Source organism: Nymphaea colorata, chromosome 3, assembly GCF_008831285.2.
Source record: "Nymphaea colorata isolate Beijing-Zhang1983 chromosome 3, ASM883128v2, whole genome shotgun sequence".
Lineage (NCBI taxonomy): Eukaryota > Viridiplantae > Streptophyta > Magnoliopsida > Nymphaeales > Nymphaeaceae > Nymphaea > Nymphaea colorata.
In genome coordinates, this window is record NC_045140.1 from 2,199,339 (window position 1) to 2,269,950 (window position 70,612).

A 70,612-nucleotide genomic window follows, 5' to 3' on the forward strand; every position below is an offset into this window, starting at 1 on the left:
GCTAGATGTGGGAGTCGGCCAGGCCAATACATTAATAATTTAAGGAGGCAATGTTTTTGATACTACTGTATCTGTCAACTAATACTACACAGAGATCGATGATAGATAGCTTGGAGATCAAAAATCGAATTCTTTGCCAGTTAATTATCTCACAGCTTGTGGCGAGGAACTGGGACTGGTTGGCGTTCAGTGTTACAAAACTTTTCATCCCTGGACACGGCATCCTAGCATGTTGGAGAATGAGATCATCATCTAAAGACTTAATGGTTTTATTTCTATTTGGTCATAGATTACTTTGATCATTCTCCTTTCTTGTAATTGTCAAAACGGGGTTAGTCGGGTTCCTGCCAGATTATAAAATATCTCAAGGAAAATCATTTGAATGGGATCTGTTTCTCTTCCAAACATGTCTAAGCAACACACTTTGCCTTTTCATCTGAAATTTCTGTGAATTAATTAACTTGTTGCTATAAACACTACAAATACATAAGATGAACGCATTTTAGTAAAACAACGTATACTTTTTGCTGTAGTCCTATGATCTGCTACTGTACAGTACTTGATCTTGTTTGCGCCGGTACTGATCGTCAACAAATAACTTTGTCTGAGATCCACCAGTAAAAGGTGTGGTTACGGCAGCTTATTAATTACTTCCCGCCGATACATAATATTTCATGCAAGTACATGCATGCTCTAAGTACAAAATTTCTTTTTCCATTCGGTGAACTATTCACTATAGTGTATATACACTTGTTGGTAACAGAGAAACACGAGTTGTATCGAGGGTAAAGGCAAGTGGCTGTAGTTCTAGGTTTTGCAGATTCTAGTTGGCAGTTGAATCAATTTCCCCAGTCTCTTGGCAGCGCTCCTCCATTGCCAGGAATCAAAGTTTTGCTTCCTTATGAACTGCTTTGCTTTGGTGAAGAAGTCACCACTCTTCTTTGCTACCTTTTTGGGACATTTGAGCAAGCCAAGGTAAGCCTCCAAGTCATGGACACAGGCAGGATTTCTCATCTTAAAGAAGTTGAGGGCCAGTTCTACACCAACATGAATGTAGCATGAATGGCACCAAGGAAGTTCACCTCTTTCTCCCAAAACCCTAAAGTTCTCATTCAAGAAAACCCCTGGGACCTTTGTAACTGGGTCATTGACATTGACCACCCTCAATACTTTGAGACCCAACTCTTCACACCTCCTTTTGAACCCAGAATTTCCCACCCTTGGCCCAGCAAAGGAGTAAACAGTGATGGGTATCTCTTGTTTTGGTCCAATTCTGTTAAGTCCAAGCTCTGCTATGTCATAGGCCAGCAGCATGGCCAATGAGCTCCCCATGCTATGGCCGGCCACAGTTATACTCACCTCCTCCCCTCTGTACTTGTTGATGATTCTGGAGACCTCTGCAAGAAGCTGGTCCCTGCAACTCCTATGGCCGAACTTGCAGGAGCGATCGGTGGATGTGTACAGGCTGAGGAAGCCGAGTTCCACCATGACATCGAGCCTTGGCTCATGGGGATCGAGCCTAGCAGGTGTGAGTGCACTCATGAAGTTGGCAACCCACTCGAACGAGGTAACAGTTCCCCTGAAACTGATCAGAATGTCCCTCCTCCCCAACCTCTTGATCTCCTTCCCGGTTGAGACTGCGACGTAGCCGATCCACCGGCTAGAGCAGGAGGCGTCCTGCAGAGGGATGCTGATGTCTGGAGTTGCGTAGATGTACTTGGTGATTTCATAACCAGAGCTCTCCAGGCCAACCTCCTCCAGGATCCGGTTTCTTCCATACTTGCAGTTGCAGTATCGCTTTGAGCTCGGGTCGAGATCGAAAGCATGGTAACAAGCCATGACGAACTCGCCATAGCGGATGATCTCGTTCTTGAGGATGGGATTGAGGGGCTCCAGAAGGCCCTTCCAGTTGTTGGATCCCTGTATCTCCCTCCACATGCCTGCTAGGCTGTTCTTTGATGCAGTTGCAAGCTTTGAATTGTGATGTGATGATAGTACTAGAGAAGAAGGCCCGTTTTCGATCATTACTTTGCATTGGGTCGTCGATCTTCGAGGTGGAATCAGAAGAATTCGTGGTGAGTGCAGAGATTGGTTTGGCATCATGAATTGGGACGCCATGAGAGGAGGAGAGAGAGCGAGCAGCGTTTGCTGCAGCAGCAGCCGGAGAGGAGAGGGTTTGAGGAATGGGAAACAAAAGGTGGTAGGAGATATTTATACAGTTTGGAGGGGAGGAAGAACACAAAGGCCTGCATCCCGTCCCGAGCGGGAGGGATGGTGCACTGTGGGGTCACGTTCGGCAGGAATTTTGACGGCCATGAAATTCATTCGGAGTCGCTCACCTCCTCCTCCTGTGTACTTCAGTGGTCGGTCGGGCACTGCAATTTGTTACCAATACGTTGCGGCTGCGGTAACGAGTCTTCTGACTCTGCCAAGAAAATCTGGGGTTCAAATGCGTGTTCCTTTATATGTATATTGGTAGATGGCTGACCACTACGTGTTAGACCCATAAAAAAATATTTAAATATCTATCTTTGGATAGTTTGACAAAAAAAAAAGACTAAGCATTTTTAATTGTCTAATATTAATTAATAGCTTTGTTTTTCTTTGTTTTTCTCTCAATCATATATCTTGTAAAGAACAAGGGACATTATTATTCTTAATATCTAATGGTACCTCTCTCTCTCTCTCTCTCTCTCTATATATATATATATATATATATATATATATATATATATAACCATCTCAACTTCTATCCAATCATAATCACTCAAAGGCATTGCATTGTGCTAGCATCCAAGAGAAGAGGGAGGATTTATTTGTCTAGAAAAAAATGAGAGAGGGAGAGAAGAAGAAACATTGAGAGGTGGTGAGAAGGGGATGCAGACCACTGTTTTTAACAATCGAATTATGGGTAAAAAAAAAAAGAAGTCAGTACTACGTGTTGATCTGATAGTGTCATTGAGAACTCAGAACTTTTGAAGAACGGTAACGTTAAGGTAACTTGTTTTACCATGCAAGAAGCAATTACCTAAATCAAATGAATTATGGCTAGACAGTCAATATTTACGAGGCATTTAGATTGCATTCTTAAAAAACTTTAGTTTTGTGAAAACCAAATTTTATGAAAACCCACATAAAAATCTAGCTTTAAAACTTGATTTGGATGTTTGGATGACATGATAAAAACTGGGGGAGAGAGCAACAACTGCTTTTACCTGAAAAAAGGTTTTTCAGGTTCTTTATGAAAACCCAGGTTTTGTCAAAATTAGGTTTTGGCAAAACCCAATTTTAATATCATCCATATACACCTAAAGGAATTATCAAAACTTGATTTTGGGCTGCCCCTTGGTTATTTTTTATAAGCATTAACTGGTGCAAATATATGTTTGGCATAATTTGTCAACTTAGATTTCTATAACAAAAACAGTTGAGGTCTTGTGTTATATTCTTAAAATGCATAGATTTATCATAACAGAGAAAAGTTTCCAACACCAACTTTTGGGCTCATGCTAATAAAAAATACACTATATTGCCATGTACACATTTATACCTTCCCATGATTAAATTAAAAGGCCCTAAAACTTTGTCTCTGTGAAGTCAACTTTCGAATTAGTCAACAGACCAATCGTTCTTCCTTCCAGGAAGTATGCATTAAGAAATACACAATACCAGTTTGTTTACATACTAATTAAATAATAAACAATATGAATCAACGACTTGCCTAACTTTCTCGCGTTGACAAGAAAATACGCTTAACCCCAATATGAATGAGGGTGCATCAATGGGACTGGTAGAAACGATAGGACGAAGCAGAAAAAAATTAATATATGTGCACCGATGTTGCATAGGACAAAATTAAACTAGATTTATACTGTGACCAGAAATCATATTCTATTCTTACCCGTCAACTCGACGGACCAACAATCTTCTATATCTTTCAAACGATTTCAGATATGTAGTACTAAGCTCGGAATAGAAGAAAGTCGAGAGTAGAGACAAATAGGAAGGAACATCTACGTAAGTTGGGATGCATGTTAGAGTTAACGAAAAAGCTAACCAATTTGGATGTGGTCTCGGTGGCTAAGATGAACTAATGAAAGAAAAATTAGAAACAGATAGAAGAAGAAGAAGATTTTTTTTTTTTTTTCAATCTGTAAGAGTTGGAATAATATATTATAGATAACAAACCTAACCAACTTGGATATAGTTAAACATACAAGTATATTACATATTTCGTCTGTGAAAATGGTTCAAACTATTGGACAAGAGTATCATTTGTATTAAGATCATTTTAATAATTTCATTGCCTCAAGTTGATGGCAGATAAAGTTTCTTTCAGTTATTGACGCAAGAAGCCCCATCTGTTTCTCCGGGCAATGTCAAGGACTTAGATTAATTGCTTTTCGATATTGTTCCCACTTGATCAGGTTTATCTTCGAATTGAAATGTTTGAGAATAAGAAACTTTACCAAATGAGAACATTAACAAATGGCAAAGGATAACCGCAGCTATGTTTTAAAGCTTCAAAACCGATGTCTGTCAACAAGGCCAATTTTTGAACTTGTTGTGATGAAGTTGTGTTGATTTTGTAACAAGTACGCCATTTACATAATACCAACAAATTAAATGTTCAATGGTTTATGTGATTATATATGTATATATGCACTCTGGGACCTTAATATGTGTGACCGAGCTCATATTTATATTCTTTGAAAGTGACCCATCAGATCTGACATCTTTTAAATCTCCTCGCGTTTCCCATCGTGTGGCAAAGCGGGCCTTTTTGTGAGGGAAAGCTCAGTTGCGGATCACTTCATAATAGTTGAAAAGGACTTATATTAATGAGCCCCATCTACGGGTTTGAGTCAAAAAATTTTCATCCATCTACGGGTTGGAGTCAAAAAAAATTTCATCCAGGGAGTGGGGATGAATTATAGTTTTAAGATTTTAATAGGAACAGAAATATGATTTTTTCAAAATTTTTATGTATGCTAATTGAAAATTTTTTAAAATTATAAGTAAAAAATTTTGTTGTTGAAATTTTTACGAGGGCCAAAGCCTTTGTTGGCCCCCTAGCTCCGCCCCTGCTTAAGTCACTAAATTTAACAACTAAATTGCTTACCTAAATAACCATATAGTGGGCAAAATGCACTAGAAATAATTATGAAGTTAACTCTTCTCAAATGTTCATCTCCTTTGTCATTTATGATATGGCATGCATATGAAAGACCTCACGTGATTTGTCACCAAAGGCTGCCCACCATTCTTCTTAAGTTATTATACTACTAAAGTATTATGATACGTGTGGCAGAGATACATATGGGCTGGTGTGAGCAGTAGATATATGAGGGTTGCTGCGGGTCACTGTCCACGCCAGCCTACTACAAATTTTAATGGAAGACTTAAATTTACAATGTAATAACTTAAAAATAATATAGGGTGCCGACATCAGACCTAGGCTGGTTAATCATCTACTCCTCGGCCAGAAAATTACAGCTCCTTCATTGGATGATACTACCATAGGGTGTTGACCTACCGGCTTGGGCCAATACTGGTAGGTAGCCTGTCTCTAGTTCAAGTTGCACGAGCACCTTATAGAGTCTTGTGTTTAATAGGAGAGAAGTCTTACACTAGTTTTGACCTCAAGCACAGGTTCCAACTTATGCACCACACAAATCCTAGACCCTAAGGGCAAAGGGGATCTTGGACTGTAGTGTAGGTTTAAAACTAAATACCAAACCATAGACATTGCAGGCAATGGCAAACGTAGGTGTGGGTTTGTGTCGACTGTTTTCCGCGGACTCATAAAAATGTTTATGTTTATTTTCATATTGGTACCTCAGGAAAAAAATTCTCATGTGGACATTGATCCCCCTTAAAATTTTAAAAGTTTATTACTAGTATCCCTCAACAAGAAATTTTTAGCTCTGCCCCTGACTAGATGCTAGGAGGAATAGGAGGAAGAAGGGGTGTTCGGCTGTAGTAGAGCCACATGGTTTTTACATTAATAATTTGATATATTTGATTGTATATATATATATATAGAGAGAGAGAGAGAAAGAGAGAGAGAGAGGGTTTTTTGGAACTTGAAGGGCATGGCTTTGTACTATGTAGTTGCACTCCTCGACCATTCAGATGAATAATATAATTGTTCTCCTTTGTCTGAAATAAGAAAAGGTGACAACCATGGGCGGAGGGCGCCTAAGCCATGAGGCCGGTGACTACTGTTGCAAGAGCTCAAAAGGAAAGGTACTTTTCTGTTCTCAGTAGGTCAATCCCGTGTCCCATGCCGCTCAAGCCGCAGCCGGCGATGAGCAGCTCCAACCTTCGAACGTCAAGCATGTTTTCAGTCATGGATGAGTAGTTCCCCGAGACGTGGACAACCACCTTACATAATTTATTGTGCAGACGCGCATGAAGCGAAGGAACTTGATTGATAATTCATTCAAATTGACTGATTCAAGGGGATTCAGACCGATCGTGGAAAAAATTGGCGCCGACCAGACGGGGAAGTCTGTGTCGATCGATCGTGTTGATGGCGATGGAGTAGCTGTCGATGGCGTCTCAGGTGCAACTTGGCGGCCAGGAAGGTGAGGGGAAGTTGTCTGGTCGGCGGTCCTCTCTCTCCCTCCCTCTTACTGAAATTTAAAAGGGAGAAAGAAAATCAATGTCGTTTTCTCAAAGACGAGATTTCGCGACTGCTGTATCTTATTTTATACTTCTTCTTCTCTTCTCCACAACCTAACGCCAGCGCCAGCTAACTCAACGGGAAGATGGTGTAATACTCAACCGACTTTTTTGTACAAAACATTGAAAGAAAGGGAAGGGGTGAGGTCTCCTTGCATTTGGCTACTGTTCAATTCTGATCTGTTCATACTTGTGGAAGGCGTGCATGCAATGACGTAGCCCCATGGGGTTGGTGTCCACAGTTGCTCACACCAGTCTTTTAATTTTTTTTTATTTTAAAATAAAAAACTTAAATATTTATTCTTTTATATATATATATATATATATATATATATATATATATTATCAGAATGTAGCGCCTAGACATGTGGCGTGATCTACAGTCCACAACCCAAACACTGCACAAGATCAGGGTCCCTTGTTCATACTAATCACGTAGGAACAATCGCATTAATTTATTACGACCGCCGGAAAAAAAATGTGTTTAGAAGGAAGTTTTTTGTTTGCACGGTCACGTCGTGTTAGTTGGTGGCGTTAATTCCGATTGCTGCTACCAAAAGTTCTCTATTTTAACTTTTTTTTTTTTTTTTAAGTTAGAAAGGATTCTCGCAGTTCCAATGTCTATTGTTATTCATTTCAACATCACTTTTAAATTGGAAAGGTTGGGGTTCGGCAGAAGCGTCATTGACCTTTCTTCATATTTGAGGCTTCAAATTCTACCCGATAGCCACATGGTGGAAGTTTAGTTCAGCTTTTAGAATTCAACGGTTCAACTTTTGAAACTCATTCCTGCAGCCAGCCAATTCCTGGCCTGAGCAGGCCAGCTAGCCACTAGGCAGAGGCCGAAGCTACGTCCTAGGTGTGGTGTCGGTGATATATATGGTGGCCCCAAAGTATAATGCTCACAAGAACATTTTGATACAGCAGTTATTCTGTGGTCCTCGATGCATATATTATTGCAACTAGATCAAATCAACTCCTGCCTCATAAATAAGTTTTCCTACTTGTAGCACAATAACACCTTTGTCCCCAAGTGTAGTTTCTGTTCTTAACCGCCGCAGTCAATGGCTCTCCTTTTTATTTGTTTCTTTGTAATTAATTACATGGCAAGATCATTTTTACTACTATAAAACCTTAAATTCTGGTGGGCTATGTTGATTTAGACATAAGTTTAATTCACTGCATGGATCATGTCGTTGATTCAACTTTTTTAGAATATCTTGAAACGAGTCAGTTAGAGTATCCAGTTTTGTCCAAGCTCTTCGAGTGACGCGGGCTATTCGCGTAGTCACATGTGGGCAACTGCCCACATCAGCTCTTTAAAATTCTTTTATTTTCATGTTGGGAAATTTACTATTTACTTCTATACATATATAAATGTCCCTCCAGATATAAGTGTTTATAAACAGGTGCCCCTCCAATTAACTTTTCTAGTTCCGCCATTGGGTTATTCCAGAGGGCCTGCCCATTTCCCCTGCCTCTGGGGTACTGTGTGGCATTAGGCCTGAGTGGGCAGCGGGCCATCTTCAGCTCAAGGTTGCACACTTCACCTTCAATGGTTGAGGAGCGTATTGGCCTTACCATAGCCTTGGCTTGGCTATGGCATGGTCGGCTGCAGTAACATTGTTGACAAGCCCGGTCATGCCAGCTGGAACCGGCTGATCAAGCCTACCCTAGCATCGTCGGGTGACGTTAGGCTGGATGGTACCATTAAACTTAGAATCACTAAACGAGTCCAATTGTATGACCCGCAGACTACAAAAATGTTCATGCATGGGTAGGGGCGGAGCCAGGATTTTGTTCCAGGGGACCAAATAGTTCAACCTCGGAACTGGGTTGGGTCAAATTCAACCCAAATAAAAAAAATCCATTGCACAACAAACAATCTAACAATTATGAAGAGTCTGAATATGTGTTCATAATCGCATGCATGAGAGCACCTGATAAACGACAATCTAACAATTAAAGTTAAAGTATGTTTTCATAGATATGCTCTAAAGATTATGAGGAGTCTGAATATGTGTTCATAATCGCAAGCAAGTGGAATACAGCTTGAAAAATCGCCACCCCTGAAAATCGAAACGATAATGTGCCAGCTACGTGCCCCCACTTCAACGAGCTATGCTACACCCCTTGAGACAGTTTCATCCAGGCTTTCTTCCTTAAAATTAATTTCTACCAGAAAGTTTGGTAGGTGGGTTAGAAATGCTAATTGTAACTGTAAAAAAAAAAAAAAAAAAAAAATCAAATTTTGTCAAATGGTTTGGACAAATTTTTATGGAGCTGCAAACTTACAGCTCAAATTAAGCTGAGTACGCATCGAAGCTGGGAGATTGCGAGTCGTCCCGTAGTCTAGTCCGAACATCCAGATCAAGAGCCGTGCTCATGGTTATTCCCACTTTGACACCACTTTTGGAATGTTATAAAGAGGTCATATTCGAATAAGCCGTACCCTTTGGCAGACCCGATTAAGATAGAGTGCAGATTCGACTCTGAGTTCATATTGGAATTCGTGAAATGAATGAAAAGTCTCTGACGATATCTAAGTCAGATTCTTAAAACTGCAACTATATGCATTTCAAAGTCCGACTTTGATGTTTTCAGAAACATGATCTTGATCCTATCACGCACTCGATGTTGAAGTCATGGTCCGATACAAAATTTTCGGTATGTTACCATTGCGAGCATTTTTTTCACACGAATGTGTTCCTCTCTCTCCAGTACGGACATATTCTTACTTTATAGTGTCCGTATATTTTCTTAAATGTTCCTTTCACACATTTCTTTGTACAAATAGATTCCACGTGACCTCAAATAAACCAGAAATCAATATATTACACGAAACTTTTGAAATTTGTCTACCATACTTAGTAGGACTAGGGACCAATGAGGGTCAGGCCTTCAATTTGATTCTCATGAGCACTATTTCTTTGGAATGCAAAAGGTGGCAGACACTATTCTCGAGTTGAACGTAAATTCACCAAGCCTTGATGCAGCTTTCAACCCTAGGAATATGGAAAAGGATAGGGGTCTTTGGCCTAGCACTCGAGCCGTGGGATTCCCTCATGCTCGCACAACAACATGTATAGATCATATTTGTAATCTATTAACCAGGCACTAATTTTTGGGCAATTATTACAAGTAATACATTTGTTCTAAATGTCATGTCCATGGAGAACTGCATGAACCATACTAGACACAGTCTCTTAAATAAGCAAGACAATTAGGATCCATATAGATCTTATAGAACTTGGGTAGTTTGAGGCCTCACAGTATTAAACTTTACCTCTTTGAAGACTGCCCATCAAGTGGTCATCATTCTGAATCAAACCCTGCTAGAGGATAGGTCTCTCACCAATTTATTATAATAAATACAAGAAATTACTACGCATCAAAGCAAAAGAAAAAACAATTAATGGAGAGAATAGTAAGCCAAAACTTGCTGTTAATAGTGAGAATATTAATAGAAAACAACAACAACTATAATAACATATCGTTTTGCAGTACCAAAATCAGTAAGTCCAAAGTATTAATGTTAAACAAGAAAAATGTCCCATTAATTACTTTAGAAGATCCCATTCATTGATTTCTTGCTCCCAAGATATGGATGTCCCCAGTTGGGTGCCAGCAAAACAGGGGAATTATTTGTCAGAATATAGCGGGAATGAAATTCCACTGGTCAAACATCCTACCATAGAATAATTTCATGCTTTAATAGTTATTGTGAACGATCTAGCAGCCTATTGACTTGAATCTGAATCCCCTTGGGGTGGACAAGTAAATGTCGCTATTCGCCACCGACTTCTCCTTTCTCTGTCTTGTTTGAACAGCAGACGGTCTAAGTTAAACAATCTTATCAAATCCAAACGAGAGAGAGAGAGAGTCTAATGCATAGATTAGTGATTGAACCCTGGCCGCCAAAACAGCCATTCAACACGTAAATGAAACACAAAAAAATTGCTTTTGAGGTGTCAATGTAAAAACAAGTACTTTTTATGAGTTCATGTAAACAGTTGCCCGCATATTGTCCACACATAGGGATTGCAATATATTCGATTTGAATCGGATATCTGACCGATTCGATCTGATCCGAAAAAATCGGATATGGATAAAAATTTAATATCTGATTAAGAAATCGGATCGGATTCGGATTTAATAAATGACATTCGATCGGGTTCGGATTAGGATATACATGAATATCGGATCGGATACGGATTCGGATCGGATTCAGTTTTAGACAAATATCCTCTATCTAATACTTGAAAAATGGCAAAATCCGGTTCAAAATTCGGATTCGGATTCGGATATAAATATAAAAATCGGATTCGGATTGTAAAATCGGATTTCGGATTCGGATTCGGATATGACTTTGCTTTATTCGAATTCGAATCCGAATCCGAATCCGAGTATATGAATATCCGAAAAAACGGATATGGTTGAAGATGTATTCGATCCAAATCCGATCCGTTGACATCCCTATCCACACATCCATACTTTGTTCCTTTGTTTGTATTCTGCTGGACCCATTACCAGATCCTCTGCAAAGAGTGATGCCGATATGGTGTGCACTTCTGTCTTTTGTTCCTGCCCATATAGTTTGAATTATACTTTGGACCATTGCTCAGATCCTGAAAAGATTATGTCAGTAGTTCCTTCAGCCTTTAAGCTGAATATATACTAAATGGCAGTTGAATTAAGCCTCTCTTCTTGATATTCTAAGGGGTTTGGATCCTAAGAGGATCAACCATTGCAAGCACTTAATTTGGACCTATGGGGTCTATATAGGTCCTTGGGCTCGGTCTAATTGTAAGGGATCACAATACAATAGTTACCTAAACAACGATTAAGTTTATATTTTGTCAATAAGGTTGTGTTTGATAACAATAAGGTTGTGTTTGATAATCACGCAGATCCGCAGTGGTCTCATATCTCAGATCACCACGGATTTCAGATCACCTGTTTTTAAGTCTCTCCCAAATCGGATCTTAAATCCATGATTTTTATACTATAACATGGATTTGAGATCCACGTTGGGGGTGAATGCTAAAATCTACATGTTGATAAAAATGTGGATTTCGAGTCCCGTCAGATATGAAATCCGTCGAGCATCAAACACAACATAAAGGAGACAGGAGGCGGACCACACACCGCCAGTTACAAGAAAAATTTAAGGCATTGTCCAGTGAATAAAATTGTGCCGACACCAACAATTACGATTTTTTGCGACAACCCAAAAACCGTTAATCCTTTTTGGGCTTTCATCGCTATTATTTCCCCGACAACAGGTCCCGTCGACAAACGTAATAATAGCGACGGAATTAGCCGTTGGCTTTGTCAAGTAGCATTGCTGTATGGTTACATCTGTGACAAATTTTGTCGGTGTATGTGGCAGCAATATTCGAAATGTATAAGATCTGTTGGAAAAATGAGGGGGGATAAATGCTGAACTCTTCATTTCTGGCAACTTCAACCACCGGCACACCGCTCCAGCGGCACGACACCTGGAACATCATCCATGTGCAGTTCAAAAAACGAAGTGAGCGTCAAGCTCACCTGGAACAAAGATGGTGAAGAGGAATTACAGTCTACAACAGGTTCTGGATGGAAACGGTGAACGTTGAAGATGTTTGATTTAAGGTAGAAAACGGCCTTGAAGGAAACTAGGCATGCTCTTCTATCCTTTTCTGGATAAGCTTCATCCAACCTTTGCTATAATTGAAACCAGAAGCACTCTCGAATTGTTATCAACAGCAAGGTGCTCCAAGGTGGTATCCATTATCCAACAGTTGGAGTTCGAAAAAAGGGTCTTCCTTTCAGAGATAATAGGAGGTGCTTAGCAATCTCTTTCCCGTTGTAGTAATTGTGGCAGTGATTAGCTAAATGCAAACTCCTCTTTTGCATACAGTCAAGGCTCGCAAACGCCTCTCACAGTCGCAGAGTGTGAAAGTGAACCATTCACTGTTCATCAAGGCCAGCCTCTCTGATGACAATGATGCCATCAGCTGTGTCATCAACTCCCATGCTTATTGGATTTTGGTGGCTCAGAATATGCAGTCCAAGTATTCGACAAATTCCCCATCTATATTCCTTTGAACACCCTCATTTGAAGCACATTTAGTACGCTATGATTTCCAAAAATTGATGGTTTACATTGTTCCATGTTTATTACTTATACACGGTTATCTTATACTGTTTGTTGTGATGTAGATTATGTTACTGCTCTGGATTCAGCATGGGTGAAGTAGTTGTAGATGCTAGGATGGTCTCTGACAAGCTGAATAGAAGGGATTCTATAATATGGAACGGAATTACATAGAATAAGGGATTAATTGTGATGGGAAAAGTGCGGTCTTCCTCTCTTTCTGCCTTGAGATGTGCAGAAGAATGAAGTACAACGAGAAACTGTAAAATGGATCAATGTTTTGAGTGCCTGTAGTCATGGTCTGGTCGACAAAGGATTGAATGTTTTCTCCTTGTTTATTAGAAGCATGAGATCATGACAGCATGAAAACAAGCTCAATTGTTTATGCTCAGAAGATCAGGCACAAAATAATTATAGCAATAGGTCTTGATCATTTTTTATGTTTGGAAGTGAATTCCAGTCATGCCTCAAGGAAATTCATGCTAATTTGTTAAGAAAACATTTAGAACGACTCGAAACAAATTCTCCAGATCAGCACTTGGAAGAGCAAGTGGATATCGAGAATGCAGAGGAGATTGGAACGGGATTTAGAAGGTATTTCTCTGCCAAGAAGCTTTTGTCCCCTTGCTGGCTTGCATGTTTTCTTTGTTGCATGTCAAACCAGTTTTTCTCTTATGCAGAACCTCTTGCTTATTCTCCTGAGCTGAGGGGTGATGAGCCGACTAATGAATTGGAAGAAGACATCGGTTCATATTCACCCGAGTTATTGCATGGTGAAGAAGATGAAGGAATTAATCCTGAACATGATAGGGCTGAACTGGTAATAATATTTCTTTTAAACATCTTCTTGTATCCTGTTGTCATGTTGCTTGGAAAATATATGGTATACTGCCTCTTTTCAACCCACATTCTCTTTCTCTCCTCCATTCTGACCCTTTGCATGTGACATGAAAATGATGATTCTGTAACAGGAAAAAAGGCGTGTGGCTGTACTGCAAGAACATAGGAAGCGACTTCAAGAAGCAGCAGCTGCTGCATGGCCTGCTTTGGCTGATGAAAGCATGGATTTCACAAATCAAGCAAGGGCGATTGCTCTGAAAGCAATGGGAGGCATGGAAGAGGTTGATGCTGTCTTTGGTTCTGGTGCAGAAGTTAACCTTGATTCACAGGTTAGTCTTGTCTTGCTCTCATTTCATCCTCCTTTGAAATATATTTTCAGTCATTCACGTGGGGAAGGATGAGTTTCAATTAGCTTCCAGCTGGAATTAGTTTTTTCCTTTCCGTAACAAAAAGGATTCAGTATCTCGAAAGAATGGGAAAGTAGACCTTTGTATTAGGTTTGCAGTCGGATTTCTTTTGCATGTGTTTTGGGTAAAGAACGAGTGGGGAAATGGCCCCAACTGTTAGATGGCGGTCGTGGTTTGAACTCTATGCAGTCAGCTCTCTGTGTGAACTGAAGCATACCTAGACTCTGAGGGCAGGCTATGGGTTTTACTCATCAGTCTCTCGTCACAACTTGGTTTCCCATTGTAGTAGCAGAAAAAAGGTAGAAGATGAAAAACAGCAACTACTTTTGATCTTGACCGTGACATAAGAAAGTCCTATGTGAGGTAGTCTGGAGGGACTAATCCCCAGGGAAAAAGTCTGTTCTGATGAAGCTCATTTCACCCATTTGGCCTATATTCTATATGTTTGCCTCCCTCCCGTGCCATCTCTCTCTCTCTCTCTCTCTCTCATTGTCATTGATGTAGTCCGTGTCTATTCTCTGTTTCGTGTGGTGTCAACATGGATTCCACTGTCTTTAGCGTGTCCAGCCGGCATAACTGTTACTCCTGTTAGCTCTTCAACTTACTGCAGAATGTATTTGTTGAATTATATAGTTGAAGCGAATAAGAAACTAGTTCATGGCATTTTAAAGGATATTTTCTATGTTTATTATTTGGATTTTATGAAAATGAATTCTCTTTTTCTAAGCATGCTTCTACTTTCTTCTGCACTTGTTTTTCAACTGTATTGGTGGCATGACAAATACCGACCAAGAAAGCCAAAATATTTCAACCGAGTGCATACTGGATACGAGTGGAACAAATACAATCAGACGCACTATGATCATGATAATCCTCCTCCAAAGATTGTGCAGGGTTATAAATTCAACATATTCTACCCCGACCTTGTTGACAAAACAAAGGCTCCTGAGTATAAGATCGAAAAGGATGACAGCAATGGAGAGACATGTCTTATAAGATTTCATGCAGGGCCTCCTTACGAAGACATCGTATGCCTCATTCTTTTCTTCTCCTTTTTCCCATCTCAATACTCCTTCCAAAGCTCTCCCTTGACCTAACACCTCATGTTTCAGGCTTTCCGGATTGTGAACAAGGAGTGGGAGTACTCGCACAAAAAGGGCTACAAGTGCACTTTTGAACGTGGCATCCTACATGTTTACTTTAACTTCAAGCGCTATAGGTACCGCCGGTGATGTTGGAACTCTTGAATTTGCTCTGTTGCATGTACAATCGCTGCCATCATTGTAAAACTAAAGCATGGGGAAAAAATTGTGATTTTCATATCAAGGGACAGAGGAATTAGGACCTTTCTCTCAGTGTGCTCCTCTCGACTGCTTGAGAGAATGGAATTTCATTAGGTTTGGCTCATCTTTGGAGTCTTGTATTCGGGAACTTAACTCGTAAAAAAAGACCTAAGAGAGGTGTTCTTAGAGAAAATTAGGATTGGTGAGACGCGATCTCTCTACAAAAAGAATGTAAGGGTAAAGTAACTGGTGATGTGGACATAAGTAGGGAGCTTTGCTATCTCCCCATTTGCTCTAAAAGGCATAATGCAACTGGCGCAGGCTGGTGAAAGTCAAGGTTTCTATTTGATTCTCGTGGACGCTATTTTTTTGCACTGCAAATGGTAGATGCACAACACACTAGTTGATCGATGTTATGTTCTCCATCCGGATCCCAAAGTAGTCCTGGAACAATTGAAGATAGAACATTTTTTTTTATTTTTTGTAAATGTACTTCGAAAGTTAAAAAATATAACTTTTCTTTTCCTCCTAGGTAGGGGTAACCCTGAACAACTTTTGTACAATGGTTTTCTCTTCTCAATTGTTCCCCTTAAAGGTAATATTCATGAATGCCTATACTAAGTTTGCCTTTATAACCAAGATGAGGAGCAAAGTTGAAGACAGGATTTGCCTTTTGAAGAAAAATTATGATTAGAAACATCTTTTACCAATTGAAGGGAAGAGTCAAACCACAAGTTGTCTCAAAATTTTCAAAGATGTTCAAATATAAGGGACAATCTTGAAATTTTTCAAAACTTTTAGTCATGCGAGTCACACCCATAACGCTCATGTAATCTTTCAAATTCCCTATCAAAAGCCATGGCATCTGCAATTTCTAGTATTTGCAAGTTATATATATACATACATATATATATATATATATTACCAATTTAACAAAAATTGCTCGACAGGTTGATGCAATTGAAAATACGTACACATCTTTTTTCCAAACATCTTTTCGTTGTACATGTTGATACAACAGCGTCACAATTTTTTTGGCAAATTTCAGAACTACTGATTCTCATCCTTTTCATTAATGTCTTCATATAGATTTTTGTACACATAGCTCTTACTTTTAGTTACGTCAATCAATATCCAGTCTATCTGAAATACATGCTTTCATGCACGCCAATTGTGTTTCTGTTGCTACCAATGTTATCGTGCTCTTTAAAATTTAAAAAATACTTTCGAATTTCAAATTGCAATAAAATTTTCACCAAATCCCATAAGAAAAGCCACCAAATGTGACCAAGATCTTCAATTTTTTAATGATCATTTACAATTAAAATATTGTTATTTTAGAAAAAATATCATTTTTTATCCTAAATTAACCAGTGCATCTTCATAAATTTCCACCAAGATTTTTTTAATGCATAAAATACAGTGTACTTTTATCATGTTCTACATGAATGTATCCACTATTACTCCTACACTCATATTTATGTTGTTTTAGGCATTACGAAACCATATATGGTTCAAATTTCATGGAGAAGCACATATTTAAAATGGGCAATTTAGAGCCAAAATCATGCATTCATGGGATCTAAGGCTAAGCTGATCATCCTTTACAGGGATCTACATCAAAATCTTGACCCAAACTCTAGCGACGGATGAAATTTAGTCCACAAAATGCCAAAATGCCCTCTCCCGGGACCAATCTTGTTTTGAGTAGATTAGAGTACTACAGTTCATGAAAATACATTTCATGTAGGTGGTTAATTATGTGAATTTTCACAAAACTTAGAATTAGGGTTTTAGCTTTATAAAAAGGAGCTTAAGGGTGACACACCTCTAATATATATATATATATATATATATATATAGAGAGAGAGAGAGAGAGAGAGAGAGAGAGAGAGAGAAACTCATAATTGAAGCTCAGAAGCCTCCTGTCAGCCCTACTCATGGTCTGTCTTGCAGTGCCAAAGCTCACTCTTCCGAACTCAAATAACACAAGCATCAGTGATGGTGTTGGTGGTGTGGGCACGTCGGGCGCCATTGCAGCACGCAACGATGGACAAAGGAGTTCAACGAGGACAGTGTCAACTGTCAACTGAACTTAGAACCACGTTGATGACTATAATAGTGCTTGGTCTGAGCCACTGTCGACACCAACCCTATGAATATTCTTAGTAAAGTAGCACATTGTTATTGTTTGGCGTTTCATGAATCTGTCTCATTTTTATGATTCATCAAATATGTTACTACTGTTACCAGATAACTTCCAAGGGATTGTTTGATAATAGAAACACTAGCATGATGTTTTATGATCTGCCACAAAAACTGGGTCAAATGTTTGATAAATCTGTCTCATCATCAAATATTATATTAATTAGTGTTTATATTTGCCAAACACCCCAAAAATTAGCCTACACGCCTTCATTTCTCTCACAATGAGGTTTAAGTCTGAGCATTTTCTTTGTACTTAACCAGAGATTATAGAAGTGGTAGTGAAAAATGTACCCCTCAAAATGCAATACATTCAAGATGAACGTAATCTCTAAGAGAGCAATGAGAAATTTATAAACAAACTTCACGTTGTTGCTGTATAATTTGAAGGATATCCATCTTAGGGATGTTAGAAAATGCTGCAGACGTTAGTCGCAACAGGTCGCTGTAGAATAACGTGGGCAAATTAAAAGATCTCCTGTGGCTACGGCCAGCTGTTAGCTGAAGAGTGGGCCCGCTGGAGAAAGGAAGTATTTCTCTCTCTCTCTCTCTCGCGCTCAGCTAAAGTCCTGTTTGGGCGGAAGCCAAAAGCAGGTTAAAAAATACGTTTTTTTGGGGCGTCAAAAAGCCGGCTTCCCCGTTTGGCAAACCTGGCCTCCCTTCTCCCTTACCTTTTCCGAACACCTCCCTTTCTCTCTTTCCGGCGCTTGCTCACTCACGCATAACTTTGCCCTTGTTCCTCGCTGCGGCACGGGGGCTTCCGACGTCGGAGCAGGTTCTCTCTCTCTCTCCCTTTCTGTGTGTGTGCGTGTGTGAGCGCTTGCTTGCTTGCTTAACTGCCGGCCTTTTGTTTGGCCGACTCTCCCCGTCTCTCTTGCCCGCTGGGAAGGGCCTAAGGGTGGTCCTTGTTCGGCCGCCTACTCTTCCCCTCGCGGGTCCCCTTGTTCTCTCCCTTTGACTTTTTAGTTTTTGCTGCGTCTTTCAATCCTTTGAGTTGTTTAGCTTTTCCCTGTTGTCTCTTTGGTAGACCCTTCTTTTTTCTATGAATGGTTGCGGTGGAAATAATGAAGACGTCGATCTTGTGATGGAGAATTCGGGGGACCCGGTTGTGTTTCGGATGGTTTGTCGGACGAAATCGTTGCCTGTCATCAAAATTTGTAACGTCATGAAAGATATCTGCTTGATTCGTGATGCATAGGAATGATGTAGAATTAGTGAAATGCAAGAAGAATTTTGGGTTAGCATGATTAGGGATTTCTTGTTCCTTAAAGTTGGAAGTTTCGGTTGTATTATCGTACAGTTTTTACGAGATTCAAAGTGTGCAAACGAATGTAGTACACTTCCTTTGATTTTCTCGCTCCCTTATGAACGATTTGTCCTGTCCATTTTTTTTTTTTTTTTTTGTGGATGTCTAACGCCCTACAACTGTGTTATCTTCTCCTTTTTCTGCTCTTGTTAATATGAACTTTGACTACTGCCGAAAAGCACGAGCGCCGTTGTTGGTGTATGGATTGTAATGGACTTTCTTGATGTCGAACATGTCAACTAAAAATTTGAAACTTACCTATTGGTCCTATGATTCTTTTGATTTGACGTGCTTTATTTTGAATTCTTGTTATCGTATGACAAGAGATGTCTCATTTCTCCGTCACACAAATCAAATTCTTCTTCTTTTTGCAGCTTTTATGCTTGCTGAATGCTAATTGGACTTAAAGTCACGTGAATGGTGTGTATTTATGCTTTCTACTTTCTAGTATACACAAGCGTATTATTTTCGGCTTGGTTGTCATGATCTTTTGAGCCACACTTATTTTCAATGCAAAAGGTTTTGAGATTTAAAAAAATTCTACTTTTTTTATCAACATTCTTATTTGAAGTTGCTTTTCTCATTTAACAAATTTAAGTTTCTCAAGATTAGTATTCTGAAAAAATGGTCTACAAAGTAAATCCATCTCTAATATTGACTTAAAGGTGAATATCAGATTTGAGTATGATATTTAGGTGTTTTATTCATTAGTTTTGGTGATTGGATTATTGATACCTTTCTGAGCTTTTTCGCTAAGATCAAGTGTAGTGATTGGATTATTGATTACAGCTTGGGAAGCATATCTTTTCGTCTGTGCATGTTGGATAATTTTGGGTTTGCTTTTCTTCATGTGAAGAGCATAGGTACTTTAGTATGTTTACCTCTTTCTCTCTCTCTATTTCACTGCTTTATGAATACTCTTACATGATTTGAGGACTCATATGTTTTGGACTTAAATGTATTCCCCACTGTTATGGTTTCTTTTTCTGCTGGTGATGCTGCTTGCACGCTAGTGGATAGATGGGCTGATTATGATAGTTCCTTATACGTTCTTTTGTATGCCACTCTTATTTTTAGCACCTCTGGTCCTCTACTCAAACATAGGAAGCAATTTGCTAGTTGCTCTCTAGCATTGAAGCCTCTTCCAAACTTGTGATTAAGCTTGAGGATCTTCTTACTTGGATTAACTTGATTAAATTAAGGCCTGATAGTTTTAGGAGCTTTGCTTGGAACCTCATTTCTGAAGCGACAAATGATACCATGAGCAAGCATTAAGATGTTGATCATGTGTGACTAGAGATATGCCCACAAAATAGTTACTTCTGTTAATTACATGATATTGTTTATGAAAATGACTACCTTTTGCTTATGAAACTATTTAAGTTTTACTTGCATCATTTTGAGTCTGTGACAATGCGTATTTTTGGAATAAAAACCTGTTTTATACTTCAAAAATGGGTCAGCCGTATAAAACTGCTAAAAGACCCGTCCTTTCAAAAAAGATGACAAAAAAAAACATGTTATTTTTTTTTACATTTTGGCTTTTTTTGCATTTTTTACTACTACATTTTTATTTTTGCAATTGATTTTTTTTTCATTTTTTTTTTAAAATTTGCAGAGATTTTTCCAAAGAAAAATAACTTTGCCGTATTACACCTGATAAAAACCTTGCCATTTAAAACTTGTAAACAATATTTATAATTGTGGACATACCTAATATCAGAAGATATTAGGAATAGGTTTATTGTTAAATAGATATCCAATTTATTTCAATATTTGTCACTTGCACAGCAAGGTAACATCTTTAGGGTCTTCAAAGACCAAAGATATAAGAGTAGGCTTTTTAGAAGACCAGGTTTTCTTAAGCTATCCATTGGATAAGTCCTAAGTCTCTCTCTCTCTCTCTTTCTCTCTCTCATATGTTGTGTGTGTGTGTGTGTGTTTGTCCTAACGTGTTCCTTTCCCTCTTCCTCTTTAGGTCATTAAGGTCGGTTAAAGGGGAAGTCGTAAGGTACTTCTAATTTTATTGGTTCTGAGAAGATCTTCTCAGTCATCAGGCCGGTGGTTCCCGGCAGATCCTGCTTGCTCTTTTCCGGGGTTCTTCTTGTGTTCACAATGAAGTTAACTGTGAAGACACTAAAGGGGAGCCACTTTGAGATTAAGGTTCAGCCCAGTGATACGGTGAGGGGCAGTCTTTCTCTCTCTCTCTCTCTCTCTCTCTCTCTCTCTCTCTCTCTTCCCCATTCCCCCGTCTTATGTCTTTTATTTTCATCTTCTCGAGTTTTATTTCCAGGTGTATATTTATTATGTCATTTGTACAATTTTTTGTGTATTCTTGTATTTATAGATTCAATGCTGTACATGTGCTGCTAGGGCCTTCTGTATTCGTAATGTGAGAATAAAGATTGGGGAAAATTTGCAATAAGAGAATTTCAATGACATTTATTTTCCATTTTCTTGATTGCCTCTGAAAATGCAACACAAAAGAACTTGGAAAAGTCATGGATCCTCCTTTCTCTGCTTGGGTTTCATAGGATTGAGTAGTCATTTCTCATTAACTATATTTCAGTTCCATTACATGCTATTAGTTACATCTAGTGAGAACAAATGTTATTATGCAGGTTTGATTAGTATAAACAGCTCAATCTGATGAAGAATATGAAGGCAAAACAAATCCTTGGATGTGGCATTCTTGATAGATCAAGCTGTTTATGGACTATACCGATGTGAATTCTAATGAGGGCATGTTGGAATTGACCCACAGCGTGAACCACATGAGCTATGCGTGACTATGTGAACAAAAGATACAATGTGGCTCCAATTAGTTATTATAGAGTTGACTTGTCCAACAACTTTTCAGCACTAATCCTCATATTTGATTCAAGAATCTCTGGCGTCTCAGACTGTCAATAACTTTATCATCTGAAATACGTGATTTTTCAATAATGCTACAATCAACCAGTAACCATGATGTGAACACACCACTTTAATTCCATGAAAGTAAGTTAAGCACCCTAAATTAGATGTTTCAAATTCTTTTCTAAGAAATCCTCTTATTAGATTAATTCCATATTTTTAAATTTTAACGTCTTTAACCATCTTTATCTGACCTCCAATTTTAATAGCATAACATACAACTAAAAGGAAATTGAATACACATGTGCCTTCTTTTTAGTGAAAAGGGCAAATGTCCATATGACAAGATCTAAACACAAGATTGCTGATGACATTGCTAAACTGATCATACCGAGCCTTAGGAGCTTGGTTAAGGCCATACAAAGCTTGTCTTAACTGACGAGCTCCCATTCTTGGAGGTCGATCAATATGTGGTTTTTATTTTGTCATTTAGAAAGCATTTTTTTGCATGCATTTGAAACAAGGGCCACTTACTAATAGAAGCAGGGCCATTAATGTTCTAATAGTTTTTGTGCAGTGAAGAAGAGCGAAGGTCTAACTGTAATTGATTCCATGCTTTTGAGAGTATTCTATACAAACAACGTAGCTTTTTATCTTTCTAAAGACCAATCACTTTTGGTTTTGACTTCAACAATCCATTTACACCGAATGGTTTTTTCTTAACTAGGGGAATAAGTTGAATTTCTCAAGTTCTATGCTTCTCAAGGGTAAGAAGTTCAAGGTTCATGGCCTGAACTCGTTATTTCTGTTGCTTGGCTTCATGATAATGTGGGTTCATGATGAGAGTCGATTGTTAGAATACATGCTCCATATCTAGGGGTGAACAATTCCTAAGAAGTAAGTCTTCGACTGGCTCTAATGATCCTAGTGGACCTTCTTGAGAGAGGAAGATAGTTCTTTTATGTCTTGGTCAGTTGGTAGGTTTAATCCATGATGAAATTAACATTAAAAAAGAGAAAAATGAAAAACAGGAAAAATCACAAATAAAACACGCTAAATTTATTTTCCTGTTTTTTAGGTGCATCTTTTGGGTTTTTTATGGCGATCTCTTTTTTTTTTTTGCATCAATATCTTGCTTTTTCTGAAATAATGCGATCTGTGGCTATGGAGTGTCCTAAACTCCCAATCTTTGGTACCAAGTTCACATTACAGAATGGACACTTTGATAGGTTCAAAAAATCCATGTAATATGGTTCTCCTTTTCTAGAGCAAATCAACCTCTTGGGTTGATGATTCCTATATGGGACACTGTTTTGATGAGAAAAGGTACCATAGGCCCATGGTTGGCCATTTAAGCACCAAATAAGGGGTTAAAATTCGCTTTGAAATGCACCTAATGTTGGGAATCTTAAAAATTTGGATTCAAAGTCTTTTCGAAACCTCCAATATTTTCCAATGGCTGTGCCATGAGCCTTTCAAATAAAGATAGCATGGGACAGGGATAACAATTTGAAAGACATTCCTCTCCAAAGTGTAAGAGCGAAGTCGGAATAGCTGGTGGAAAAGATGCAGGGACGACAACTTCCTATATGGGTGAGTTACCCTTGGTGAGAGGCTGAAGTGCCTCCATGAGTTGTGCAGGCAGCAGGACATTGCATCTAATTGCTATTTAGTCTTTCTTTTTCACCTTCTTGAGATTCCATGATGACAGCTCTCGTATATTTTTGAAGGGTTCTAAGTTAAGGCATCTCGGTTTAATGTGTTTCACTTCCCCACAATGACGACTTGTAGAGTTTTTAGTTCTTCATGACAAATCATAATGTTGCTCAAATTGAAGTGGTCTATTTGCTTTGACATTTGAACTGAACCTGAAGAAGGACACTATCTTTCTTGTCTCTAGCCTTGAAGAGCCTTTTCTCTTCCACTGGTCACGTGGCAAGGGCCTATCGAATTGAAGGAACATGCTCCCCATGAGAGAGAGATGTCCAACTTCCCTCAAATTCAGATCCAAGGCCAATCTTGTAAATTTTTTCTTCTTCTAATTGTTGGTGACAATGAGAAAAATCTCAATGGACATGCCACTTTTGTTTCACAAAAAGCATACAAGTTACAACCCAAAGTTGAGTGAGAACTCCAAGATGTTTCCTAATGATCCTATCTCCTTGTTGTATACTCATAATTCTTTCTAGAAGATTACATATGTGGGCAACATCCTTCACAGGATGTGTTTCGTCGAGATAAGTCTTTGCTTGATGGATTACCTTGAAACCTCTCAAAATTTACACTAGTAGTCAGATCATCATTTAAGAGCCCCACTATTCAGTTTCTAAACGTTCCATTTCTTTTCATAATGTCTAATATATTTTTCTTTTTCCTGTGATGAACATTAAGGAAACTTACTTAAAAGACTTGAGAAAAGGCACTGAAAGAGCTTCAAGTAATAACGACCACAATCCCTTGCATTGTGTATATAATGAGCATAAGCCACACAACAAGGATCAACGATCATCAACAAAATGCTTCTCAAGGGCATGAAAAAGGCAGCAGTAGCGCTTATGCTATGTCAGTTGCGTCGGCTCTGGAACTATATAATGAAATGGTGAATACAAGAAAACAAAATGGTTATCAAGAATAAATGTCAAGGCTAAAGCACCAATCTCTCAAACAACAACACAATCAATAAGTAAGATTGAATTTTATTAAAGAGGAGTCTTGAAACTTCAAAATTTACATGAAGCTGCTAAACCTCTGTATATACAGCAGAAGACTGAATTAGTGGGTGGACTAGTTCCAATGGCTAGAAATCTAGACATTGGACTAGCCATGAGCTAGCTCTAGCAGCCATATATGGCTGAGCTAAGATAAGTCTGACTAGTCAGTTGAGTTGGTTATTGATCCACTTGTTTACAAATCAGCAACTAGTCAATTGATCAGCCAGGTTATTGGTCAACAGTCAAAACTTTGATGTATATATGTACATGTTCATGTATTTATTTTCGTATTAATATATGTCTATTTGTTTACCTTCAACCGATTTGGACCAACTTGGACTGTTTAGTCCTGGTTACTTTTTTCAGGGTCTTAACCTGTGTCCGACTTCTGATTTTGACAACTTAGAAGAAGATGCAAAAGAACAGAACTACAATAAAGATATTATTGAACATACATATGTAGAAATTTATGTATGTATTTATATAGAGAACTTATATTTACACACACAGCTTTAGTTACCTTATTTTACAAAGTAGTGTGCATCTGACCACCTATGGCATCCGAAATGTTTTGGACTTTGGAATCCTATGACATGATAAGCTGAAATAATTTTAGGTGCACATTGTTTACATTGACGACTCCTTAGCACATGAATAGGTTAGACTATTAGGTTGATTTACTTATCTACTTCACCATGAATTACATGTATAGGCAATGATTCTCTGGGATTATTTGCATCAGCCTTGTTTCTTGATTTGTCTTCTTAGGAACCGCAAACTAGGTGGTTTAACTTCCAAGGGCATCTAATTAACAACTTGCTGGGAATGGTCAGCTTCCTTGTTCGAGTTTTCAAAAGTTGAATATTTTATGTTTTAAATAGAAAGCTGAATGGCTTAATCTGTACCCATTTATTTATTTTTTCTTGTGACTATATCTACTTTGTCTTGCCTGTTATTCTTGTGATAATTTATGGGGAACTTGTCTATGGATACTAATCCAGCATAATTTCTGTAGGTTATTGCTGTTAAGAAGCATATTGAAGAGGCACAAGGAAAAGACAACTTTCCTTATGCTCAACAGCTCTTGATTCATAATGGCAAGGTCTTGAAAGATGAAACGACTTTGGAAGACAATAAAGTTAGCGAAAATGGTTTTCTTGTTGTCATGCTCAGCAAGGTATTTAATGTCAATTTTTTTCTTCCAAGTTGCTAATAATAAGGAACACCTAGTCCGTCACAAATTCAACTCTGATAAATTAATGTTAATGCCTAATCGTCTGTCGAATCAGTTACATGTATTACCATTATAGTTTATTTGGAAGAATCTCTTATTTAGATGTGCAAATGGGGAAAAGAAGTGAAGTTCATTAGGGGAAGGATTTTTTTACTCGACTCCTATTTTACGTTTCCTTGCTTGCGCTGTTTCAAGAATATTTGACTTCACTTTGTAGATCATTTTAGTTGCCTAGATTGGAGCTAGCAGACTGATGGTCTGTGAGGTGAATGTCACTACAGTCCTGGGGTCCTGCCACCTGTTCATCTTTTACTTAAAACCAATGTTATCACTGCCGTATCGTATCGTGTATCGGTCGGGCCGACCTATACGCCGTATCGTAACGTATCGTAAAATTAATTTTTTAATTTGTAAAAAATATTAAAAATTTATAAAAAATAGATAAAAAAATCAGAAAAATTCTAAAAAAATCCAAAAAAACTAGTAAAAATCAGAAAAATTCAAGAAAAATGTATTTAAAGGAACATTCATCATTCATGTATATGAAGTATGACCTGTGAGCTATGCATATGAACAAGACATTCCAAAATAAGAAATCAAACATTCAAAAAACAAAATAACATACTAAACAACCTAAGAGTATTCAATTACATCACAATTCATAAGTTCAAAAGTCAAAACTCAGAACATATTGACATAGTTTTCAAAACTCAAAACAAAAAGCATCGTCAATCGTCATTTGCATCATCATCTTCATTCTTCATCATCATCTTCATTTTCTTCATTAACTTCTTCTTCTATCCCCTCTGTTGCAAATGGAATGTCACCAACATTCCATTGCTCCCCCCCAGCCTCTCCTTCTTCAACAATCTCTGTTGCTCCTTCAACATTCAAAAAATCAAGATCGTCCTCATCAAGTATTGCAGCTGGTTCTTCTTCAACCCAAGAATCTAATATATCAAAATGGTCAATGAAGATAGGATCATATTGATTGTGATGCTTCGTAGATGTTGTTTCTAGTTGCCTAACAAGAGAAAAAATTAACAAATTGTTAGAGATTAAAATATATATTAGAATTTGATATTCTTGTATAACAAAAAAAATGTTTACCTTTGTCTCAACTTCATATTATAACGAACATAAACAAGGTCATTCAACCTTTTATGTTCCAGCCTATTCCTCTTCTTACTATGGATGTGCTGAAATACACTCCAATTTCTTTCACATCCAATTGCACTACATGTTTGACTGAGGATTCTAATTGCAAGCTTCCTTCATTCTGGGCAATCAGGCCCAAACCTTTCCCACCACAAATCTAATAACAGATGGAAAGTAAAAATGTTGTCAGAAATAAATATATGAGAAGGTAGAATAAAAGCTAAATAACAAAAAGTATAAAGTTTATTTTTCTAATACCTGGACGCATAGTTGTCCTGCATCGAACTGCTGTGTCTCTCGCCATGGTACCAGAAGCCGTATCGTATTTGTTGATCGACATATGGATAGCGTCTTGTTCTTTACTATCACTTACTAATACATCAATGCAATCCAACATGCCATACTCGACCTCTCTGTCCTTCTTAAAAGTGGGAAGATATCTAATAGCAGGATTTAGGTAGTAGGCTGCTGCATGAAGTGGGCGATGAAGTTGTCCAGACCACCTTTCATCTATAATCTTCCATATAGGCATGTACAACTTCTTTTTTCCCTTCATATTATCTCTAATGGCCTCCTTGGCTCTATCCATAGACTCGTATAAATATCCAATAGAAGGTCTATCTTCACTATCAACTAATTTGAGGACTTTCACTAGAGGTACACAAATCTTCAATAAGTGCACACATGATTCCCAAAAGTCAACATCGAAGATGGTATCCACAACTGTCGTAGCCTTTCTTTTATAGGCATGTGGATATGCAGCCCAATCATCACTTGAAAACATCTGCCTGAGAGAAGATCTTTGCTTCACTATACCCTGCACAGTCAAAACATTTGTAGCAAACCGTGTTTGTGCAGGTCGAATCAATTCAGCCCCATTTGTGAATTTCCTCATCAAATTCAAGACATAAGCATGATTGTAAATAAACTTCGTGATTTCTTGGCATATGTGAACCGTCAACTTCATATCATCCCTTTCACTAAGATCCTGAAGCATAAGATTTACACAGTGAGCAGCACATGGACTCCAATAAAATGTCCCATATCGTGCTGCGAACATTTCACCTGCAGCTTTATAATTTGCTGCATTATCAGTGATAAATTGTACGACATTTTCAGGCCCAACTTCTTCTATAACTTTATCAAAAATCCCAAACAACACATCAGCAGTCTTCGGAGTATCAGACAAATCAACAGATTTTAAGAACATAGTACCAAGAGGGCAATATACAAGGAAGTTTACCAATGTTCTGTTCTTGATGTCTGTCCACCCATCTGCCATTACACTGCATCCTGTAGCTTTCCAACTCAATTTTAGTTCATCACAATATGTCTTCACATCTCTAACTATATTGTTGAGAATTTTACCTCGCAATTTATGAAAAGAGGGCATTTTATACCCTCACCCTACACTAGCAATCGCATCTGCTATAGGCTGATAATGATAAGAGTTTGCTGCATTGAAGGGAATGGATGCATCATAGAACCACCTTCCTATGGTTTCATCTGCTGCTTCAATAATATCCTTTGATTGCATGGCTATACGAATCTCAGGCTGAGCACCAGCAGCAGTATAATTGGGAAAAAAATTCTTGATCGAACCAGACATATTGCTCGACTTCATAGTAGGTACTCTACCACCACCAGTACGACCCTGACTTCTGCCACGTCCTCGTGAAACTAAACTTATACTTGCACCTCTTCTTTTTCTGGTTGCAGTTGCAGAAGAACCACCTCCATGCATGATGCCTTTCCCTTTAGTTGTTCCCAAACTGACATCAACATCTTCTTGTTCAAGTTGAACATCTTCACCTTCACTTTCTTCTCCTTCATGTGGGTCCCCATATCCTTCCTCTGCATCTTCCATGTCATTTTCAATCCTACTTGCTTTCACTGCATCAAGAAGCTGCTGACACTAGTGCTTTACATACGCTGGCAATGGGATCTCTTGGGAGCCATTGCAAGCAGCCACATCGCTGTGTGTACCAGCTATATGGTGTTTAAAGCGAGAAATCCCTCCTGATATGATTTGCTTACAATAATTGCACTTAACTCTTAATCTATCTTTGGGATTCACCCTTGTACACCACTGCCATGCAGGATCCGACATTATATCTTCACAAAACAAGTAAAAACATACAAATAAATGTAGGAAATAAGAGAAATGAACGATTCAACGGCAAAAATGAGTTATTTCTTACCTTCTTGGTGTTAAAAACCAAAAAACCCTCTTTCTCCAAGCTTCCCACCGTCCCAAGACTCCCCACAACGAGAAATGAAGCTTTTTCACCAGCAAATCTTGATGCAATGGAGAAAATCTCTCCCTCCCACGTCTCTCGCAGCGTTGAGAAACAAGAAGAGAGAGAGAGAGGAGCGTCGGTTTGAGAATAAGAAGCAAAAAGGGGCTGACGGCCCCTTTTTTAATTTTACTCCCGTATCGTGCGATACGGGGGTGTATCGCACGTATCGTGCGATACGCCCACCGTATCGCACGATACGCGTATGATACGTACGCGTATCGTATTTATTAAGCGTATCGTATCGAAAACTATGATACGGACGATACGTATCGTACGATACGCGTCCGTATCGTACGATACGGATAACATTGCTTAAAACCACTCAACACATTCATAAATGTTGCCAATATTTACAAATATTGTGATAAATGCTGTAAACGCATGAAACAAAGAGAAACGGGAAACTATCACAATATTTTGTAAGTATTGTGGACATGAAAGTATCATGATATTTTTGCAATATTTTTTTCCTTTTTTTCCTTTTATAAATATTTTTAGATTAATTTTAATATTTTATGACTTTCAAATTCTCAATACAATGTCTATGGGTAATCAGTATAAAGCTTATAATTTTATAATTTTCTCTCTTATATAGATATATATATATAAGAAAGACAAACTTGCTGAGTAATAATGCCAAAAAAAAATCTATTGCAAAAACTTGAGAAGAACACTAGTCAAGTTGGATTTGCAAGAAAGATTTTAATAGTCGGCCTTTGCACCTCCGTTGCACTGTCATGGCCTATGGTAATGTTGTATGTAATGTGGTGTATGTTTGTTGTCAAAGATAAAAAGGCAAGAATTCAAATTTTGTGACCATAAATTGCTTAAAGACTTGAAGGCAAGTCATGGATAATAAAAACTTATTTATTTTGATACCCATTTAAGTTTACAGTAATTTAAATGGTCAATTTAGATTATTTCTAATGAAAGCATAAAATTTCTGGGTGACATGTATTTTTTATTTTTTATATTTATGTAATTTATTTTTTGACATAAATTTTTTTCTTATTATTTTGCATTTTTCTGAATTTTAGTTTTTTGGTGAATTTTTAATACAAAAAAAATTAAAGTTGCAACTTTTTTCATTACAGTACATATTTAACTATGGAGCCAACCTATACAGGTTGTGTTACTCATTGTACAACATTATCTTGTGGTACTTGGGTCCCAACAAACATGTGTACGATATTCTTGATGTTTGCAAATCCTCTACAATGATTCTGTCTACTCCCAGCTATTCATCCATCCACCTTGAACATGTGCAAGGTCTTACACCTGTGAGAAGGTTGGCATTTTTCATCACAGTAATAAGACAACCCCTTGTGGATCTCGTTGATTTGCTTGGAATTTGATCTTTTCGAGAGGCACCCCAACAGGTCGGTTCATGTTTCTTGGCGGGTTGGAGTTGGTTTGAGTCTTCAAATTCTGTGGCTTAGCCACAAATGTTGCTGTTCTTGGGTTCTTAACAGTGTGGTTTTTCTCAGGTATTTTGGGGAAGTTATTTCCTTTGGAAAATCTTGACCATTTTTAAAAAAATAAAAAATACTAAAAACTAGGTAAAAGGAAAATGAATAAGAAAGTAATAAAAATAGAAAAAGCAGTTTGATAAATTATCAAAATGATGTGTTAGCACTGATAAACGTGATGATAAATAATTTAATTTTAACTTCAAAGATTAAAGTTTTAAACAATGACAACAAGCACTAAGATAAAGAAAATGCAATGTAATGCATTAAATTTATTTTCCTGTTTCTTTCCAAAAAGAGTGTCTTTTTCACATTTTTTTCTCCCCCTTTGCTAACATTAATATCACATTAGAAAAAAAGATATTGGTGGCTTTGGTTTGCACTGCAGTAATGAGTTGTGATTTCATCAAATATTTGTGATGCGACTTTTGGTTGTCATTGATTGGGCACCTTTACCAATTGATTTTACTCTCTCTGCTGCAATTCTGGTATGATAAAAGAAAAGTGCACTGGGGTCCATTGTGAGTGGCCTAAATCTCTACAATTAGGTCTTCTTGCAGTCTCCTAATAAATACTTGGACTAAGCTTCAAGTTGCCACTTTAAACCATGTTACTAGGAATCTCAAACTCTGGTTGGTAGTCAATTATTGAGCTGGCTTGACGAATCCTGTACAGGGATACATAGAAGTTATGTTGGGGTTCAAATTCCACAACCTATGTCACATGGGTGCGGGATGTGGCTGTGGTTCTGACTATGTCACATGGGTGAGGGTGCTAGTGCGGCTGTGCGGGATGCAACAAGTTCCAAAAAAAATTGGGTGCGCGTGCGGCAAGAGCATATGATTATATATATATATATATATATATACATATTTATGTTATTTGTTATATAAGTAATTTTATTTGTCTATATTTTTAAACTTTTTTTTATCAAGTTTACCTTAATCTCATACAAAATTCAAAGTTTTATTAAATAAAATAAAGGGCGGGGGGAGTGGGGAAGGGAAAAGGGAAAGATAGGAGAAGGAAAAAAATGAAAAAAAAAACAAGAGAAAAAAGGAATGGGTGCGGTCAGCAGCACCCGATTTGGTTTGAGCGAGTCGGGTGTATTGTCGGGCCACACCCGCATCGGTGCGGGTGTACCACCATAGTTGACGCACCCGTGTGACTTAGGGTTGTGGGATACAATAATTTTCAAAAAATTTTAGGTGTGTGTGGGCGAGGATATATATATATATATATATATATATATAATGTATGTATGTATATAACATGTTATGTAGTTAATTAATTGTTTAATAGCCTTATTTATATATATTTATATTTAAGTCATTATAATTTTCTTGTATTGGGGATACTTTAGTCAATTACACGTTTAAAATAGTGAGTCTTGGCCCTGTTCGGCTTGCCACACGACTGTTGTATCAAATCTCTTGATAGCAGTATCAATTATAAATGAATTCAGAGTCTCAGACATGTTGCGTGAGAGGAAGACCAACACCAGCACTAGCACCAGCATTGACATGGTGCAGTAATCGTTTAGGCACACCCATATGACATTGGCGAACTGCTCCCACTCCGATACCCTCATCCCAATAGCCACACTCTGATACCCTGCCCTTTTGTGCCTCATACCGATGGTTCTAACTAACTGCTTCAGCCTCTATGTGATTGGATACTATCATGACCTTCTAGCCCTTGGATTAGCATTGCACTCTAAAGAACTGCTTGCACCTGAAAACTCAAATGTCTGTTGAGTTGACTTTGGGAAAATTGATTCTTGCTAGTCTCTAATGGGCACCTCCTTGTTCTCCATCCTATGGAGGCATTTGCCGTGGAGGGGGTTGTTTGAGAAGACATGATTAATTTTTCTCACGTTTGTTGCATTAATATTTCCTTCTGACTGATGGTGGCTGCAAGCTCCTGTGTGTGTTCCTGCTCCTTTGCTGCTGATCACTTACCTTGTCCAACTTTGCCAGCCATGTTTCTCCTGGACATGGCGTAATCCTTGCATTGATACCATTGATGCATCTTAGATGATGACAAAAGCTTTGTGTTGTAGGAAATGACGTTTGGTGTGTATGGTATAGAGGAATGGCAGATAAGTTTACAAAATATAGCATATCTCTTCTAAGATCAATTTAGCCATTTTCAGTGTCAAGAAAGGTTTTTTTGTTGCTTGTAAAGTTATGAACTAAGTCACCTGGACGCTGCAATTTGACTTCCGCACCCGTGTCGACCCGACTCAGGTGCAGGTGCGTCTCGGATTTGCACCCGACTCGGGTCAACAAGAGTCGGGTGTGGCTGACCGCACCTGATCATTTTTGTCCATTTTGGACATGCACCCGACTTGCGTTTGACTCGAGTCGGGTGCTGTCAAACCTCGTCAACCTATTTTTGTCCTTTTTTGATATTTTTTCTTTTAAAAAAATTTTAACGTTAAAAGGAGAGTTTAACATTTTTTTCCATTTCTGTGTTCTGTGATGGTTTTGTTGTTTTGTTGTTTACTTGTTTAATGTTTGTACTTTGTAAGCATGTTAATGCTTAATATGTTACATTCATATGCACAATACATTATAACTTATAAGTATGTAATATATAATATTCATATATAATTTATCCATAAAGTGTGTAGTGTTGAGTGTATAGAGTCTATAGACTATAGTGTATACTCTAAATTTCTTAATTCTTATATGTGTGTGTGTGTGGTTATATATATATATATATATATATATTATAATAATAAATTAATAATAACAAATAAATATTCTCGCCGCACCGCCACACCCTAAAAGTTTAGGGATCTGCCGCATCTGCACCCCGCACCTAGGTGACATAGGTTATGAGAACTCTAGACGTGGTATGTTTCATGGATCCAGATGCCAAAAACAGTTGCATGGTTGCCATTTTGACATCAACCATGATTTGTATCATTCTTTCACAGTTTTTCTTTTTCCTTTTTTTGTGGTAATATAAACATTGTAATAGATATCGCGATATTCTAAAAAATATCATGATATTAACGAGAAAAACATGAAAATATATTTATTAAGTTTTTATCATGTTTTTATCCTGCTTTTTTCCCCTCTTTTTGTTTTTCTTGTTATTTGCATCAATATCATCACAAATTCAAATTTAAACTCAAGTGAAGTTATCTATCATCATTGAAACAGTACTGTTATCTTTTAAGTAGTTTTTTCAATGTCTTTTTTGTTAGTTTCTCATTTATGTTATTTATTATTGTGCCAAGATTTTCCTGAGAAAAACAACTTTGCTGAAAAATGGCCGATAAAAATCTCACTGTTGAAAATCAAAAAACGATATTTCTGACAATGAATGTAAATGGTGAACAACAAATTTCTTTTCCTAAAGAAAATGGAATCTGGTATGTGTTATGTAAATGTGCTGAAGCTAATGTTGTGAAAGTGTGGCATTTTCTTCTAAGATCAGTTTTGACTTATTGTCACAAATATTATAATTTTTTTGAAAATATCACGATATGATTGCCAGAATGAAGAACACTTTTTGTCAAGAAAATACAGTGATTTTGTTAATATTGCCAAAAAGTAAATGTTGCAGAAATTTGTGTTTTTATTCATATATATTTTAAGTGTATGCTTTCCTTTTTCTCCTTTTAAACTTTAAAAAAATATTTTGAGCCTTTATATAAACTAGTAGAAAATTCACAATTTTATAGTTTTTTCTATTATTTTTGTATATTTTTAAATTTTTTGAGTTTCTAAAATTTTCATAAAGTTTGATAATTATTTGAGAATGCTATTTTTGACAACACTTTGAGAATATGAGAACCCATGCTAAAGATAGGGCTCTCAGGCAGTAGACACAATAGAAATTTCTTTTTTGACGGGGTGGGGGTGGGGAAGGTGTGTGTTTGCTCGGGTTAGATCCTGACTGCAAACAGGGCCATTAGAGACTTTCCAATATGATGACATTGAACAGCCTTCTTTGAAGTTTTTTCCTCTTTGCTTTCTAATATCATGCTCTTATGCTTTTTTTGGTCTAGTGGCTCTTTAAGAGAGGCTTATGTTCTCTCTCTCTCTCTCTCTTTCTCTTTGTCGCCCTTTCTCTCTCTCTATTTCTGGGTGGAGCTTGTTGGTCCTAAATGGGGAAGAAGAATGGAGAGATAGGGCGGGGGGATTCCTACTGAAGTATTGTTGCAAGTTTGCTTGTAGATTTGCATGTGTAGACTTGAGAACTCGTATATGGACATCTGAGTGTGCATTTCTATGTTGTGTAAGTCTAATATGAGACGATCCCTTATCAATAAGAAAAATTAAGATAAATTACATTGATGATTATTTCCAAACCACTTACATATTTGCAAGTTCTGAAGCAGGTGACTGTCGATTCTTGCCATGATTGCTCTGGTTAGTGTAAATTGCAATTCAAGGATTTTGACTAGAAATTCTGGTCTTTGAAATATCCTACTTTGATGGGATCTCGAAATGGCCATTCACATTGTATAGTCAAAAGTTTTTGACTGTTGTTTGTATGGTTTATACTTTATAATACTTCTATGTATTTTCAGCATGGCTGATAATTTCCTTCTCAGGCAATTTTCTTTGTGGGTTTTTTTGATATTGTTATCTGTTTGCTTTTCAATGCAGAGCAAAGCTTCCACACAGGGAGGAAGCTCATCTTCTCAGGTATCTCTGAAGTGTCTCTGCACATTTTGTTCTCAGTTGTGGGGTTCTTATTTTATATCTTTTAAATTGTTCTTAATTTTGTTCAGTCCTCAACTTCCAACCCTGCTCCTACTGCTTCAGCTGCTCCTGCTGCCTCAGCTGCTCCTGCTGCCTCAGCTGCTCCTGCTGTCCCTACAGTGCCTGAATCCAAGGCTCCTGCACAAGCAGCGTATATCCCTGTCTTTCCATTTCTTAAACTAATTTTATCTTTTTCTTTTTCTTGCTCATAATCTGTTGGCATATCATCAACAGGCCCCCTGTGAGTACAGCAGCAGGTTCTGAAAGAGCAGCTGAGTATGAATCTGTCCTTTATGCAAGTAGTTTTCCTATTGTAAAGTAGTATTACTTTAAAATGATAAGAAGAAGAAGAAGAATATGATTTTTTTTTTTTAAGAAAATCTTGTAATACTTTTGGAGAAGAAGAAGAGAAAGAAGAAGAAGAATAAGAAGGCTGTCGTAGTTATGAATTGTTTTTATTAAGTTAATCTTGTGATGCTTTTAAAAGTTTTGGATTTTTTGAGACAATTTTGTCAATTTTCATAAATAGATGACACAAATAAAACAGAGAACTTATAAACTGCTTTATTGTGTTTGGGATAAAAATTCAAAATTTTAAAAGAGTGACTTAAAAATATTTTATTTGTGTCATCTATGGGCCTACTTGGGTCGGATTGATGTCAACCATGTAGAAACACGAACACAGAGAAAGAGAAAACGGGGAACACGAAAACGTGGAAAATCCCTCAACAAGAGGAAAAAAACCACGGATGAGGAGGAGCTGGTGCCCACCAGCCGCCAGACTCTCTCTCTCTTAAGATTTCATTAACATTAAAGATTAGGATTATAATGATATAAGTATGCCCTAATTAGGACACACCGGATCGGGTCCAGACCTGGACCCGTACACCAATATCCGTCAACAAGATGCAACACAAAATCGCATTGGAAAGCCAACCTGCTACATAAGTAACTTTACTGCATGGAAAATAGCTGCATGTTCTCATATCTATTTCTATAACATATGCTATTATGCTTTTGTGTTGTTGAAATTTGACAGTTCTACAAGTTTGATTGACTGCAGGGCTGCTGATCCATATGGTCAGGCTGCATCTAACCTAGTTGTGGGAAACAATCTTGAGCAAACCATTCAGCAGTTGATTGATATGGGTGGAGGCAGCTGGGATAGGGAAACTGTCATACGTGCACTGCAAGCTGCTTATAATAATCCTGAACGAGCTGTCGATTATCTATATTCTGTGAGATACTCTTGCAGATATTTAAGTGACTTTTCTGTCTCATTTTTTACTCTTTTAGTTAGGCGGGTTGCTATTTCAGGGTATTCCAGCTTCTGCAGAAGTGGCTGTTCCTGTTGCCCGTCCTTCAGGGCAGGCATCAAGTCAAGTGCCTATTGCTACCACAGACAGAGATGCACCAGGAACTGCACCTGTTTCTGGAGGACCGAACGCTTCTCCATTGAACTTGTTTCCACAGGTCTAGTTCTGTTAGAAGCCATATTTCCATGTGTTTTCAGATCTTTTTTTTTCTTAATTGTATTACTAATGTCTATGGTACTTGCACAGGGAGCTCCTACCACTGGAACTGGGGCTGGAAGTGGCTCTCTTGATTTCCTCCGGAATAATCCGCAGGTGCAGTTTGTTGCTTGGAGTCGCTTTGGACGATATATTCTTTCTGAATTTCAATACTATCCTGTGTGTTTTATGTTCATTCCAGCATAAGGGACAATTTCACAGAAGGACACTGTTAAAACTGGACTACAGTTGATCAATATTGCCATTTTCTTAGTTACAATTGTTCTATTTTGTTGGTACTGCACATTAAGAAATGAAATTTGGGTTGTCATTGTTGTTGGTAGTAATGGGTGGCAAGCACCCACAAAGTACTTGAGACTATCCGATTCAAATACTTTATTAACATGGGTGCTGTCAAGTTCTAAGAACTCAATTATGGCAGATTTTAATGAAAATAACTTGATGATTTATATAAGATCGTAGAGCCGAAGTTGATCTGTGGTGGATCAAGTGTTCTCTTGTGGATTTTTTTTTGTGGTTAACTTGTATGATAAGTTTTTTTCCCCCTCTTTTACTTATTTATTGATTTATCTATTTCTTGCTTATTTAAAGAGGGTGGAAGTGGAGGTTGTAGAACATAGGGGACAGCCATAGGATTCTTTACAGTGGTTTATCTTTATCAACATGGGGATAGCCAATTTCTCCAACCAATGAGGTAGCCAATGATTTGGTAAAAAGTTACTTTTCTAGACCTATTGAATGCAGAAACTAAGAGAATTTAGTTTGCGTCCTTGGCAGTAATTCTTTAAGTTGAAAGAGCTAGGTATACCATATCTGTTATTATTTTTTGTGATCCCTAGATGTTTAATGTGGTGCATAGTAGTTAATGCAATTTTTTATTCCACATGTTTGAAATCTAGCTTAAGTCTTCTTTTTGCCTTCTTCCAGTTCCTAGCTCTCCGTTCCATGGTCCAGGCAAATCCTCAAATACTACAGGTCTGCATTATTTAAACTCTTGACATTATTAAAGGCTTTTGACTTCTATATATCTATTCTGAATCACCATCCTATTTGCAGCCCATGCTGCAGGAATTAAGCAAGCAGAATCCGCAGCTTCTAAGACTGATTCAGGAGCACCAAGCAGAATTCCTTCAACTTATTAATGAACCACTTGAAGGATCTGAAGGGTAAGAAACTTACACACTTTCTGTCATTCAGTAATTCATGTTAGTATGGATTCCTTTATAAGGTGATGACTTTGTCTGTCTTTATGTTCATCCATGTATGTATATCCCTTTCTACTTGGATGGGCACTGCAGCCTGTATTGTATAGGACATCCATAAATGGCATCTTGTGTTTTTCTAAAAGGGGATTAAGTACTTAAGCTTTGGATGCTTCTAATTTTGTTATCTATGGGAGTTGAAAACAATTTCCTCAAACTCCGTGGTACCTTTGTCAAATTCCTCCAGATATTTTTCTTAGATGAGCGGTAACCGCTTCATTTTTCAAAGATGAAAGAAGCAATTTGTAAGTGGACTTTGAAAAAGCTATTTCAGATGTGGTTTCCATGAGAACGAACCATTGTTAATGGGAAGATTGTAAATTATTGAGACCTAAGATCTGGTTGTGCCTTTTTTTATTTTACATATTCTTCCATTACTATCCTATTTGTTATGTTGGATAATATTTTGAAGGGTTTACGTTTTAACTGTATAATGATGTTTAAAAAGGGACAGGAGAAAGCACATTCCCATTCTGGGGAGTGCACGTATGAGCAGAAACCCTTGGTGTATTATCCTTTCTAAAAGCCTTGTTTCATATATTGATGTCATGATGTAAGATCATTTACATGTCAAGAAGACTGTTTCCTTCATAATATAGAAAGGGTACTGAGTAATATCTTCCTTTATGCTTAAGAGGATGTCCGATGATGTCCTTGCATTGAGTGACTGCATGCTTGATTTTTATCTGTGATCACCTAGCTGTTCGGATTTCTTGTTCAGGAAGACAGTTATGGCACTTTTGGAATTCTTTTCTGATTGATCCCAGAGCTGTTGCTGTGGATGGGGAATGTTGTGTAGATCTTCTGCACGGTTGTCCTGTATGTCAGTCTCTGTTGACAATTAATATATGTGGTTTTCAGGATTGTATCCCCATTAGTTGCTTCTCGATTAAATTTCATCATCCTGTATAGAAGCATTCTGTTGTACTAAACCAGTTTTTGGTACTCATAGTCTGCTGTTCGGAAGATAATAATATTGTTCTTTCTATAATTTTTCTGGGTAAAATGAAACACCCCCATTGTTTCCTTGTCCTTGTGCATATCCTTGATAGTTTTTTCAATTGTTATTTGATTCTACAAAATGTGAAGTTTGCAAGCATGTCGTGTGTATCAACATTCTTAACTTTTAGCTCTCTGTTGGGGCTTTAATACCAAGAACTTGTATTTCGTTAACGTGTTTGCTCTTTTCTTAAACATTAGCTGCTCCTGTTTGAATCTGCAATGTGCTTTGGCTCCCAAGAGATGCAAGACAAGCTATTGATTGTATTTTTTGCAGAGACATATTTGGACAGCTTGAGCAGGACATGCCCCAATCTATAAGTGTTACACCGGAGGAACGAGAGGCTATTGAAAGAGTAAGCATCCTATGGAAAAGTTTTGTTGCAAATCTTAACTAAGGGAACTGAGTGCCTTCTCCAAATCCAGTGCAAGTTCCCTGACATGTGCCTTTGACTGAACAGGATCTATGTCTTGTTCTTTAGTATATTTTAATTGGTGCTTCTTTGGGTCTTTCTGATATTGCTATTAAAATTCTGTTCAGCTTGAAGCTATGGGGTTCGATAGGGCACTCGTTATTGAAGCTTTCTTGGCTTGTGACAAAAATGAGGAGCTTGCAGCAAACTATTTGTTGGAAAATGCCGGTGATTTTGAAGATTGACAAGTAGTGTGGATGATAGTGGTCTGTCTTCCAACGGCATGGTATCAGTTCAGTCCAAAATATGGGGAAAGAAAATTTTTTCTGATGGTGAACATGTGATCAAGATGATCCAATCTCTAGTGCTCAACTGTTTCGGTTTTTTTCCTCATCGAGGACTTTTTTCTATTTTTTATAAGTAGCTGAGACCAGCTTTGATTTAGTGACTCCTGAAGGTCCAAATCAATATGTTGTTTTAATTTATTCTGAGTATTTTGATCTTACTTGAAATGATTCTTGGAGATGCTTCACAAACTATATCAGAATTCGAGCCAAATAATACTCTTCCTAGTGGTCAAGGCAACGAACCACTTTTCTTGTTTGTTCCGTTTCTTTCGAGTACTTCTTTCATGATGAATCTATCCCGCAGAAATGCTTCTGCTTGTAAAGGATTCTGGGCCTTCCTGCTGTTCCTGTTTGCTTGCTTTCGTGTGTTTTTACTTCTTCTGTTTAGATGTGTTTGACATGATCCAAGCCCCACCATGCCTGACCTCCTTGGAGGTGTCACAGTCTTGTCCAGGAAACCTGCTCCTGTTCTCAAACTTCAAGCCTCCCATTTCGTTTCCCTACCCAATTTTTGCCGCTTCCTTGAATGTCATAACCTATAACAATGTAATATTTCAAAATTTTCACTTGCATCTGCTTCACGGGTTACATTTCATATTATCTTCATTGACTGGTAGTTATGGCTTTTCAAATGCTTTTTTCTGTTTCGAAGCTGTGAGGCATTTTTAAGTCATTTTCAGTAAAAATAGGTCTTCCTCAAGAAGATTGAAGGGCGCGTGGTTTTCAGCCTTATTCAGGGTCAAACCCCGCTCACCTGAAAGACCGAGATTTTCGATTGATTTGGTAAAAAACTTGGTTGATTACAACCATTTTGATTCCAACTTGAAGACAGCCTCAATGCCTTATATGTATTATCAGGTTCCTGATTGACTTAAAACTTTCCTTTTTCTTATCAACTCTCTTGTGAAACAAATGTGGCGTACCTGTTCCCTATCCCAGTCATCTTTGGACTTTGAAATTCGTCTGTAACTAATAATGAAGAACCATTCGAATTCTCTCCTTAGATCTATCTAAGCACTTAGATTTTGAGATACAGCCAGCCAAATATGCAGTAGCAATAAAAGCTTAGATTTTATCATGATTCAAGCATGATGGGTCTGACGTATACAATGAATAGATGGAATTGGGGTATGAACCGGATGGAAAGCATACACCACAAACGGATCACGTTGTAGACTAATTAAATGTTAAACAAATCAAAGAATTATATATATATATTTATAGACTGTTTCATTTATGGATGGATGGCTATTTTTTTATTTTGTATCGTTAAAAACTGTTACAAAAGATATATTTACGGCGTTTAGTTACTTGGCTATGGGCTTTAACGAAAAAATGCAGTTTTTGGGATAGCATTTATCGACACTATATATATATATATATATATATATATATATATATATGTGCATGTGGTCTTTAGGAAATTGCCAGGATGCTTAAAACAGAAAAAGGCCGTTCCTTTTATCTATTTTTATTGTTTTGCTTGAGAAATTTCTTTCTTGGGCCTCTGCTCGCTTGCAGCATAATATCTCATTAGTTTCTTACTTAATTAAAAATATATATGCAAAATTGTCCTCACCCTTTCACAAAGCTTTTCTTTAGAGTCGTCTTTTGTTCTTTTAGCTTTTGGCACCTATGAAAAACAGTATTGTTTCAAAACTACAAAAATAAAAATTGCAGCAAAGGTTGAAGGACTTGTTCTCTTTAGGTGCTGCCAACTGCTTCGGACTCCGTCGTGCCCCGACCCAAGTGATTGTTGGGTGAAGAGGGTTCTTATTGTGGTCACATCCAGTGAGCTGTAGGTGTCCCTAGCAACTCTTGCTATTTTATGGGTCATAACAATAAGAACAATGATATGTTTTATGAATATGCTTCAAACTGTTTTATGAATCTGCCTTTAGTTGTTCCCTTGACCTAGTTTGGCATTATTACAATATGAGCTATTGCCTCAACGAGTACATGGAACAGAAGCAAGGGAGAGAGAAATGAAAAGTGGCCTGAAGGGGTTTTTTTCTTTTTTTTTTTTAAGTTTATATGTAAATTTTATATAAAAATTTTGAATAATTATATTTTAGCTATTGTTAAGATTTTGAAACTACAATTCAACCCCCTCATGAAAAATTCCTCGTTCGCCTCCTAATAGCTCCCGTCGGCCCTCCAGCCTCTGCCCCTAGCTCCACCTTTTCCCACTCTTTGGTCAGCTTTTTTAACTTCACCCCCTTTGTGTTTGCATGGGTGGATGAACGAGAGGTTAAGAGGAATGAAGAGTCGATCCACAAGCCTTCCAAACGACCAAGATAAGTGCGTGCATGATGCATCTCTAGAAGGGTGTTTAGTAATAGGAACACTGTGTTCTTTGGAATCTATAGAACATTATTGTCCAAAAAATGCAAGTTTCATGTTACCCAATTTCCAAAACACCCTGCTTCCTATTACCTGATGCTTTCTACGTTCCAAAAAAAATGCAGTGTTCATGTTTGCAAACGCCCTTTTAAGAGTCGCCATTCACGTCGTGCATGTACTTGACAAGCATTGGAACACATGATGTCAATCAATTTAAAGCTGCTTCTTAAATCCAATCTCATAGATAGATTTTACAAGTCAAAAAATTCTCTGGATGGAATCAAAGAAAAAACATGAAAATCCATTATGAACATCACATCATACATGTTTTTTAAACCAACGGTTTTAGCTTTCCATGACCGTTACTTACACTTGCGATCACTATTTCTTTCTCCCCTTCAATATTTTTCAAAAATTGGAATCCTGTGATTAAATTTCTAAAAACAACAAAAAAAAGTTGGGTGTCCATACATCATATGCTTATAGTGCTGCGCACCTCTTCATCCCTTTTTTTTTTTTTAAAGATAAGTGGTTTTATCCATCTACAAAGGCTACTAACCTTTTCCTTGTGCCCACCACATCTGTGATTCACAAAGCTTGCTTCGAAACTTACTAACTTACTACAATTTAAATGAAGAACTTGCCGACACGTGACAACGACCACCTCAAGATTTGAGCCCAAATCCCTGAAGTAGATGGACAGCTTTGTACCTCCCAGTGTGCTACAATCCTTTACTTTGTCGATGCACCACGTTACCACCTATAGAGGTCTACGTTCATCCAAAAGTTGTAGGGTTATTCGAAGGGAATTGGCAGTGGTAACATTCTAGAAAAAGAGGTCCTGCAAAAAAAAAAAAAAAAAAAAAAAAAAAACTTTTGACTCTAAATCTTTGATCCAATCACAATTATTTTTTTTCATTTAGGTGCCTATGGTGGAAAATATGCTAGAATGACCACCAAGACTAGTTGGGGAAGTAGGATGAAAACAATTTGAAATCAGTTGGCTGTTGGAGGTTAGTCGATGATAAATATTTAATATCTGTATTTAACTGCATCATGAAATAATATAAAAAAACATTATAAATTGTGATTATATTATAAACTTTTGATATTGCCTCTATTGTGTAGTACTTTAGTGACAATTTTTAAGTATTTTGGCATCCGGCAACGTTCGACAGCCAACTGATTTTAATTCACATATATAATGAACAAATCTATGGGTCCACACCCACACATGCCTATATCTTGTTTCATTCTTATTAAATCATTATTTTTTTCTACTTTTACAGTTTTACCTTTTTTCTGTTCATCAATTGACAAGCTTTTAAGTAAAATTAAATCCCATTGACAAGCTTTTAAGTAAAATTAAATCCCACATGTTATGAGAACATGTTATATGTTATGGTCCCTAACAAGAGAGCAGGGTTAGAAATGATTAAAATATTTTTATCGATTAAATAATAGACTCACCCATTATTTTAAAAAAAAAAACTCACAAAATGACCAAAATGCCCATCTTACAAGACGTGGGAACATGCCATTCTCTGTTAACAGCATTACATAGAAAGTCCCTTCGTCTCTTGTCTTCATTAACTTAGAGCAGCAAACACTGGCGGTTGGTTGCAATAAACGAAAGATAAGTCTGTTTTTGTTATTATGAAATACCTTTAGGGGCTCTCTTATAATTTCTAAAAAACTGACGGGCCCACGAAAAAGTCTCTTTTTCTTTCCGGTACAATTTTGTTCCTTCTTTGTCACCTTTAATTGGGAGCCCGTCTTTTTTTTTTAAACTTTGGATGTGATTCAAAAATCTTGGACACGTTAATGGGCAGAAGAAAACGCAAATCTTTCTTGTCTATTTCGGCATTTATTCTTTTTCCATTTGTTTCATTTGGCATATGGAGAACAGTTGCTAGTCTTTTTTTTTTTCTGTTTTTTACTGACTTTAATTTGAACTGCGTACACTTCATCTTTTATTACTTTAACAATCATACTCTGTCAGTGTTTTTCATGAATCTATCTTACATTACAAACAAGTGTCTACTAATCTGCTTGAATTTTATTGACATGTTCATGGAAAGCCATTTGCAAAACGACCCCTTAAAGGTAGCTTATATAGTTGTGTGATCTCGAAGGTGAGTTTTTTTTGTTAGGAAAAAGTTAATTTATTAAGAAAAATAATTGTTATCGTGACTATGAATCTATAAATAGTGGTAAGATGGGCACTAATATGTTGTCAATGGTGCCCTATAAAGTACTTTAAGATAGGCATCACCATTACAAATGATTATTATATGCACTCAAAAACTAACACATCATTACAAATAACTATCGTTAGTGGAACGAGAGAGTACTTTTGGTATTATGACATTCCACCATCACAGGTAAAGTGCATAAAACAACTAACAACATGCGGCACCATAGCTACTTGTTTTGTGATAGAAATGGTAAAATGACATAATAAATAACCTAGATCTTAAAAACGAAACCTATATGAAAAAATTATGAATATTAAGCCTACATTTGGCAATCATGTCCAAAAGATAGCAACCCTAAAGAAATTTTGTTCTTTATTTTTTTTGCCTGGAATGCCCCCAGAATGCCGTTAATTTACTAGGAACTCCTTTTGGCTAAGAACGCCGTTACTTTCACCATCTCACTACTTTTGCCTTTGAAGCTGCAGTTTAACATGACATTCCCAATACTCGGGAAGAAAAAGGACTTAATTAATGTAATAAAGAAGATACTTTCAGGGGCAGATCAGGAAAAAAATTATGTTTCTCAAAAGAAGAGAACCACTTATTCACCTCACATAATTTAGACCATTTTGCTTTTTTTTTTTTTTTTTTTTTTGCAATTCCAGAATTTAAAACCCAGCTGCAATAAAAGGAAATATTTTATAAAGACTCAATAATGGCCTCTTATTCTGATCTGTGTTAAGTCATAATGGTAGAACACCCAGTTTTGACAGAACATCACATTTCCTCTTATGTTATTCACAGAAAATATTGTTCTTCCATTGTCACTCAAACACACTAACCATGTTTTAAAAATTAATTAAAAATTGAAGTTATTACAAATTTAACATGGTTTTTTTAAAAGGCCAAACACTGCCTAACTATTATTTATGAAATTTTTTTGAAAAGATAGGACCGCGTCTTGAATATCATGACACTACACCTGCAACAGTGAAATGCCATAATAACTAGCAAGTTTTGAGTTTGGAACATAAAAACTCAGATTCTTGCTGTAAAATCTTAAGAATTAAGATCATAAGATTTTTCAATGATGCAAGGTAATGTGAGACGGTTGGATCAAAAACTGTTACAAAGGAACACGTAAAATTACCTTTTGAAAAGTTAAAGACGGACATACTTTCTTCATTCACAAGTCTTTGACTGGAGTTGGCTGCTTGCATTGTCAGATACAATTTTTCCCAGCGATCAAGGATTTTTTAAGTTGCGTTTGATTACCGCACATCTCAGATTTGAGATCCACGGTTTTCAAATCCGATCCCTCCCCTCCATCTGATTTTAAATCCATACTTTTTACATTAAAGTGTGGATTTGAAATCCACAGACAGCTGTGTATTTCAGCTATCACAGATTTAAGACTCTCTAGGATTTGAGGAATCAAACGCACCCTATAATGATCTAGACATCAATCTTTTATTGGTAACTCCTTGACTAAGTTAAATTAACATAAGCAAAGTACACACATATCTGTCCGTTTGGCGACGCTCATTTTCTGAAAATTCTGTTTAGTCAGTGATAATAAAATATTTATTTGTCGTTTGCGTGGACAAAAAGTAATTTGGGAGTGTACTTTTGAGATAAGTGCTTTTAAAGTAATTAAAAAACCCAACTTTTGTCTCAAGTTCCAGGTCCAGCACTATTCCTTTCGAATTTTCTAACGGACACTTTTTGTCAATGAAATGTGAGCTACAAACCACTGGTAAGTGGTAAGTAAGTAAGTAGAAATTATTAAAACTTACCGCTGTTTTTACCAAGTTAAAAAAGAAAAAAGAAAATTACTATTTCGTTCTCTTCTCTGAAATGTGAAAAAGAGGACCTGCTTTTTTTTGTCAGAAATTTTATGCCAGGGTCCATTTTTCTTGAATTTTAATAACTGGACACAGCATCAATCAGGTTACATGCTTAAAATGAATTAGAAGTATTGTTATGTCCCCTACTTCCTAAATTTTGAGCTTAAACAAAAAAAGAAAAAGAAAAAGAAACCCTTAAATGCGCCGTTTATTCTCTTCTCAAATATTGCAAGGATGGAGTTATATACTTAATATGCAATTCCCAAATACCAACAACATTTAACAAACAATATCAGACTTTGTAGTGAGGCTTCCTAACTTTAATTAATTGGACATTATAAAAACGTCGTCTTATGGAAATCAAATTTCACGAGGATTTGGTTTTTAACCAAATTTTAGGAACCTATTTTAAGGGTGATGTGAATTATGCGTTTTGCGCTTATTTGAAAAAGTAACACTTCCGGGGTGGGGGGGGGGGGGAAAAAGAAAAAGGGAGGCCGAGGGGGTGGGGACACGAAGCGTCATTATCGGGAAAGGGCGGGTCCCACAAAGCTGCCCCCAGAAACGGGAAAGAGGCAAGAGTACGCCCCCGAGGATCCGCCCGAAGATCGGCATCGCCGAGGCGTGGGCCCCAGCACCGCCGGCCACGTGTACGGCGGAGCGCCGACCAAAGCAACGGATTCCCGCCATCCCATAGGTCCACGCGTCGAGGCGACACCGCCTGGATGATGCCACGTGGTCCGGAGAACAGATCGTACGCACCGCTACTGCGCCTCCTCCCATTGGCTGAAACTTCTCGCACCACTTTGGCCCAGCCAGCTGTCTCCCTCAATCCTTCTGTTCCTTCGAGGCCACGTGTCCCCGACCACCAATGGGAGGGCGCCAATGTACGTGACCGCAGGTGGCGGAAGACACGTGTTCGCGGAGAGCTCGACGGCACACGTGCCGGCCGGCACGCGCGAGGTCCGGTACAAAAGGGAAGCGGGAGAGCTCCCGGGGAAGATGGCGGGAGCGGTGGGCGTCCGGGATTAGGGTTAGGCGGTAGGGACTTCGTTGGTGGCGGCAGTGGTGGTGGTGCTGGCGGCGGCGGCGGAGGAGGAGGAGATGGAGCAGAGGCAGCTCGGCGGGTGCTGCATCGACCGGTACGGCCCCAAGGTGGATAGGATCATGTCCAGGTTCAGGCCGATCGCGCCGAAGCCGGCGGTTTCGGGATTCCTGAGGCCGCTTCCCGGGGGTGGGCTGCCGTCGTTTGGTGGCGACGCAGCGAGGGTGTCGAGGGTGAGGAGGCGTTGCCGCCGAAGGGGCGAGGCGGCCGCATTCGCGGCGCATGATCTGAGGCTCGGGCCGTACGTCAGGCAGCCGCCGCGGACTCCGGCGGTGGTCTGGCCGGTTCGGTCCGTGGGGTCTTGCGTGACGGTGGAGAGGGTGACGGAAGCGTGCGCGGGGGCGGCAAGGGTGGGGACGGGTACGGAGAGGGAGGCGATGGGGGTGATGGAGTCGGACCCGATGCCGGGGTTCGTGTCTGGCCCCTGCGGGTCGGTGGTGTGGACGAACGAGGCGTATCGGAAGATGGTGGGGGGTGGTGCTGGTGGCGGAGTGGTGCTGCTTTGGAAGGGCGGGAAGGAGGTGCTAGCGGAGGAGGAGGAAGAAAGGAAGGTGTTGGCTTGCAGGGTGAAGGTGGAGTGGAGCGGCGGCAAGGTGACTGTGCCGGCCGACGTGTGGAGGGTGGCGGGAGGGTCGCTTGCATGGAGGCTTGACGTTAACGCTGCTCTCAGCCTGGGCAGGTAAGGAAGAAAGGAGAGCGATCGAGGACGGAGAAAGAGAAAAGGAGCCATCTTCTTCGTCCTCCTCTTCTTGGTGGTGCTGCTCCTGGTTTCCCCGTTGGTTGTATTAGATTGCGGGGTCGCGGTCTGCTCTGGAAGGGCGTGAAGGTCGGAGCAGGTTCTTCTACTATGCTTTTGAGAGAGAGAGAGAGAGATATGTATGTACTCTTGTAATGTTTACAGAAACTGTAAATAGAAGTTAGCTCATGTTCGTTTGGTTTCTTTTTATGGTAAGGGATCGGTTCTTGTGAGAGACAGAGAGTGAACAAATATTTCTTCCTGACAACCTTTGAAGACAACGTGTTCTTCATGATTCCAGTACTACTCTTCTGCTGCTTTCCATGTTTCTGCTATACTCTTAACTGCACCTGTGCGTGTGGATTGCCGAAGATCAGCAGCTGCCGCTCTCGCAGATCCTCCCCATTTCGTTATCGTGAAAGAATGTTCAATCGGCCATCTCGTCCATAAGAATCACAGAGAAAGGGACGGATAGAGAGAGCAGTGATCGATGTCTGTAGTAGCAGACGTTCTCAGTGCTGGAAGGGGGTGTGTACTACGACTTCGTAGGTGGTATTGAGTTCGTCCTTCGTAAATTTTGCAGCAGCAGCAGATAGACGATCCCACTTCACAGACATGGTATGGACTCATCTCCTAAATGAACCTGAAATCGATATCTTTTTGCAGGAGGATATAAATCGCCCGCCATTCATTGTTCTTCCTCCCCTCCTGGCTAATTTTCACAAACAATGCATATTACGATGTATTAGTTAAAATGAGATATGAATAACTAAAATGACGCTAAATAATTTTACGATCTTGGTCTGCTCAGATAAATGTCATGTTTATACTTGTAAAATTATATTAGAGATGGTAAATTAGGATCACCTGCCATCATGGGTAATCTCAACATTGTTCATGTTTGGCCCCAAAAAGAAGAAATGAAATTTACCATCCATGGGTATTTCAACCACACAGAGATCTAGTAAATAGAGTTGTATTCCCAAAGATTACTAAATGTCAAATACCTTGCTGACAACATTAAATATCAAACTAAATTTGAATTTGAAAGACGCACAATCAGTCAATCATACAGCAATATAAATTAATGATATAAATAGCATATACTGCTCTACTTAGGACATATTTTAAATAATTAATACTTGGAAGGGATGATGAGTTGTGGATTAACTTGAATCCGAGAATTGAGTTACTATAAATTGCATTCAAGTTGAAATTCAGTTGAGATTCAAATCACTGAATTAGATTATAATTAGTCGACCTGCGCAGCCAAGTGACAGAAGACAATACTCGTTGCTCATTAGGGCATTAGGCGACTACATATTTCGGTGACGAAAAATGCTCTTATGTCCTCTTATTCTTTCTTATTTAAGGTAACTTAAAATATTTTCAATATCTTTTACAAAGTAAAATGCATATCAGATTTAATGTTTTTGTTACGCACCGGAATTTGATTCACAGATCTGATGATCACGCATCTGTTGCTGGCGTTTCTTTTCTTCTTATCTTTGTCACTTCGACCCCATAAGTTGAGCATTTGCCTTTCTTTTTTTCTGTTGTAAGATCTTGCCGTCCTTTTTTCATTGATCCCTCATTGATTTTGCCAGCTCGCCTCATTTCGGAGACTTCCTTCATAGATGATGCTATTTCCATTGTTGTGATATTGTTTTATGGTGAGGATGATTTCCATCTTCAACAGGGCCATCAATCTCAGCATGACTTTTGTTGGCTATCATGACTATTTTTGACATGCCCATCAGACTCAACGGTGTAGATAGGACATTGAGTTTGGTTTCAAGACTGTCAGGTGGAGACATGGGCAATGGTTTAGTGAGAATATTTGCAATGTGGTAAGAGGAGGTATATGTAATACCCTAGTTTTGAATTGAACATTGTGAGAGATTTTCGAGACTTTATAAAGAGTGTTGTATAGTTAGTTGTCATGATTCATATCTTTTTTTTTTTTTTGCTAAAATTGAAACTGGTAAAGAGTAGATTGAGATCTGTAGAGCCAAGTAACCGAGCTCAGCATGAGAATGGGTCAGGCTATTTAGTAGTACTAGAGCACAATTCAACATTCAGACTTGAGGTCCACATGCGCAGACACGTGTGTGCTTTAAGAATGGTAAATTGTACTATTTTACTTTGAAAAGTTTAGTCTAATATTAAAAATTATGAAAGATCTTCAAGGGTCTATAAACAAGATTATTAAAGTGGTTAGCCGTCTTTATTTCTACTCTTCTTTAAGTTGGAAATAAAATTGCTATGTAGTGGGTTGGTTGCCATCATACTACGAGCATGAGCCCGGTGTGGGAGTGGGTTGGGTTGTTCAGTATATGCTTGATTTATACTCTTTTTTTTTTAACAAAATACATGCACATTCAATTCAACATGTTTGCTTAGGATGTGGAAAATATTATGATCAACCATATAAGTGGCACTAATATTTTCACACCATTCAATATGTGTTCAAGAAATGTGGAGTGTATGAAGCTCTTGAAAGAGATATTGAAGCCATGTTTTCTCGGCCACATTTTAAGTGAAGGGGGAGACCCACTGCCGGTAGAAAATAAAAAAACTCTCATTCAATCTCTTGTCCTGTTAAGATACATGACTTGCTTTTAGCGCTTTTAGGGGTTGTGCTTTAATTCGGGCATCAATGACTTTTTTTTGCAGCATAGAAATTTGATGCTCTTGACATTTACAATGGAGACTGGCTGCTTAGCATCCCCTTTGTCAAGTTGTTGCACCAACCCCCTCGGGGACTATCTCTGCCACATTCATGTTGTGATAGAGTGATGTTTGAGCCTCAAAATTGGATTAGGCAACACTGATGTTTTGTTTCTAGCCCCATGACAAAACGTTGGGTCCAAGAAAGATTTCTGCCCAATAGACTTGTGATCATGGTAACCTGCCCACTCCACATCAGAATGACATTTATGCATAGGTTGGAAATGAGCTGAATGGTAGTCCAAATTGAATAGTTCCTTTTGTGTAGCATAAGGTTCATTTAACCACATACCAATGCACTTGAATTGGATAGTAGATGAACGGACAAACTTTGTTGATTGTGAAAGCAGTATCTGGTTTGGTCATATTACAGGACATCCACCATGCTGCATGCATTAACATTCAATAGGATTGTGATATGGAGCCTTGTCTTCTTGCCCCAAGATTTCATGAAGTCATTGGGGTAGGTAGGGTTTTGGTTTTTTGCCTTTTGAAACAGTTATATAGCATGTTTCTATTGAAACAAGATGAGTCCATAGGGAAGGTTCTTGGAGCCCCCATGCCAAGAAAGTAACTTAAGAGTATCAAGTCTTTAAGCACAAAGGTTGGCCCAGCTGAGATATTAGCGATGTAGTAAATTGTTATTGGCGCCTAACACTAACATGTAATACATATATAGTTAAGGACAAAATATAGAGTGTCAGTTCTCTTTAAAGCAAATAAGGGTGCATCAAGTTTGGACATTTGAAGCCCAAGAGAGCATGAGAACCGACTAAGCTTTTGATACGTAGTCTTAGATAATTATTTAAAACCATATGCTGCCATTTTCGCTTTTGCATATGGAGATGACATGTTGTTCAAATCCAAGTGGCTGCTCTATGAAGACCTCTTCTTGAAGTTTACCTTTTATAAAAGTAATATTGACAAGAAGTTGTGGTAAGTCAATCAGAGCTCAAATAACTATTTGAATGGTAGTGGGATTCACCATTTGATTGAATGTTTTAAAATAATTAGCCCCTTCTTGTTGCATATATCCTTGTTTCGCAAACAAGCATTACAGTAGTAGGGTAGTTTGGCGGCAAGTGTCCTATGAACCGATCTGCCCTAAAGATTGAGGCAGATACATAGAATCTGCTGCCAAGCTATCATTTAAGACTCAATGGGCTTTTTTTTTTTTTTATATCCAAATGTCTTGGGAGCTTATGGTGTTACAAGAATTGATAATAATAAAACGTCACGTAAAATTGGGTGAGCCTCAACCACTAAGCCTCACCTTTAAGGCACCATGAGAAACCTGAAGTAAAATTGCAGGGTGGAGTCTTAGTCATAGTCTTAACTTTTCACGTTCCCCTCTCATCACTTATCCCTGATACCTGGCCCAATTGGTTGAGTTTGAAGGTAGATTCCGGTGAAAGCTTGAAGTTAAACCAGGATTTTAACATTTTATAAATTTTTGGATTCATAGTTGTGGATGTTGTGCTGGATTTGGTTTCACGAGTTCATCTTTCGGATTACGTTGGAACTGGAGTTGGATTTGGATCCTTGTTAGAAAGCGAAATGATCAATTTAGGTATAAGTAAATCTGGTTCATACATGCTCTATTTTCACCCCTTAATGTTGGCATTCCCTGCCGGCAGATGATGTATGCCATGCTTACCGCCAGATCATGAACAGGTGTCATTATTTTCTCTGTGTATTGTACATAGAGGAAACTGAAAGCAGCCGGCGTCTGATGTTTGCCTGAATCCTGATGGTCATGGCCGCTTTTAGCAAATGGGGCGGCTGTGATTCGCCATGGTCCAAAAATATACTTTAAAAACAAAAATTCTATCGTTAATGCCTCACTAATATATATATATATATATATAAAAGTGAATGATAATTTTGACTATCTACAGTTTTACAACCATCATTGTCCATCTAAAGCAAATTAATTGAAAAAAGATAAAAATAAAAAAGTATAGGAAATGATGAAAACGCCAATAACTCTTTTCTCCTCATATTGAATTGGATAAGTCTAGCAAGATGGTTAGGTGTGTAAATATATAGATATAATTTGTGGATTTCTACATATGAGCAAGATGGTTAGGTGTGTAAATATATACGTATGGGTTTGGATGGAGAAATCATCCCGCTTTTCACAGCATTCTATAATGCATGAGATAATGGGTTTCCACTGTATGCATTTCGTCGGTGCTGTGATTGGTTTGCGCTCAAAGATGGTGAGAAGTTTTTAACTAATATATATAAACTAATTTAAAGCAAGAGAATAATGACTCTAGCTATTTATAACGACCTCGTCATTTAACCAGATCCATTTATGTATAGTTCAAAGAAAAACAATAAAAAAAATATGTGAATTATACAATGTTCGTCACCTTTTATTTTTTTTCTCTTAAGTGTTCATCGTATCATTATATATATACATATATATATATATATATATATATATATATATATAATTCTATTCGGTATTTGTTGTGCAGTACCCCATATTTATGGTCATCTCCTCTTCATGGCTTGGGCCTCGCACTAAAGAGGGAAGGCATAGGCCGTAAAAGTAGGCCTAGCTACTATTGTACCTACTACGGCATTTTCATGTCGCTAAATGAGTCGCCACGTAAATGAACTTGGTTGCATCAACTTTAGCTGGGACACATGTCTCCCTCTAACGGTGAAGCAATGCTTTTCCAACTTTTTCTTGGCCATGCCTTCATCTTGTCGTCCGCCTAACTCCTCAACACCCTCATGCAACCAACTGTTTGCTCTTGTAACTCAACTACTCTCTTTCTCTCTCTCTCTCTCTCTCTCCATATATATATATATATATATATATATATATATATATATATATATATATATATATATATATATATGTGTGTGTGTGTGTGTTAATGATGGCTAAAACTTGAAAATTGATAATTTAAACTATTAAAAGTACCATGAACTATTGCCACCATTATAAGTGGTTGCTAAGCTATTGATGGTATCATTATTATTTTTCAGCATTATATTTGCAGCATTTAATAAGGTGTGATGCTTTACATACTAGCAACATTAGTACTTTTGCATTGAAAGACGAATTCTCACAAAATTTTATATAAAAGAGGACTAGCATCCTTTCCTTTCCTTTAAAGAGGCGTCTAATATAACCAGAATCATAGGATTTTAGAATCAAGTTGATTATTTTTTAAGAAAATCAAAGAATTATTAAACAAACATGGTATTTTGTTTTTGAAATTAAAAAACTAAAACCCGGAATTTTGATTTCATTCTAATGATGAATTAAGAATCTGAAATTTCATGTTTGAATCAAAATCTCAAACCATCAAATGCCTCTATTTATCTGCATCTATTTATCTGCATCTATTTTTTGTTGGAGCATATGTAGGGCTGCCGACTAACATGGGAATCCGTGTTTGATTGTTTTATTAGAAATGTATTTTTGTCTTTTATAAAAAATCAATTTAAATAAAATTCCACTTTTACTCTCTTTAAAATTTCACTTTTACCCAAGAAAGATTTGTCTACCATCAAACTTATTTTTGCCATTTTGGTCCCCAACAGAGTCATGTGTTGGAGGGCTACATGTAACCTGTTCTATATTGAACTATCTGCCCACTAGTTAGACGAAACAAGCACTGCAAAAATTCACTTATTTCAATTAAAAAAAAAACATGAAAAAAAGGATAGATATTAAAGTTTCACATATTCTAAAACAACTTAAGGCCTTAGATTGGTGATAATGATAAAAAAAAAAGAGAGACAAAAAAAAATACAATGTTATTCCTTTTTTGTTTGAGATCATGACAGAAATAGTTCCGAGAGTTTTCTAGAAAATTTAAACGCCGCTTCAACTTTTTCGTGTTGCATATATGGCCCATCAATCCCAAGTGCAGCACCAAGGGTCCAAGAACATGTTCCTGTTTATCCGGTGGTCATTTTCATGATCGAATGGATTACTACCCGCCACTCCACGTTCTCATTGGTTCCCTTCTCTCCTTCTCCATGGAATCCGCTACACCTGTGAGCCACAGACTGGTTGATGAAAGCACCTGAAAAAGAAGCATGGCCAGAATTTGATCTGAAAGAATGTCTTTTTAGCTTCTGTGTGCAGTTGGTGTTTTGTGATCAATGAGATCGAGCGAATCCGTTTTCTTCCACTGAGAAAAGGACACATATAATATAACAGCTGATCTAAAAGGAATTTGGTTGATTGATGATTGTATGGTTTGTTTCTTTGGTCCGTCCAGTGAGGGATTGAAAGTGTAATGGTTGCTTGAAGTCAAGTCACCAAGAAAAGTGGTGACAAGGACGATTTAATTAATAGGAGAGTTGCTTGTTGACTCATTTTAAGAGCTTTAACAGCTGAGCTCGTAAAGATATAGACTTACAATCACCGATTTTTTGTACCAACTTGTTTTCACGAGGGCTCCACACTAGGGTTTTTGGCATACTGGCTCGGGTCAATCGCCAGGAGACAGCTAGTCATGGGTTTGAATGACATGGGTGTCATCTTTTGAGTAAGGGATCTATTGAGGGCGGAGCGAGAATTTTTTTTTCTATGAAACACTGAATATATAGTTACAACCAGTCTACTTAAGTCGATTAGGCTGTGATTCAAGTTTCATGGGGTTGCCTCATATAACTGAATCTAAGTTCACTTAAATCCAACTATAAATTTAAAAAGGTTTCAAAATAGCTCAGTCACACAATGGAGCACACACCCCACAGAGGCCCCATTGTCCCACAGAGACCCCATTGTCTTTGCCTCGTGGGACCTATAGATAAGCTACTATTATGGTTGTTTTAAGTAAGAGAAAGTTACATGCACCATGCGTACTGCGTAAATGCGAGAAAGACATTTTGGTAATTTGTTAAAAAGAAATGTCTTTCATAGCTTTTTTATTTTTGTTTTTGTCTTTACAAAAAGTTTTTTTAATATGAATTAAATGTATTTTAGCCATTAACTATATTGACACACAAAAATTCATGCACCAGACGCATGAAACATGTTCGTTTTTTAGGCTACCTTGAAAAAAACAGTCTCTCGACTCGAGTATAGTTTCTCCTTTAGATGTTCAAAGAAAATTTATTTTCATGAGTACGTAATAGACAGAATATAAGTTGAATTGTGAACTTATTAAATGAAACTGGTGATAATGTGTAAAAAAGAAAGATACATCATCTCAAAAGAAGCCAGCTTATGAGTGATAAAGATGCCTATACACCTGCTTGGGAGAGAGGAAAGTACAATCTGAAAGAAGATCTATTGATTGAACCCGTTATCAAGTGCTTCTTTCTCACTTTAAAAACACTATGCAGTCGGTGGTGCCACAGCACTTGATAGGACCCACTTGCACGTTACCCACTTCTGTTGATGGAGAAGGAATCAAGAATATTCGGTCCGATTAGTGCATCCTTTCTTTAATATATTTGAAATATGGGAGTTCATGCAACTAACTATTAACTTCAAAGCAATATCATAAAGGTTGCCATTGGCCATGCAAAGCTTGCCCTATTCAGAAACATCGTTGTGTCTTTTTATACAACACAATTTTGTAGGATGAGCAATAGAGTGTGTGTGTGTGTGTGTGCGCGCGAACACACACACGCTTTTGAGATGATAAGAAACAAGGTAATCGAGATGAAGCATAAGGATAATGATAGAAATTTCAATTTCCCTGTTATTTTCTTTCCTTGTGTTTTGCTGTAACGCTTATTATATGAGTTTTACTTGTATCTTGAAAATACTGTGTAAATCATTACATTCAACGACTCTATGATTGAGCTTGCAGTTTTTCAACGTAGAATTCTATTTCACTCTTTGTGCAAAACTCTTATGCTATCAGAGCCTTTTGCTCTTCTAAGTTGTCAAAATCCATGGGAAACCTTTGCTCTCCTCATCATCAGTCGTTATTGGCATGCAATGGAGAACGATTGCTAGTCCCATGCTTGTGAAGCTGAGTACAAAATATTATCTACTTTGGTGCAGCTAGTTGAAATGTGTGTTGTTGCCTCAGAACTTATTGTCCTTAGTTGATGGAATGGAGGAGTTTCCACAAAGTATGTTATCAACGACAAGGGAGACGAGCATCAATCCCTTGTTTATGAAGTCCGATCAGTTGGCAATCAGCTTGATCAAAGCCACAGTGATTGAGAGTTTTTTTTCAATCAGGTTGAGCATACCAAAATTGTTCAAGAAGTTTGGAAATATCTGCAGAAAATGCATGGTTACCAATCACCATTGTGTATTATGCTTCAGATCAAGCAACTGGACATCAAACACAAGTGAAGAACTTGAACAAATAGCATTGAATAGGTGAAGAACTTGAACAAATGGAATTGAATAGGCTATCAGGCAGCTGAGTATGAAAGTTTCAATCCACTATATTACATCAACATCAACGAGACATACTTCATCTTGCCATGTGTCTCTTTTGTTTTTGATACATCTTCTCTTCTTCACATGTGTCTACTTTTTCCTCTCCTATTTCCTCCACTCACATTTCTTAATCATTTATTATCCTTTCTCTCTCTCCTTGCAACTCCCACTTCTTTTTCTCTCCCAACTTTTTTTTTAATTAATCATTTTATCTACATTCTCTTCTTCAATCCTCTTATTTTTGTCTTCTTTTCCTCTCCTCTCTCCTCTGTCTTCTTCAATCATGTCTGCATCTTTCCCTGTAACACTCTTTTATAATTTATGTTCAACTCTCTCCCCTAGCTCCTTGTGATTCATCTACCTTCATCATGCCACCAGACAACCAAGGTATTTGTTGGTACACAAGAGCTGGGGCGGTGTTCACTCAAGCCATGACTAATCTCTACAACACAATGATTTAATTGTCAAGCAGTATATATATGAATAATGACTTTAGAATAAATAATTACACACACTAACAATAATGCACTGTCAAAATGATTTTTGCTAATTTGCTACATATAGTTCAACGATGTACCATGTGATTTATGGGGTATTAGTGATTTATTATTATTGTTACATGCAATAATAGCTAGCAATTTACTACGATACAGTAATAGTGATTTACTATTATATGTATGTTATCAAAAGCAAATTTAAGCTTAATGAAGTTCTTGAGTGATTCAGTCAGAGAGATTTATGAACTCACATAGCAAAAACCAAACAATACTAACATGATAAATAAGGTAACTTTGACAGTAGATGAGTTCAAAACAGGAGATTCACAATGATGATTCTTCAAGTTAAAAATAGTGGGGGCACTCCAACAATTCTTCGAAGTATAAATGGTGGGTTGAGGAGGTGTGGAGCAGTGATCTAATATGGATTCTTAAAACACCTTACTGAAAACGAAGAGGGGTCTTGCGAGGTTTTCCTCATGTTCTACTGAGAAGGAGATGATAGATGATATAAATGTTTCTTTTGTGCCTATTGATTATGAGCATTTATGCCTTGCAATTGAGCTGTCAAATTGAATGATGATGGTTCATTTGGGAGTGAGTTTATATATATGGATCATGTTTAGGGCCGAATGTATAACCTAATTCAGCAAACATAGCTATTTGCTCTGGGGTTTAAAACACACATGCACACACACACAAAGATTTGTTATGTATTGGCGACTAACCAGAATCATTTAGAAATGAATGAAAATTTCGCTCTCTCTCTCTCTCCCTCTCTCTGATGGAAATGATGGATAAGCGAAATAATATGTAATAGTGAGTTAGGTACGCTCATATATGGTAGCACTAATCTCCCCATTTCCATTAATGTGAGACATCTAGCAAGACTGCCCTCTTTCTCCGCTTTTAATTTTCATAGCCTTGCAAATTTTGGTTGTTCTTATTAGATGGATTCTTAATAAGTTCCATTGTCGCATAACCTATCTATCAATGAAGCCGAGTGCTTATAACTATTTTTCTTTGGTACCAATGAAGAAGCACAACTTCCAGACATTCACATTTTCGAATGTCTAGTTGTGACATTACCAGCACGAAACCTTGGCCTGCTATTGTTAGCAAGATTCTACTCATCTCCACACAATCTAAACTTTATTCATGGAATGCTCAATGTCATCATTCTCCAATATATTAACTACGATCGGGGTCATGCTTTCTTCAATTGTAGCACATTACATGATTACCCTCAAACTCTTCTCGTTTTGGTTGAAAAGACTTAGTATTAATGCCATCGATCCTTAATTCATTTCTTTGGAATGTCATCTCTAATTCTAAGATTTAGAAGCACCTTCTCTCATGGTGTATGGTCACTATGCCAAAGTCAAGAGGTCGTGGTGTTCCCTACATATGGTCCAAGCAGCTTGCTCCTTCTCACCCATTGTTTTTGTTTCATTGAAGTGATCCTGGTGCAATGTTTATTAGGACCAAATAAAACATCATCTTGCAGATTTCAGGATACTCCTTACCATGCCTGCAAGGAGATCCTCTCATGTATGGAAAGCATGGATGGTAGCTACCAAACATGCTCAGCACCTACAAATGTTTCTTCCCGATGTTCTCCGTGCCTAGACGGCCAGGATTCAGTTTCAGTTGACAAAATTTATCTCGCCGTCACGCCGCCATAGGCTAACTAGGTCTCTTTGGGGTGCTGGTCCTCCTCCTAGTGTTCTATGTAACTCACTCCCCTCTCTCCGCTGACCTCCGTCATTTTCCTTCCCAGCCTGATGGGAATTATATATTCGTCTCTAGCCGTCATTTGGAAACGCATACGCACCGACACGCTTCCTTTTGCCACGAGAGCGAGATCGATTTATGATTCATAGATCCATTGATTCCCAAGTTCCACGGATCCGTCGATTCCTAACTTCCACGTAAAGATCGAGGTCGAGGGAGATGAGGATGGGGAGGGGAGGAGGCGGGAACATCAAACAGCCATGGCTAAGGCACGTTCTCCTGGCCTCTTGCTTCTCCCTCCTGGCTGCAGCCCTCCTCTTCAACCTCCTGTGGGCATCTTCTTCTTCCTCCTCCTCTTCCTCCTCCTCCTCCTCATCCTACTTCCCTTCTGTGAAGCAGGTCGTCTCCGTCGAGAAACCCAAGTTGGTAAGTCGAATTCTCTGCCGCATTACCGCGTTCTTCTTCCTGCCGATCTATTGTTTTTTCATTCTTTTGGTTCTTTCTTGGGAATTATTTTCTTACCGGCTCCGGTTTTAGCGGGAATTGTTTGGAATTTTGGTGATTCGATATTTGATGGAGGCGTCTTGTGGTTTGGATTCCATTGCTCTAGCCTCTTGTTTCATTGTCATTAGCTGAATCTGTGAACCTTTTTCCTATCGTATTCGGGGTTCCTTGCTATTCGTCATTGGGGAGGTTTTAGTGGTTGAAGTGTGTTCTAGTTTTGATGTTACTGCTGTACCTGGAAGTTTTCTTGGATGTCCCCATGGTCATCTACTTTTGATAGATAGAAACATGCCCTCCTCAGCTTGTATGGAGCTGAAGTTGGGAGGCAGAAGGAAAAATGACTTTCAATTTTAAGCAGCCGCATTTTCAGACTGTGACCAACATGATGCAGCAGAGTATAACATGCCTTTTATTTCTTTTGTTGTGGAAAGTGAAGATTCGGGGCGTTAAATGGACATAAAATCCTCATGTCCACTCTTCTTTGACGATCCCAGTGATCGATTGGCTAAATCTGCTTTGTAGATGTGGTCTTAGAAATTTCTGACCGTAAGTTCCCTCCTAGATCATGTTTTAACATTGGCTATTCCGAATGGACATCACAAATTATGACAATTAAGTTCATTGATGACTTTATGATGCCAATTCTCTTTCTTAAGATTTTCCGGTTACTTCCATATTTGTCTGGTTCTTTAAGTGCTCACGACTGGTATATGTCCTACTTTGTCAAATATGAAATGAACGACCAAGAAATTATGGTTTTCGGAGATGAAAAATACTATAAATTTTTTTAATTCTGGGTATCATGTGCTATGTCAGAACAAACCTGATCTCATTATATCATATGGAATATTTAATTCCTTTTTTCCCCGAACCTTTTTCTTAGTTTATTACCCTTGTGGCTCATTGATGCTTTGCCAAATATAACATGAATCACCAAAAAGTTGCGGTGCTGTTTTGCACGCATAAAACAAAATGTGGTACTTTCATTTTCACTTTTTAAGAAGAGAGATAAAGTGTTGATCTTGTCTATCTAAGCGTGGTTTTTTGTGTCATATGGAAGAATGACAATTGGTTCTTTTGTTTTTCTTCAGAGAAAGGTTGCTAATGTTGAGAAAATAGAGCTGAATGCAACCTTTGCTGATCTTCCTGCACCAGAACTAGAATGGGAGGAGATGGCAGAAGCACCTGTGCCCCGTTTAGATGGTTCTGCTAAACAGTTGGGCAATCTTTTATATGTGTTTTCCGGATATGGTTCAATCGATCATGTAAGTGTTCAGACTTTCTCAATATAGTTCTGATCTGCATGATTAATGTTCTCTGTGAGTTGTCTGAGGCAACCCCACTCCCAGATTAAACAATTTTAAATACTTTTCGTCAGTAGAGATACTTGTTTATTGAGTCCTTTTATATTCCTAGTTAGTTATTGAAGAATATATCTGGAACTGTTGAATCAATTTTGCTTTTCCATTACCAGAAGGACATTAAGTTACCCTGAATTGGTTATATGCATTACACAAAACCAGGTGGTGGCTTCTCGTCCAATCTTTTGAACAGAGAACTTTCCATATTTCTCTACTGAAAAGATACATATTACTGATGAATCTTGATGCATGAAACACGCAAAAAAAAAAAAATTCTCTTGCATGAAACATGATAGTGGAGATGTAACTATCCTAATGTCCTGCTTCACATTTTTAACAGCTAACACATTTTCTGGTTATTTTAATATAAAAATGCTTCCCTATTCTCTGCCACTTCGATGGCCACATTTTCCATGGGAGAGCAATACTCGGGTGTTTCTTTGAGCCTCAGACTCGGATTTTAAACCCTCAACTGATTTTATAAGTAATTCGTTTTGATCTAGCTGAGATTTTTGCAAATTAAATTTTCTTCATTCTTCAGGATTAGTCACAAAAAAGGCATACTTATAATATGATTAGTGGCCATATCAAACCAATGACTTAATTGAATTAATGTTGACACAAATTTGGATATAAATCCAATTAGATTCCATCGAGAGCCAGAACTCAACTTTATCATTTCCTTTTTGGTTGGCAAGCATAAGAGCTTGTCATGTGAGTTTGGATGATGACAGACTGCATGGTCCATCAGTTACAGTCGGTGACAACCATGATGGTTCCATCATCCGTCATATTTGGGAACAAAACATCCATCATCCACCAAATTTGTGTAAACCAAGCTGATTCGGTCCATCATCTACCAAAGCTGTCGACCTTTTTTCGCCCACCAAATTTTTGGACTATGATAGATCACAAGGTGTCCATTGTCTATTGAAGGCAAAGCTCTCCCAAATTTTCTAGAAGTGCAAGTTAAAGCTGACCTATTTTTAATAATATTCAGTTTGAGAATTCATCTAAATGGAGGTTTTGAAAGTTCAGAAAAAATGTAAGCTATTTCTGGTGGAAGGTCTAACTCTTTTATTCATTCTTTTGCTTCATTTCTGTAATTTTTCTTTCCTTTTCTGTTTGTATTATTATATTATTTATTTTTTAGCTGCTGCTGGAGTCTCCAGTGGCTGGGTTTCTAGCCATTGGATAGCCTCCAACAGCTAGTTCCTGTCTATATCAAGGACTGTTGTCCCTCTTCGTTGTCTGCTTGTTTGAAGCACTTCTTGCCTCTTGGTGTTCTATTGAAAGGTTCTTTGTTTATTTTGCTGTTCCTTGATGCATATTGTGCTGCTTGTTCTTGTTAGTATTACCCTTCTAAGCTTTGGATTATTGTGATATATATCTATTTCCATATCATTATTTCTATGGAGACATGCTGTGCATCTTGCATTTTATTTATGAATTTGAAATGAAAAACAATTCTTTCTGGCTCTAGACATCTATCTAATATTCAATTTATGCGACAGGTACATTCCCATGTGGATATTTATAACTTTAGTGATGATACATGGGGAGGAAGATTTGATGCACCCAAAGAAATGGCACATTCTCATTTAGGGGTGGCATCAGATGGCAGATATATTTACATTGTCAGTGGACAGTATGGACCACAATGTCGAGGACCAACATCTAAATGCTTTGTAATGGACACAGAGACAAAAAGTTGGGGCGAATTGCCTCCACTACCTGTTCCCAGGTACTTGTTTTCATGCATATATCACACAAGTTCTATCTTGGACATCCAATAACTTTTTCATTCTCTAGTATAGATTAGCTATTTGCCCTTTATGTGGATAAATTTGCATCCTCATAATCAAGAGCCTCAAGATGAGATTACAGCAGATTCTTAGGCTTGGACCTGATCTTACAGTCTGACTATACTTGGTTACTGGGTGAAACTGCATGGTGTACCTCCATGTGCATCAATCCAGCTAACCAAATGATTGGATACCCAAAAATAAAATTTGTGTTTGTTTTTTACATTGTTTGTTTAATGGAAAACAAGTTTTAGAATCATGTGCACTGTGATATGTAAAAGGGAGTTCAAGGGAACCAAGAACCTGTCATTCACAATCCATAACAAATTCATGGGTTAAATGATCATCATTTATTTTTAAAAAACATGAAGCTAAGTACTATTTTGAAAAATACCATCATTCGACTGATGGCGTTGTTCTTGACCCCAGGGCACAGATGGGTACACAATGCAGTATTTTATGTACTGGTGCCTGTTTGACCAGTCACTGAAAATAACATGTAACCTCATGCACTTCAAAAGGATCCTTAACCTTAAAATGAAGATGTCATGATAATGATCATGTTAATTTTAAAGGTTCCTTTTTAAATTTCTAGTAAAATCTGTAGTTAACTTTTACAGCAGAAAGTTGTTGTTCTGTTTTTAACACCAATAATACATGAGCTGATGTCATTTAGTATAGATCTAGTTAAGGGTGTCAAGGTATCACGGTTGTTGGCAGGTTATTTATATTTATGGGCTTCAGCCATGACTGAAGCATACCCTGAAGAAGATAATGTATGTGTAGAAGAAAACATGTCCACTAAAAGTAAAACCACCTTAAGAGAAAAGTGAAACTGGAGTCAAGGAATACACCTTAGGTGGTCTTGAAATGCCTTCTCTCCATCTTTTGGCATGAGAATAATTTATGATAACAATCTATAGATGATTGCAGAGGGTCATTTGCTTGAACCTGTTTAGTCAACCATATGACAAAATTATGGACATAGTCAATTTGGAGCTCCTGAAGCAAAATAAACTATTGTTAGAAACCATATGGAATTGATAGCTATTTTTATCTCTATCAGTAGAAAGCACCTTAACAGGGTCCCATCATCTTTGGTTCTACTATGGTGCAGCGAAGAGAACTGTTTTCAATGTCCATTTTCTCTAATATTCGTTCTTTCTGAAGTATGAGATTTCATGAAGTAAATGGAAACGGAAGCATGAATTCTTTCTGCAATCTCGGCTACCAAGATTTGCTTTTGGAATCTTAGTGGAATGTTCTTTTGTTTCTTTTAAGCGAAAAATCTTGTTGCTCATATGAAGCACGGCTTCTTCAAAAATTTCATTTGATTTCCATTCGTAAAAGCTTTTGTCGTTAGCTAAAGTTGGAATTTTTCCAAGAGAAGTTGAAATTATGTTTATTATATTCACACTTACAGGTATGCCCCAGCAACCCAACTGTGGAGAGGCAGACTCCATGTAATGGGTGGCAGCAAGGAAGATCGGCACGAACCTGCAGTGGAGCATTGGAGCATTGCTGTAAAAGATGGTAAAGCATTAGAAAAAGAGTGGAGATCTGAGATTCCTATACCTCATGGTGGACCTCACAGGTTTGTCAGTTGCTCTGGCAAATTTTTTTGGCTAAAATAGTAAATCTCAGTAAAATTTTCTGTCTTATTCTCTTCTCATGGTGTTTGGAAACTAAGTGAACCTAAAGAATTCCAGAAAAGCAAAACCATTTTTGGTATATTCTTGTGGAAGGAAAGAATTTAAAAGTTACAAATTTTGTTGAGACATCCAAGAAAATGGAATGTTGGTGGTTTCTTTGCCTTTTGTTTCAGAAAATCTAGAAGAATTATGACATGTAATGGCTGGAGGATACCTAATCCTGATGAGTATGTGTTCTACGTTCCTATATCTCTCTCTCTTCTGCTTAAGGTTTCGGTGAAGCCCTTGGCCGGAGCTGTCTCTCTCTTTGTCTTTCCTTGCATATTGAGGGTTTGCCAACAAAACCCTTGGTTAGAGCTCTCTCTCTGGGTAGCGGAACTAGTTGGGTTGGGTGGCGTGTTATAGCAACGTCCTTAGTTCAAAACTTGGAGGGTGCTATCTTGATGGTATTGAGGAATGTTGAGCTTGGGCTTAGGGGTGCCATTATGGAGGCTAAGTGGACTGGTAATTGTCCCTCCCTCTTCCACCCATCTCTCTCTCTCTCTCTCTCTCTCTCTCTTTGCTGGTAAAGCCCTCAGCCAGAGACCTCTTTGTTTTTCTCTCTCTTGCCGGATGAGGAACAATTGGGCACGCCCTGATGTCTTTCAACTATGGATAATCTCTTTATATGACTAAAATGACTAAAAAGTACATGGTAGATATACAAATAACACACCTGCCATTACATAAATGCAGGAATATACACACACAAAGAACAACATGTTGAATTGGATTAAATGATCCAAACCCAAAAAAGTGCACATATAAATATGATGGCTATTCAGGTAGTGAGTAATGACTTTGAGAAGATTGTTTTTCAACTAAGTTTGCCACTCTATAAGTGATCTGCATGTGTTTGGGTTACTGGCTAAGTTGTTTTATCGTTATTAAATTAGCATGAAATTAGATATCCTTGCGCTGAGGTACACGGAAATTTCTCCAAGACATAGTTTCTTTGCAATTTCTAAGAAAGTCATCCGCTAGTAATATAGTAATTTACTGAAGACCCTTTTTAGTTTTCTTACATGATTCTTTTTCCTTATAATTTTTTTATATTAGGGCGTGCATTGTTGCTGATGACCGTCTCATTGTAATTGGTGGTCAAGAGGGTGATTTTCAGGCCAAACCAGGGTCACCCATTTTCAAATGCTCTAGGAGGGAAGAGGTATCTATTTCTTATATTGTCTTTATTTAAACAATAATCTACTTCTGAACTACTGGATTTGAGGTTTGGTTTGTTTTTTTCCATAACTACACTACCTTGAAAAATCAAACTTTTACCTGAATTATGTAAACATAAAAAGGTCTTTTAATCCTTTTTGTTTGTGAAAAAACGTGAATCCAACGTGCAAGCACCATTTGCCTTGAAAAAGCACAAAACACTGTTATGACAAGGAAAAGCCTGGGGAGGATTGAGGTATCTTGTCAAAAGGAGGTAGAAGTGGATGTAAAGCAAAAAAAGATGTCAGTTGTTTGCTTTACAGCAGTCGACCAGTAATTTTTTTTAAACTAATGGTTCCATAAATGCAGATCATTTGTATTTATTTACGAAGCTATTCTTTCGCTTGCATTCCATGCCCAGAGCTTCAACTTTAAAGAATTTGCAGGTCAGATTTTCTTGTTTGCTGCTTGCTTTTCGTGTAATAAAATTTGTGGATCAGGTTGTATATGGAGATGTTTACATGACGGAAGATGGTAAAAGTTGGAATCAGTGGCCCTCCATGCCAAAGCCTGACTCTCACATAGAGTTTGCGTGGATAATATTGAATAATTCCATTGTAATCGTGGGAGGCACGACGGATAAGCATCCTGTGACAAAAAAGATGATACTCGTTGGGGAAGTCTTCCGATTTCGTTTGGACACATTGGTATGCCTTTATCTTATTACTCAAGCATTCAAGGACAATATTTCACATTTCTGTCACAAATTGGCAAATCTAATGATCATTGATGCGTTAATGTTCTTTTTATAAATTTAAATGTGACACAGAGCTGGGAACTTTGTGAATTGTTTGAAAAGTTCAACTACCCACTTGGATATGTGGGTTTGCTAGCAACTGATGTTATATATGTGCATGGAAGAAGGTCAAGGTAAAAAATCATGAGAATTCCTGATCTGTAGGAGAAAGAAATAAAAAGCATATTAAAGACCTTTTGTCTGCTGATGTGCATGCGACCTCTGAAAATTCTGCCTTTCTTGTAGGTGGGACACAAGGACATGGGTTTTAATAAAATAGAAACAACAATTCTAACTTTTTAGGTCAAAAACACTTTTTATTAAAATGATCCAATGTCACTGAAAAATTATTGAAAATAATGTCAAAAAGGGTGTCCATATGTGTTGATGTGTTTGTAGCTAGTGTGTGCGCGCTGGTGTGATAAAAGAGTCCAAAAATGGCATGTCCCTTGATATGGACAGTCTGAATTGTTGCCACATGACATGATTTTTCATTTATGATTGTTGGCATTTCAAAAGCATTAGATTTATATGAGTGAGTTCATGTATTCATGTGGACTTCGTGGATGAGTTCTGGGTGGTGAACAGATTCAACGACATGACTTTATGGGGATGTTAGGATCTTGTCTCACTGCAGTCTGACTTGATAAAATGGAAAAAGGGCTAAGTACCTGATCAATCAGGCCACATGTTATCCTCAACTAAGTGGTTGAGGTTTCACCAGTGTTCTATCATGCAACTATTGTAGCTTTGTCATATTCTGATAGTGTAGCATTGAGTTTGTCGCATCTGTATTCTGTTTTACACCATTCCACGAACTTGTTCATGAATGTCAGTGCAGATTGATTTCCTGGCTTATGCATTTGTCAATCTGCCTTCCTTTTCTTCTTCTTTTTTTCTTTTATTTTATTTTGGGGAACCACCCTAGGCTGGGAGACTTTGTCGCTAGTCTGGAACATAAAACCCCCAAAGCCATTCCCCCACTCCCATGGTCCTGCCATGCATTGGCTTGCACAAGGAGCAGGTACCTCTGAGATTTGAACCAGTGACTGGCCACCTACCAGCCGCGGACCCAACCAGGTCTGTCAAACCCCCCTCCTTTCAGTAAGTCCCTTTTGCAGTGATGATCTCAAAGCTTGCTTCTGGCAGCATCTTCCTGATGGTTGCCTACTGCCTTTTTGTTATACTGTGTTTCTAGTAAACGGTTGCTAATTTGTTTCTTTTGCATATAGTTGGCTACTTATTCTGGAAGCAACCCGTGAGCTATTTTTGCTTCTATAAAAGATGACTAGAGTTTTCCATCTTATAAAAATTACAGCTTATAACCTCTCCAATGATCATTGTTTGAAACTTTGTAAGCTGTAATGTTTATAAGATGAAAATTTCCTGCTTTTCTTTTGTGGAAGGAAAAATTTAGCTCGAGCAGTTTGAATTCTAATTGATTGATTAAATTTAAATCTCATGCAGGAATGGTCAGTAATTGGAAAAATGCCATTCAGAGTCAAGACAACGCTTGTTGGTTACTGGGATGGATGGTTGTATTTTACTTCAGGGCAGCGTGACAGAGGGCCAAAGGACCCCGCCCCTAAAAAGGTTATAGGAAGCACATGGAGAACCAAGTTGAGGTTTTGATTGTTCATCTTGTCATTCATTCATCTAAGCGTCTTCTATGACCATATGCATCTTTAGAGCTTTCGTATTCTTTTATTTCTTCCACATTTGTGCACAGCAGCTTCTTTTTGAGCGTGTATCATGTAACATAGACGAAAACAGGAGATGAGGAGAAAACAATAATGTATTTGATCTTATACCTCAGAGGGACTCCTGCACAGCTTATTATCTTGTGAAAAAGTAAGATCTCGAAAATTCTTCTTATTTGGTGCCCATGCCACATCAGAAATGCAGATTGATATAAAAAAGTCTCACATTTCTTGTATGGAGAGATTAACGATAATTTAAGTTTTTTCGAAACAACGCAAAAGCAGTTTCAAGAAAAAAGTAATAAGAATTATATGACAAAACTGATACCTTAGTAGCTTGTTTGGAAACCTAATATTGGCATCTATTAAATTGTGAAACCTGAACATGTTCTTAGGGCTTTGGAATGAGGTTGTATAAATAAACCTGATCGTCCTTTAAGTTGTTGATACATACTGTCAAGTGTCAAGCACTTTTCATGGAATTCGTCGAGGTGATGATAAGGATCCTCTTTCAGGGTTTTATGGGGGTTCTCCAGGCTCTTCTTGCAACGACCTCTACCTGAGTATGCACCTTAAAACAAGACCGGGTGATGTAATAACACAGGCAAAAACCTATCCAGTACAACACGCTGATAAAACTCTACACTAATTAAACAAATCAAAAGGCAAACAAAAAGTGCGAAAACAAACACCTAATAAGACTATCTTGTAACTAAATGAATCAAAAGGCAAATAAAAAGAACCCAAAAAAAAACCTAAGAAGACAATCTTCATACACCCAGGAAACATGAAAAGGATAGTCAAAAAATTTCTTGCTATTGCCTATAGAAAGCAATCTCCTAAATTCCTGCAAAAATAGACTCCAAAAACTAAATGAACTATATAAACACAGAAAAAGAAACGAACACAAATTTATTCTCTACAGAATTAAAAAACAGACAAATCTTCTCCTCGTTCAAAATCTGCAGGAAACTGTTTTTCTAAAAGCAGAACTAAGGTTTGTCTGAAAAAACTGAAGCGGTATCAAAGCTCAAGGTCAAATCTTCAAACCCAAAAAATCTTTTAGAAAACGGCTGAATATTTGCCAGTATTTCAAAAATGCTTTAGTTTTATGAAAATTTTCAAACTTTTCAGCAGCATTCAAACTCTTAAAAAGCCTTTCAAGAACATGCCTGCTTTGAGACTCTCGGAAAAAATTTCGATTTTGAAAAAAGGCAACGTGTCTCAAAGTTTTAAGTAGTCATGAAGGACATGCTTTTTGGGGAATTAAGTCACTTTATATTGTCTAACCATGCCTAGCTATGGTTTTGTTGTGACCTTCATTACGGTGCTAGCATGATCTTGGTGACTGGTCTGAGCACGTTGGTCTTCGGTTACATCCTTCGATGAATAAGAAATGGTTGATCATCAAATACCCAATGAATGTTGGCCTGTATAAGGCAATACACAATTGAGCACCGCGCGGCAAAACTTTTTTCTTTTTTTGTTTCAAAAAACACTTGATGCAAGCCGCATTTACATAACTGGAGTGGACAACGGCGGGGTGTGTGTGAAGGAGGGAGAGAGAGAGCCTTGACACATGGTGGTGGGAAGATGGCCCTCATGTATACCAAAGGCAGTAAATTTTTTCTATCTCAAGACAAGAGGTGCCAAAACTTTTAGGAGTCGTTTGATCAACTCAGATCTTAGATCTAAGGTAACTTGAGACTTGAAAAATCTCAGATCTGCAGATTTATGGTCAAGGGCCCTTCCATTCGACCTCAAATGTGATATAGATCTCAAATCCGTTTCTCCACATATTGGTCGAATCCCATGTTTGTTTACACTATGGGTCCAACACAAAAGCATCTTATATCAGCTTCAGATTAAAGCCTATCAAACACATCCTTAAATATCCTTGCAATTAATAATTATTTATCAAAAAACATTTCGGTACACACACACACACACACACACACACACACACACACACATATATATATATATATATATATATATATCTGAAATCCTCCAGCCGTTAGGCCTTTCACAGAAAGCAGCCCAACACAATGCACAGGCCTTGTGAAAGGCCAGGGAATCCAAACGGCCAAAGGAAGCCCAGAATTATATATATATATATAGTAGAGCATCAGAACGGCCAAAGG

General features: G+C 37.8%; 7 protein-coding genes across 8 annotated transcripts; 5 read left to right on the plus strand and 2 right to left on the minus strand.

Annotated features, from left to right (window-relative positions):
• Positions 1 to 807: 807 nt before the first annotated feature.
• LOC116249874 (phospholipase A1-Ialpha2, chloroplastic-like) lies at positions 808 to 2,046 on the minus strand. The gene has a single exon (XM_031623181.1). It carries the CDS (start codon positions 2,023 to 2,025, stop codon positions 808 to 810), a length of 1,218 nt encoding a protein of 405 aa, XP_031479041.1. The 5' UTR covers positions 2,026 to 2,046.
• Positions 2,047 to 12,146: 10,100 nt separating this feature from the next.
• On the plus strand, positions 12,147 to 12,851 carry LOC126409948 (uncharacterized). The gene is made up of 2 exons (XM_050077029.1): positions 12,147 to 12,516; positions 12,593 to 12,851. Exons 1-2 carry the CDS (start codon positions 12,354 to 12,356, stop codon positions 12,778 to 12,780), a joined length of 351 nt encoding a protein of 116 aa, XP_049932986.1. The 5' UTR covers positions 12,147 to 12,353; the 3' UTR covers positions 12,781 to 12,851.
• An 88-nt stretch (positions 12,852 to 12,939) lies between these two features.
• On the plus strand, positions 12,940 to 15,505 carry LOC116251186 (cactin-like). The gene is made up of 5 exons (XM_031625300.2): positions 12,940 to 13,423; positions 13,510 to 13,649; positions 13,801 to 13,999; positions 14,839 to 15,104; positions 15,189 to 15,505. The coding sequence occupies exons 1-5, from the start codon at positions 13,393 to 13,395 to the stop codon at positions 15,306 to 15,308; spliced, it is 756 nt and encodes a 251-aa protein (XP_031481160.1). The 5' UTR covers positions 12,940 to 13,392; the 3' UTR covers positions 15,309 to 15,505.
• Positions 15,506 to 18,136: 2,631 nt separating this feature from the next.
• Positions 18,137 to 40,131, plus strand: LOC116250468 (ubiquitin receptor RAD23b-like). Of its 2 annotated transcripts, XM_050076684.1 has the most exons (14): positions 18,137 to 18,339; positions 19,660 to 19,733; positions 20,849 to 21,051; positions 25,453 to 25,614; positions 35,227 to 35,265; positions 35,352 to 35,473; positions 35,557 to 35,598; positions 36,386 to 36,560; positions 36,640 to 36,795; positions 36,885 to 36,950; positions 37,782 to 37,829; positions 37,911 to 38,020; positions 39,393 to 39,471; positions 39,657 to 40,131. In XM_050076684.1, exons 3-14 carry the CDS (start codon positions 20,986 to 20,988, stop codon positions 39,771 to 39,773), a joined length of 1,182 nt encoding a protein of 393 aa, XP_049932641.1. In that variant the 5' UTR covers positions 18,137 to 18,339; positions 19,660 to 19,733; positions 20,849 to 20,985; the 3' UTR covers positions 39,774 to 40,131. The 2 variants fall into 2 exon arrangements, with proteins under 2 accessions (XP_049932641.1, XP_031479953.1); XM_031624093.2 differs by lacking the exon at positions 19,660 to 19,733.
• On the minus strand, positions 25,623 to 29,214 carry LOC126409899 (uncharacterized). The gene is made up of 2 exons (XM_050076685.1): positions 29,031 to 29,214; positions 25,623 to 28,944 (listed from the first exon to the last, which is right to left on the minus strand). Exon 2 carries the CDS (start codon positions 28,220 to 28,222, stop codon positions 27,050 to 27,052), a length of 1,173 nt encoding a protein of 390 aa, XP_049932642.1. The 5' UTR covers positions 28,223 to 28,944; positions 29,031 to 29,214; the 3' UTR covers positions 25,623 to 27,049.
• Positions 40,132 to 47,272: 7,141 nt separating the features above from the next.
• LOC116250965 (uncharacterized) lies at positions 47,273 to 48,337 on the plus strand. The gene has a single exon (XM_031624989.2). It carries the CDS (start codon positions 47,368 to 47,370, stop codon positions 48,049 to 48,051), a length of 684 nt encoding a protein of 227 aa, XP_031480849.1. The 5' UTR covers positions 47,273 to 47,367; the 3' UTR covers positions 48,052 to 48,337.
• An 11,062-nt stretch (positions 48,338 to 59,399) lies between these two features.
• Positions 59,400 to 68,643, plus strand: LOC116250684 (kelch repeat-containing protein At3g27220-like). Its single transcript, XM_031624503.2, has 7 exons — positions 59,400 to 59,876; positions 61,046 to 61,219; positions 62,830 to 63,059; positions 64,544 to 64,714; positions 65,871 to 65,976; positions 66,473 to 66,679; positions 68,236 to 68,643. Exons 1-7 carry the CDS (start codon positions 59,670 to 59,672, stop codon positions 68,398 to 68,400), a joined length of 1,260 nt encoding a protein of 419 aa, XP_031480363.1. The 5' UTR covers positions 59,400 to 59,669; the 3' UTR covers positions 68,401 to 68,643.
• Positions 68,644 to 70,612: the final 1,969 nt, after the last annotated feature.

Bases quoted from the DNA above. Each gene is read 5' to 3' on its own strand.
- LOC116249874 (XM_031623181.1), bottom strand. From the start codon at position 2,025: ATGATCGAAAACGGGCCTTCTTCTCTAGTACTATCATCACATCACAAT.
- LOC126409899 (XM_050076685.1), bottom strand. From the start codon at position 28,222: ATGCCCTCTTTTCATAAATTGCGAGGTAAAATTCTCAACAATATAGTT.
- LOC116250684 (XM_031624503.2), top strand. From the start codon at position 59,670: ATGAGGATGGGGAGGGGAGGAGGCGGGAACATCAAACAGCCATGGCTA. The intron at 61,220-62,829 runs GTAAGTGTTCAG...TTTATGCGACAG, and splicing joins GATATGGTTCAATCGATCAT to GTACATTCCCATGTGGATAT. The intron at 65,977-66,472 runs GTATCTATTTCT...TTTGTGGATCAG, and splicing joins AATGCTCTAGGAGGGAAGAG to GTTGTATATGGAGATGTTTA.
- LOC116251186 (XM_031625300.2), top strand. From the start codon at position 13,393: ATGCAGAGGAGATTGGAACGGGATTTAGAAG. The intron at 14,000-14,838 runs TTAGTCTTGTCT...TTGTTTTTCAAC, and splicing joins AGTTAACCTTGATTCACAGG to TGTATTGGTGGCATGACAAA. The intron at 15,105-15,188 runs GTATGCCTCATT...CTCATGTTTCAG, and splicing joins GGCCTCCTTACGAAGACATC to GCTTTCCGGATTGTGAACAA.
- LOC116250468 (XM_050076684.1), top strand. From the start codon at position 20,986: ATGAAGTTAACTGTGAAGACACTAAAGGGGAGCCACTTTGAGATTAAG. The intron at 35,599-36,385 runs GTATGAATCTGT...GATTGACTGCAG, and splicing joins GGTTCTGAAAGAGCAGCTGA to GGCTGCTGATCCATATGGTC. The intron at 39,472-39,656 runs GTAAGCATCCTA...AATTCTGTTCAG, and splicing joins AACGAGAGGCTATTGAAAGA to CTTGAAGCTATGGGGTTCGA.
- LOC116250965 (XM_031624989.2), top strand. From the start codon at position 47,368: ATGGAGCAGAGGCAGCTCGGCGGGTGCTGCATCGACCGGTACGGCCCC.
- LOC126409948 (XM_050077029.1), top strand. From the start codon at position 12,354: ATGCTCTTCTATCCTTTTCTGGATAAGCTTCATCCAACCTTTGCTATA. The intron at 12,517-12,592 runs GTGCTTAGCAAT...TTTTGCATACAG, and splicing joins CCTTTCAGAGATAATAGGAG to TCAAGGCTCGCAAACGCCTC.